Genomic DNA, 72,089 nt, shown 5'->3' with positions numbered 1-72,089 from the left:
TGACGCGCATTTTCCATCCTGTTCCGTTGCGAATTTGGAAAACTGCAAAACATGAAAGTTGTAGCCCTTTGAGTTATCTTTCCAACCATATATTGCGGAGCGCAAATGGAGTTTGGAGCAACTAAAATACGCAATTATAGCCTATCATCAACACCCCACACTTAAACATTGCTCGTCCACGAGCAATCAAACTACACTTTTTATAGACACAGTCTTTTTATACAATTCTCCTAACTCATCACACCAAGAATATTTAAAATAGACTAAGCACAAAAGTGTAATATCTTCACCTCAAAATTTGACTCACAAGTACCACATATTATTCGCAACTCACTCACTTGCTCTAACATAGAGGTCACTAACATTACCTTTCCTTCACGAATCAAGTGCCCTCACACAACAAAAAAGAGTAGTTCCACACAATAAAATTTAAGAACACTTAAGAACTCAAGATTGATAGAATTCACTCACTCTCAGAAATAAAATTCATATGCCACAAAAGATGTACCATAAGCTTTCCCATGGTGTACTACTCCACTAATCGAGCTCATTCAATCTAGGATCAATTAGGACTTTATTTGGTTATAATGTAGGCTACGGGACGGGTAGGATACGTTTAGATATAAGAGTGACTACACCTCCCTAAGCACTTTAATACATACATTTTAACATTTAAACCACATACTTATGTCGAACCAAAACTCCACCTTCACATCAATGTAAATTTCCCCATTCTTCTTTAATCACACTTACATCAAGAACCACCACTTATCTTTTTTCACAATAATCCAACTATTTTTTTTCTCAATTCAAGTGGCTCTTACTTTTTCAAAACAGTGCACTTTTCTCCTTATTCAATTAGTTCCACTCAAAAGCCAAACCAACCACCCACACTTTAACTTTTACAAAGTTCATAACAATTCAAGTGTTCATGAGAGGTGAAAAGGTTCAAATAGATGGTTAATTCAAACAAATGGGTAAGGCTTGTAATGTGGTTGCCAAAGAATAAGGATTATAGGCTCAAAGAGGTTAACTACGATACATAATAATTAGGCGGGTAACATATACATATCTGGCTCAACAAAGAAACGTCTATATCACTTCCAAGACTTAACAAAACTATTATTTTGCTTTGCAAACAAACGGGGCAAGTTCTAGACATCAAATGCAATGCACTGAATAATGCAAAACCTTACACACACATGGCACATAACTCACTCGGGATTGGATTCATAAACACTCTAGTCAAAGCAGTTAAGCAAAGTTAAGATAATAAAATTTAAGGTACTTCTACAAGAGTAAAAAATTGAGCCCAAGTGTCACAACCAAAGTACTCACTATTCTCAAGGCATAACCAAGTCAAGAGATATTGCTTCAATTCAAAGCATAACACCATGGCTCCTACTCCAAAAAAAAAAATAACTACACCCGATTCAAATAAAACCCTTGGAAAAGAACTGTGGCCCAAAGAAAAACCAAGGGGGAGTTACTACACTACCTAAAACAAAACAAAAAATCTTTTTTGTATTTTCTTTGGACTTACTTCCCTTAAGAAAATTGTCCAAAGGATCCGTCATCAGGAAGAGTCTTCTTATTTTCCATTTTTGTTTTTGTAAATAAAAATTACTACTCTAAGAACGAGTATTCTAACTAAGCTAACATAGCATAGAAAATTACCCAGACAGTCCCCTCATCCCACACTTAAAATTGTGTAATGTCCTCAATGCACACTGAGAATAACAAAAAGGTAAAAGAGACTCCCTGGTAGGCCAAACGCCGAAAGAATTAGCAGTTCACGGGATACTCAGACTTCTCCCAGGTATGATCCCTTGTGCGGGTACCTCACACTTAGTTTCAACCACCTGCTCGCTTTTGCACATGCCCATTGGCTTTGACTCCATATGCTCAAAATCCTACAAAATAAAACAACACTACAAGAATAATACAATAAGAAAAAAATAAAAAATAAAAGAAAGTAGTAAAGCTGGGTTGCCTCCCAACAAGCGCCTAGTTTAACGTCGCAGCACGACGTGAACCACTTTTTCCTCCACCTCGAACTTATGAATTGTACTCCTAACATGGCATCCAGTCTGCGGCTATGCTCAAGTGGTGGGGCTACAATGATAACCAGCCCAAGTAATAATTTTTTTCATTCTGCACTTCTTGGCCTTTAAATGAGGAATGTAATTTTTGCTTTTCGACACAACAAATTCAAGAATATAGGCACTTTCATCCTCACTCTTTGACTCCCCCATAGGCTCAGATGGCTCGATTACTATCTTACTATCTAAGCACAATGTGGAAAAATGATTGGAATGAGGTTTAATGCGCCCTAACTCATGAATTTTACTACTATTTGCATCCCCATATTTACACACACTCAAGTCTCCTAAAGTAATGTTATCTACTCCCTCATATGACTTTAGAGCACTCTTCTCAATATTGGCATCCTCAAGAAAAATATGGTCTAGTGATGGGTATTCTCGTTTTAGCTCCTCAATTTGGTCTAGAAGATTTTTTTCAGCTTCACACAACTCATTAATAAATTGTTGGGCGTTACACGCATCAACCTTTGCACTCAAATCTGCATCTAAGTTATGTACAGTCAAGCCAAAATTATCAATTTTATGTGCAAGTTCATCTCTCTCCTTAGACCAATAATTCACCAACGTTGTTAGAAGACAACGTCGTTTTGCATATTCGTTTAATCGAGAATTATTCTTTCCAATACCAACCTTTACTCCCATATTCATGGTCAGACCTCCCATAGTTCAGGTCATGACAAGCCCAAAAATACGGGCCATAAAAGTCTTCCGTCAACCAAGCGTCTTCATCAATAACCTTATCTCCGACTATTTCATCCCCAGATGTCATGTTGAGAGAACTAGAAATACACTAAGAAAAAAGTCATATAGTTATAAAATTACAAATATTTACAAAAAGAGAAGAAATAAACTTGTAAAAATAAAAGTAAAAGTCTAATCTAGAAAAATAGTTAATTTCTAAGTCCTCGGCAACGACGTCAAAAACTTGTTGCGGCTAAACGCACACGCAAGTATACGCGATCGTCAAGTAATAAAGTGACTAAAAATCAGATGTCGATCCCACGAGGACTTATACTTGCTGGAACTCCCGTACAATTATACTTGCTGGAACTCTCGTAAAATTTGCGGGAGTTGCAGCATAATTATGCTTGAACTCCCGTAAAATTTGCGGGAGTTCCAGCATAGTTATCCTTGAACTTCCGTAAAATTTGCGGGAGTTCAAGCATGCTTATGTTGGAACTCCCGTAAAATTTACGGGCGTATTTTCCGAATTTTGAACAGTGTTTTCGCTCAAATTTATCTTTACATAAAAAGTGACTAAATTTCGATGACATTTGAAACTTGGCTATTTTTCAACGACCTTCTGGCTATTTTTAAATTTCTCCCTTTCCTGGAACATCCGTAACTGGGCCATACTCCAAAAAGAATTTTGAAAAAGAAAAGATTAAAAATATAATAACTTGAAATATTTACTTTGATAGAAACACAAGATTCAGAAACATGTGGTTTCAAGTAATTGACTAATTCTTCTTGTTGATATAAATGGCAAGCACACCCTTGACCTAATTAACTATGCCTTGTTCTCCGCCCATGATTCATAAGAGTTAATTTCTATACAGTAATTGAGTATGATAATTTTTCGTTATCATGATAAGTATTTAACGTACAAGAAAATATATTTTTATATAATAATTTCAATAGCATATAAACCTTAAAATAGATCAATAACTTGTTACAGTTAACCTTCATCGTTATTGAAACATAGGTCCTCGGCAGGCGGGAACAAAAGATAAAGAAGAAGATAGAAAGGTTTGGTCCCAATTGGTCTCGTCTATTGATTTTCTTTCCCTATTCTATATCAAGACGAAAGAGGCCATACCCATAGGAATATCGCATTTCCAAGACAACCTTTTAGTTGTATTAGTAGAAAAAAGGTATGACATATGAACTATTATCAAGGTGACAGGGCATGGTATGTGGATCATCAATATCGCGACAAGTAGCGTTCTTAATTAGACGAATTAAAGAATGCGAAAAAGGCACGGGAGGAACACCCTCGGGGTTACATTCAGAAAAGAACCGGACTTGATAGCTGTAAAAGAAAAAACATGAGCGGAATGAATAAAAGCCGTTAAGAAGGGAAGATGCACGAACCTGTCATAAATAAGGAAGGGGAATAGATACGATTGAATGAAGTACTTTTATAAAGAAAACTTTCTCTCTCTAGAATGACATTTCCTTTCAGCGAAAGCTGAAAATGGGAAGGAAATCGAAGGCAAGAAGGGGAGGGCAAAGCAATCAGATGACTAATTCTACTCAAAATCATGGAGGAAAAGGTATCCCTAGAACTGGGGACTCGAAAAAACAGAAAAATATTAACGCAATTACAGGCATAGTACCATTTGAGATGGAGCGAGAAATTGAGAGCACACCGGTAGTTACTCCGGCTAAAACACAGATCGGAAACATGCAAGGGACTGGAACTAGCAGCCTGTCACGACCCGGATTTCCCACCATCGGGAGTCGTTATGGCGCCTACTGTCGAAGCTAGGCAAGCCAACTTAAACATACATTTTCAACTTTTAATCAACAAGATAATAATAAAAACAGTAAATTAAAGTGGAAGTCTCAATTTAATATTAACCGAAAGAAATACGGAAAAGTTAACATCATCCTTTACCCAAGATTTAGTATCATAATGCTCACAGACTACTATGAAATACTACAAACAGGAGTCTGAAAGAAAATACATAAGAAGTCTGTTTTGGTACAATGAAAACAAACAGAAATGAAATAGAAGAGACTCAGGGCCTGCGCACGTCAGCAAACTACCTAGAAGTCTCTGGACTGAAGGCATGCTCCCAATCTACTGCTGCGGTCCGTAAGTTGCGTCCTGATCTGTGTAAAATAAATGCACAGAGTGTAGCATCAGCACAACCGACCCCATATGCTGGTAAGTGCCTGGCCTAACCCCGGCGAGGTAGTGACGAGGCTAGACCGGACCTACCACATATAACCTGTGCAATTATAACATACAAGTGCGAGAAAAACAATAACAAAATAATACAAAGTAAAACTGGGAGGGGACATGTTATCGAGGAGTACTAGATGAAAAATGGAACATTAGAAACAACAACAGATCTACTCCGGGTTTCATAATACATATGTTTACAGTGGACGGCGTGCCACGCGATCCCATAATGTATATCATAAGTGGACGGCGCGCCACACGATCCCGTTTCATATATTACGTGGTAGGCATACCACTCGCTCCCGTTTCCTCTGTGCACAATATCACCGGCATCTCAGGCCAATAACAATAATCAATATAAGTTGTGGTCGGCGTGCCACACGATATCATATTATAAGTGAATAACTCTAATAATCTCTCCAAAGGAGGTCCCATTAAGGAAGAACAACAATATAACAGTTAAACCCGGCAAGGGTACAACTAACAGCCCATACATCCCGGCGAGGGAGAATTCAATAGTAACAGTTTACTCGTCCCGGCAAGGGAATTATTATTTCACAAACTCTTTCAGTTCATTTCGTTCTTATCCAACACTTTACATGGAAATTATCAATTTAACAAGACAGTTGTATCATCTCTTTCGAATTAAAATCATTTACGACTCACGGTCATGCTAGACACCGGTGTATAGATACTTGTCACCATGCCTATACACCGTACTCAATCATTTAGCAAATAGAAATCAAACACTCTAATCCTATTCCCTCAAGCCAAAGTTAGATCAAACACTTACCTCGGTCCGAAAATAGCAATCAATGCTCTAAAGTCGCCTTCTCTTTAGAATCCAACTCCGAAACAATGATATCTAGGCATAATTAGGTTCAATATTACCAATAATAACCCAAGGACACAATTCCATAGCTTAGAAATGAATTTCCTAACATTCTTCCAAAATTACCAAAATCCGACACCGGGCCCACATGGTCCAAACTCGAGGCTTGGACCAAATTCCAATCACCCATAACACCACGAGTTCAAATATATAATTTGTTTAAAGATTTGACCCCAAATTGAGGTTGAATCGCCCAAAATTCCCAAAAACCTAACTCTACTCAAAAGCCCTAATTTCTACTTTGATTTCATGTTTTTAGGCTATGATTTTAGTGATTAGATGAAGAAATAATGAGGGAATGATGTTAAGATTACTTACCCAAAGAGTTATGGAGGAAGGAGAGCTTGAATTTCGTCTATGGAGGGTTTAAGGGAGGAGCTCGTGTGAAAAAGTGGGAATAATCCCGTAATGAACACTGTTTTAGGCTTTTAAAATCACTGGAGAAAAACGTTCATCGCGTTCGCGACAGTAGGTCGCGTTCGCGATGCTACAACGCGAACGCGGAGGGTTAAGTTTTCTGGGGGCCTGGGTCGTTCTATGCGAACGCATGGTAGACACGCGAACGCGAAGGAGGGGAGTGCAAGGCATCGCGTTCACGAAAGCTGGGTGCGAACGCATAGAAGAGAATTTGTCAGGGTCAACTAAAACTACGCGAACGCGAATCTCCTATTCGTTCGCGTAGGCCAATGGGTCTGTGCAAGAATTGCAGAATTTCTGATGCATTCTAAGTCCAAAAACACTCCGAACCACCCCCGAAATCACTCCCGAGCCCTCGGGGATCCCAACCAAATACACACACTATCTCAATATCATCCTACGAACTTGCTCGAGCGATCAAATCGCTAAAATAACATCAAAATCAAAGAATCAACCCTCAAAACTCATAATTTTCATTTCAAAGTTCATAACTTCCAATTTTTTCATTTTTAGTCCGAAACACGTCAAACGACGTCCGATTTCGACCAAATTTTACAGGAAGCGCTTAAACCACATATATGACCTGTACCGGGCTTCGGAGCCAAAATACGAGCCCGATGCCATTACTTTTTGATCAAATTTTATTTTCATTTCCCTTAAACATTTTTAGAAAACAATTTCACGGAAAAATTCTTTTCTCGGGCCTGGGACCTCGGATTTCGATTCCGGGAATACGCCCGAGTCCCATATTTTCCTACGGACCCTCCGGGACCGTCACATCACGGGTACGGGTCCGTTTACCTAAAATATTGACCAAAGTCAACTATATCAATATTATTATCAAAATTCATAGTTTTTAACACAAAATTCATATATTTCCACATAAAAACTTTCCGGCTTCGCGCCCGGATTGTGCACGCAAATTGAGGCGACAAAATAAGAGGTTTTCAAGGCCTCGGAAGCACGAAACAAGGAATAATTGCGGTGATGACCCCTTTGGGTCGTCACATCCTCCACCTCTAAAACAATCGTTCGTCCTCGAATGGACAAAAGAAAAGAAGTACCTGAGTCGGGAAATAGATGGGGATAACGGCTCTGCATATCAGACTCAGACTCCCAGGTCGATGCCTCAGGAGGCTGACCTCTCCACTGAACACGCACTGAAGGAAAACTCTTCGACCTCAACTGTCGAACTTGTCGGTCTAAAATAGCCACCGGCTCCTCCTCATATGACAGATCCTTGTCCAATTGGACAGTGCTGAAATCTAACACGTGGAAGGGATCGTCGTGATACCTCCGAAGCATGGATACATGAAAAACCAGATGCACGGCTGACAAGCTAGGCGACAAGGTAAGTCTATAAGCCACCTTCCCCACGCGATCGAGAATATCAAATGGGCTAATAAACCTAGGGCTAAGCTTGCCCTTCTTCCTGAATCTCATCACGCCCTTCATAGGCGATACATGGAGCAATACTCGCTCACCAACCATGAAAGCAACATCCCTAACCTTGCGATCTGCATAACTCTTCTGCCTAGACTGATCTGACCGAAGTCTATCCTGAATGATCTTGATCTTATCCAAGGCCTCCTGTACTAAATCTGTACCCAATAACCGTGCATCTCCCGGCTCAAACCATCCGACTGGGGACCGACACCGCCTACCATACAACGCCTCATACGGAGCCATCTGAATGCTGGACTGGTAGTTGTTGTTGTAGGCAAACTTTGCTAAAGGCAAGAACTAGTCCCATGAGCCTCCAAATTCAATAACGCAAGCTCGGAGCATATCCTCAAGAATCTGAATAGTCCTCTCGGACTGACCGTCCGTCTGGGGATGAAATGTTGTACTCAACTGAACCTGGGTGCCCAACTCCTGCTGTACCGCTCTCCAGAAATACGAGGTAAATTGCGGACCCTGGTCCTTAATAATAGATATAGGCACCCAATGAAGGCGAACGATCTCTCTGATATAAATCTCAGCATATCTCTCGGTCGAATAGGTGGTGGCAACTGGAATAAAATGCACTGACTTAGTCAGCCTATCAACGATAACCCATATAGCATCAAACTTCTTCCGAGTCATCGGAAGTCCAGTAACAAAATCCATGGTAATTCTCTCCCACTTCCACTCGGGAAGCTCAATCCTCTGAAATAAACCACCGGGCCTCTGATGCTTGTACTTAACCTGCTGGAAATTCAGACAACGAGCCACATATGCAACAATGTCTTTCTTCATTCTGTGCCACCAATAATGCTGCCTCAAATCCTGATACATCTTCGCGGTGCCCGAGTGAATAGAATACCGAGAACTGTGGACCTCCGCTAAGATCGACTCCCGAATACCATCAACATTAGGCACACAAACTCGCCCCTGCAATCTCAATACACCATCATCTCCCAAGGTCATTTTCCTGGCACCTCCTCGTTGTACCGTGTCTCTCAGGACACACAAATGGGGATCATCGAACTGCCGCTCCCGAATACGCTCCATCAACGACGAACGAGCAACCGTGCAAGCTAACACCCTGCTAGGCTCAGAAATATCCAATCTCACAAATCGATTGGCCAAGGCCTGAACATCCAAGGCAAGCGGTCTCTGGCTGACCGGAATATAGGCAAGGCTAACCATGCTGGCGGACTTCCTACTCAATGCATCGGCCACCACATTAGCCTTCCCTGGGTGGTATAAGATAGAAACATCATAGTCTTTCAACAACTCCAACCACCTCCTCTGCCTCAAATTCAACTCCTTCTGTTTGAACAAGTACTGAAGGCTCTTGTGATCTGTGTACACCTCATACGTCACACCATATAAATAATGCCTCCAGATCTTCAAGGCATGAACAATGGCTGTCAACTCTAGGTCATGAACTGGATAATTCTTCTCGTGGATCTTCAACTTCCTCGAAGCATATGCTATGACCCTGCCATTCTGCATCAACACTGCGCCAAGCCTGATACAGGAAGCATCACAATAAATAGTGTAAGGCCCTGATCCCGTGGGCAAAACCAATACTGGTGCCGTAGTCAGAGCTGTCTTGAGCTTCTGGAAGCTCGCCTCGCACTCATCTGACCACCTGAACTGGGCACCCTTCTGGGTCAATCTAGTCATCGGGGATGCAATGGATGAAAACCCCTCCACGAAACATCGGTAGTAACCAGCTAACCCCAAGAAGCTCCGGATCTCTGTAGCTGAAGCTGGTCGAGGCCAGTTTTTGACTGCCTCTATCTTCTTCGGGTCCACCTGAATGCCCTCTGCTGATACGACATGACCCATGAATGCAACTGAACTCAACCAAAACTCGCACTTTGAGAACTTGGCATACAACTGACTATCCTTCAGAGTCTGAAGAACCACTCTGAGGTGCTGCTTATGCTCCTCCTGACTGCGGGAGTATATCAAAATGTCGTTAATGAATACAATCACGAACAAATATAGATAGGGCCTGAACACTCGGTTCATCAACTCCATAAATGCTGCCGAGGCATTGGTCAACCCAAATGACATGACCAAAAACTCATAATGCCCCTACCGAGTGCAAAATGTTGTCTTAGGGACATTAGACGCCCTAATCCTCAACTGATGATAACCAGACCTCAAATCTATCTTCGAGAACACCCTAGCACCCTGAAGCTGGTCGGATAAATCGTCAATCCTCGGCAGTGGATACTTGTTCTTTATCGTCACCTTGTTCAACTGCCAGTAGTCAATGCACATCCTCATCGACCCATCCTTTTTCTTTACAAATAACACTGGTGCGCCCCAAGGCGATACACTGGGTCTAGTGAAACCCTTATCAAGCAAGTCCTAAAGCTGCTCCTTCAACTCTTTCAACTCTGTCGGGGCCATGCGATACAGCGGAATGGAAATAGGTTGAGTGCCCAGAGCCAGATCAATACAGAAATCAATATCCCTGTCGGGCGGCATACCCGGTAGGTCTGAAGGGAAAACCTCGGGGAACTCCCGAACAATAGGAACAGAGTCAATAGATGGAACCTCTGTGCTGGAGTCGCGAACATACGCCAGATATGCTAGACACCCCTTCTCGACCATACGTCGAGCCTTGACATACGAAATAACACTGCGGGTGGCATGACCTGGGGTCCCTCTCCACTCAAGTCGGGGCAAATTTGGCAAAGCCAAGGTCACAGTCTTGGCGTGACAATCCAAAATAGCATGATATAGGGACAACCAATCCATCCCCAAGATAATGTCGAAGTCCACCATATCTAAGAGAAATAAGTCGACATGGGTCTCAAGACCCTCAAATACTACCACACACGAATGATGCACTCGGTCGACCACTATAGAATCACCCACCGGAGTGGACACATATACAGGAATACCCAAGGCCTTACTGGGCATAACCAAATAGGATGCGAAATAGGACGACACATATGAATACGTAGATCCCGGATCAAATAACATTGAAGCACCTCTATCACAGACCAGAATAGTACCTGTAATCACAGCATCTGATGACTCGGCCTCTGGCCTGGCTGGCAAGGCATAGCAACGGGGCTTGGCCCCACCTCCCTGAACTGCGTCCCTAGGACGATCGGCTACTGGCTGACCCCTGCCTCTGGCGGTCCGAGCTCCACCTCTACGGTCTCTCCCTCCACCTCTATGATCCCTGCCCCCGCCTCTAGCTGGCTGGGCAGACTGTGGATCACCTGGTGCCTGAATCATGGGGCGAGGACCCTGCTGCTGAGAACTTCTAGAAGCTCGAGGGCAATACTTGGCAATGTGCCTCAGGTCGCCGCAAGTGAAACAAGCCCTCGGCTGCTGAGAATATCAAAGTGGTGGTGCATTGATAGGAGCTGATGGTGAGCTGAAGAGCTGCTGGTCAGAATGTTGTGGCTGAGAACTACGACCGCCTGGAGTACCATGAGAAGCCTGGAGGGCTGACTGAAAGGGCCTCGGAGGGTGGCCTCTACTATAAGAATCCCTACCTTCAGACGAGGTACCATTGAATCTACCAAAATGACGAGGCCTCTAATCAGACCCTTGACCACCTCCCTGAGAAAGTGCCATCTCTATCCGGCGGGCGCCATCTGCCGCCTCCTGAAATGTAATCTCACTCCCGGCACTCATGACCATCTGAACACGGATCGGCTGAACCAACCCATCTACAAACCTCCGCACCCTCTCTCTCTCGATGGGGAGTATCACAATAGCATGGCGTGCAAGATCAATAAACCGAGTCTCATACTACGTAACTGATATAGAGCCCTGCTGGAGACGCTCAAACTGCCTGAGAAGGACATACCTCTGAGTAACTGGGAGAAACTTCCCCAGAAATAGCTCGGAAAACTGATCCCAGGTCAATGATGGCGACCCTACTGGCCTGGCTAAACAGAAATCTCTCTACCAAGTCTTGACGGATCCTGCAAGTCTGAAGATGCAAAAATCGACCCCGTTGGTCTCCACTATACCCATAGTCCGGAGGATCTCATGACAACTGAATAGAAAATCCTGGGGATCCTCCGATGAAGCATCACTAAAAGTGGTGGTGAAAAGCTTAGAGAACCGATCAAGTCTCCACAACGCATCCGAAGACATGGCCACTCCATCACCGGCCTGAGCTGTCATACCTGTCTAAGCTTCCACTACGGGCTGAACCACTAGAACCTGAGTCCGGGGAGCTACCTGCTCCGGAGTATGCGTAGCAGGAGTCTAAACCCCTTCTCCAGCCTGAGAAGTGACTGGTGCTACTGGCAGCAAAACCCGCTCTAGTGACACTGTCCATAAAGCCTGCCAGTCGGACTAGAGCATCCTGGAGATCTGGGGGAAACATAACCCCTCTTGGGACCTGAACTGGGCCCACTGGAGCTGCTGGGGCTGGAACCTCATCATCATAATCAATATGAGGCTCCACCTCTGGAACTGCTGCCTGGGGCTGAGCTCTGCCCCTACCACGGCCTCTAGCACGGCCTCAGCCTCTGCCCCTTGCGGGAGCTGCTACTGGGGCTCGGGCTGCTACGCAGTAGAAGAAGACGCACGAGTTCTCGCCATCTGCGAAAGAACATAGTAGGACGACAATCAATATTTGAGAAACAAAATTGCATGACAAGAATAAACAAAGTGAAATTTTCCTAACTCTGTAGCCTTTGGGGGATAAATACAGACGTCTCCGTACCGATCCCTCAGACTCTACCGAGCTTGTCCGAGACCCAAGTAACCTAGTGCTCTAATACCAACTTGTCACGACCCGGATTTCCTACCATTGGGAGTCGTGATGGCGCCTACTGTCGGAGCTAGGAAAGCCAACTTAAACATACATTTTCAACTTTTAATGAACAAGATAATAATAAAAACAGTAAATTAAAGTGGAAGTCTCAATTTAATATTAACCGAAAGAAATACGAAAAAGTTAACATCATCCTCTACCCAAGATTTAGTGTCATAATGCTCACAGACTACTATGAAATACTACAAACAGGAGTCTGAAAGAAAATACATAAGAAGTCTGTTTCGATACAATGAAAACAAACAGAAAAGAAATAGAAGAGACTCAGGGCCCGCGCACGTCAGCAAACTACCTAGAAGTCTCTGGACTGAAGGCACGCTCCCAATCTACTGTTGCGGTCCGTAAGCTACGTCCTGATATGTGCAAAATAAATGCACAGAGTGTAGCATCAGCACAACCGACCCCATGTGATGGTAAGTGCCTGGCCTAACCCCGGCGAGGTAGTGACGAGGCTAGACCGGACTACCACTTATAACCTGTGCAATTATAACATACAAGTGCGAGAAAAACAATAACAAAATAATACAAAGTAAAACTGGGAGGGGACATGTTATCGGGGAGTACTAGATGAAAAATGGAACATTAGAAACAACAACAGATCTACTCCGGGTTTCATAATACATATGTTTACAGTGGACGGCGCGCCACACGATCCCATAATGTATATCATAAGTGGACGGCACGCCACATGATCCCTTGGTGTAGTATATAAGTAGACGGCGCGCCACATGATCCCGTTTCATATATTACATAGTAGGCGTACCACTCGCTCCCGTTTCCTCTGTGCACAATGTCACTGGCATCTCAGGCCAATAACAATAATCAATATAAGTTGTGGTCGATGTGCCACATGATCTCATATTATAAGTGAATAACTCTAATAATCTCTCCAAAGGAGGTCCCATTAGGGAAGAACAACAATATAACAGTTAAACCCGGCAAGGGTACAACTAATAGCCCATACATCCCGGCGAGGGAGAATTCAATAGTAACAGTCTACTCATCCCGGCAAGGGAATTATTATTTCACAAACTTTTTCAGTTCATTTCGTTCTTATCCAACACTTTACATGGAAATTATCAATTTAACAAAACAGTTGTATCATCTCTTTCGAATTAAAATCATTTACGACTCACGGTCATGCTAGACACCGGTGTATAGATACTTGTCACCATGCCTATACACCGTACTCGATCATTTAGCAAATAGCAATCAAACACTCTAATCCTATTCCCTCAAGCCAAAGTTAGATCAAACACTTACCTCGGTCCGAAAATAGCAATCAATGCTCTAAAGTCGCCTTCTCTTTAGAATCCAACTCCGAAACAATGATATCTAGGCATAATTAGGTTCAATATTATCAATAATAACCCAAGGACACAATTCCATAGCTTAGAAATGAATTTCCTAACATTCTTCCAAAATTACCAAAATCCGACACCGGGCCCACATGGTCCAAACTCGAGGCTTGGACCAAATTCCAATCACCCATAACACCACGAGTTCAAATATATAATTTGTTTAAAGATTTGACCCCAAATTGAGGTTGAATCGCCCAAAATTCCCAAAAACCTAACTCTACTCAAAAGCCCTAATTTCTACTTTGATTTCATGTTTTTAGGCTATGATTTTAGTGATTAGATGAAGAAATAATGAGGGAATGATGTTAAGATTACTTACCCAAAGAGTTATGGAGGAAGGAGAGCTTGAATTTCGTCTATGGAGGGTTTAAGGGAGGAGTTTGTGTGAAAAAGTGGGAATAAACCCGTAATGAACACTGTTTTAGGCTTTTAAAATCACTAGAGAAAAACATTCATCGCGTTCGCAATAGTAGGTTGCGTTCGCATTGAGTTGGGAACAGACGGGCATCGCGTTCGCGATGCTGCAACGCGAACGCAGAGGGTTAAGTTTTCTGGGGGCCTGGGTCGTTCTATGCGAACGTGTGGTAGACACGCGAACGCGAAGGAGGGGAGTGCAAGGCATAGCATTCGCGAAAGCTGGCTGCGAATGCGTAGAAGAGAATTTGCCACGGTCAACTAAAGCTACGCGAACGCGAAGCTCCTATGCATTCGCGTAGGCCAATGGGTCTGTGCAAGAATTGCAGAATTTCCGATGCATTCTAAGTCCAAAAACACTTCGAACCACCCCCGAAATCACTCCCGAGCCCTCGGGGCTCCCAACCAAACACACATACTATCTCAATATCATCCTACGAACTTGCTCGAGCGATCAAATCGCTAAAATAACATCAAAATCAAAGAATCAACCCTCAAAACTCATAATTTTCATTTCAAGGTTCATAACTTCCAAATTTTCCATTTTTAGTCCGAAACACGTCCAATGACATACGATTTCGACCAAATTTTACAGAAAGCGCTTAAACCATATATGACCTGTACCGGGCGTCAGAACCAAAATACGAGCCTGATACCATTACTTTTTGATCAAATTTCATTTTCATTTCCCTTAAACATTTTCAGAAAATAATTTCACGGAAAATTTTTTTCTCGGGCCTGGGACCTCGGATTTCGATTCCGGGAATACGCCCGAGTCCCATATTTTCCTACGGATCCTCCGGGACCGTCATATCATGGGTCCGGGTCCGTTTACCCAAAATATTGACAAAAGTCAGCTATATCAATATTATTATCAAAATTCATAGTTTTTAACACAAAATTCATATATTTCCACATAAAAACTTTTCGGCTTCGCGCCCGGACTACGCATGCAAATCGAGGCAACAAAATAAGAGGTTTTCAAGGCTTCGGAAGCAAGGAACAAGGAAGAATTACGGTGATGACCCCTTTGGGTCGTCACACAGCCAATCCTGGGCGGATAAGGGGGAGGAAGAAAGAAGAGTAAAAGAGACACAAACACAAGAGAAGAAAACATGGAGCAGAATTGTAGCTACTGTTCCATTGGAAGAAGGAGAAGATCTAAAGAGAGAATCACCAAAACACAGTAATGTTAAAATTACAACAGAAGACATTCATGAAGAAGTTGAATTCTGGAAAACTGGAGTGGTATGTTATGTGTTGGGTTCAAACCCACCGCAAAGTGTAATGGAAGGTTATTTTAACAGAATTTGGGGGAAATTGGGACTTGACCTAGTAGCACAAGTTCAACGAGGTGTGTTCCTAGTCAGATTCCACACAGTTGAGAGTAGAATGAAAGTGGTTGAGGAAGGAGTCTAGATGTTCGATAGAAAGCCAGTCATTGTTAAGCCATGGCAGCAGGATATTGAACTGAAAAAGAAAATCATGGACAACATACCAGTGTGGATCAGACTCCTGGGCTAAATGTGATGTACTGGGGAAAACAAGCTCTAGCCAAAATAGCTGGAATGGTTGGAAACCCGCTGAAATCAGACAAGGCAACTACCATGAAGGAAAGAATGACCTATGCTAGAGTATTAGTGGAAGTGCCAATCAATATGGAATTCCTTGATACAGTGATGTTTGAAAATGAACATGGACAGATTGTAGAACAAGAAATTGAATTTGAGTGGAAACCAGTACTGTGTACAAAATGCAAAAACTATGGACATGAATTGAAGGAATGCAGGAAGCAGATAAAAGAGGAGCAAAACAGCACGGCAGAGGAACAAGGAGAAGAAGTAAAGGATGGTGAATCCAAGAAAACAAATGGAGAACAAACAGTAAACAACAAGCAGGCAGAAGGGAAAGAAATCATAGAGGAAAAATTCCAACAAAGAGCAGGGAAGCAGGTAGTAAAACTAAGGCAAGACAAATACTACTACAGGAGGGGGTTCGAAAGAAGAGGAATAGTAATAAGGGAACCACAAAGTGACACTAGAAACTCATTTGCTGCACTAGGGGATCAAAGTAATAACAACACTGGGATAGCTAAGCCTCCCTGCCCTGGGGAAGGTAAAGCTGATAGGGGTCCTAAACTAGGGAAGGGTGGGGGAAACCCCAACCCAAATGGATAGCATAGGCTTTTGGAATGCCAGAGGTCTAAACAAGCCAGACAAGCAGAAAGAAATGAACCTGTTTGTCCATAATTTGAAGGTTGGCTTGTTTGGATTTCTGGAAACAAGGATAAAAAGAGCTAAGGCACTAAAGGCTGCTTTTTATCTTTGTCAAGGGTGGTCGTTTGAGACAAACTTTGTGGTGGAGATTTAGAGATGCGACCTGTTGAAGGCCATGTGAAGAAGGTGGATCAAGTTTATTTTATCAGAAAATTCTGGCCAAGGGGAGAATTGTTAGGTGTTTGCCATAATTTCCATACCATATTTGGTTTTCCTATTTGTTGAAGGAAAGGGAAATATAATTACCTTAATTGGATTTTCCTTTTTATAGAAGGAAATTATAATTCTCATATACTTGGCTAGTCCTTTTTCTTGTAGGAAAATGTTTGGACTTCTATAAATTGAGGATCCTTCCTTCTAATTCAGCAGCATCCACAATGTAGCTATAGTGTTTGAGAGTCGTGTTTAGGGGGAGAACTTTATGAGACAAGTGTGTCACGACCCATTTGCATAATAGGTCATGAAGGCGCCCAACACCATAGCCAGGCAAGCCAACGCGGAAACATTACTAAATTCTTATGTCACTTTTATCAAAAATAAGTGAAATAAATACTCCAATTTGGATTTTAAGCCAGAAGCAATCAATAATGTAAATGACATAGTTATACAACCCAAAAATATAAGTCTACCAATGTGTGTGCCAAGACCTGGTGTCACAAGTATGGGCATCTAGTAGAATATACAAAAGGATATCTCTATCCTACTGTATGGGATAGAAAAAACAACAAAAGTAAAGAAAGACTCCATTCGGCTGCTGAACGGCATAGGAAGGAAATCAGCTCACTGTGGAAGTCTCAGTCACTAACTTAGGGGCGCGCACCGGACTGGTAACCAGATGTACCTGCCTCAGATCATGTACAATTAAGTACAGAAGTGTAGTATGAGTACATAAACAATATGTACCCAGTAAGTATCCCGTCTAATCTCAAAGAAGTAGAGGGGCGCCCTATTTGGTCGCCCCCATTTAACCTATACCCATTTTTTTAAAAAGTTTTAACTTATACTCACTTTTTAAACAACTTCAACCCCTTTTTTGCTCCTCCTTCTCCTTATTCATTTTCTTCTTCTTCCTTCTTCTTCTTCTTCTTCTTCTTCTTCTTCTTCTTCTTCTGTTGCTTCTTCTTTTTCTTCTTCTTCTTCTTCTTTCTTCTTCTTCTTCTTATTCTTTCTTCTTCTTTCTTCTGCTGCTATGAAACATCAGTTCACGGGATTATTGCCATAAGTATGTTTATCAGATTATTTAAAAATAAATTATAAATAATTACGTAAGTTAGTAGACAATAATTTGTGAATATTTCCACGTACGTGAAGTTTAAGGTCACACTTAGTGATTCTTTTCATGATAATTCTGTTCTTTTCACGTTCATTGTTTTCAAAATTTATGATTTAGATACTGTTGACAATCTGATTATTTATCTAGTATGTTAGAAAGTTTTTTCAAAAATTTCAGCTTATATAGTACTGAAATTTTTACAAATGAACTAAATAACTTCAGCATCTTCCCAGGACAAAAAAGCTTCAGCTTATTTAGTGCTGAAGTTTTTGAAAAAGCTTTATGACAAAACTAGTGAATCCAGGACAAAAAAGCTTCAGCTTATTTAGTGCTGAAGTTTTTGAAAAAGCTTAATGACAAAACTAATGAATCCAGAACAAAAAACTTTATCTTATTTAGTGCAATTACAAACAAAAACTTCAGCAAATAGAGAATAAAACTTCAGCTACTATGCTTAAGTTCAGCAGTTACAAATAAAAATTTCAGCAAATAGAGAACAAAACTTCAACTACTATGCTTAAGTTCAGCTATTACAAACAAAAACTTCAACAAATAGAGAACAAAACTTCAGCTACTATGCTTAAGTTCAGCAATTACAAACAAAAACTTCAGTACACTTGGTTTACTTTAGGCCCGTCTACTAGAATGCTGAAGTTTTGCGTGATTGCCTTTGCTACTTTAGCCCCGTATGCTGAAGTTACGCGAAAAAGTGGGTACGCTTGTAATTTTTTTTGCAAAGCGGGCACAAGTTAAAACGTGACCCAAAAAGCGGGTATAGATGCAAATGTAGACCCTCTATCCATTAAAAGTTAGAACAAGCTCCTCAAATGGACCTCAATGTGTTGTAAGTAGAGTTTGAGCTCCTGTTCTAGTTACTTTTAGTTCCTTACATCCTTTCATTCAAATCAAGCCTCAAGGGCCAACGAACTTACTTGAACCTAACTAAAATGTCTCAATCTAAATAGGCTCAAAAATTCTTAGTCCAACCTTATCATGAAGGACTAGACTAGGTCGGCCGCGCAAACCAATGCCAAATTAACGGTTCTAGTCAATAAGCTATATTCCTCGTACCTACAAAATATCAACCAAACATATATAAATAATACCAAATCTTATATCAGAATTATTTTCCCCTCACCAGCAGTCTTCTCAGTTAGAGTTGGTCGCACCGGGTTTGCTAGCGCAGTTTATATCTCATGTGTGATTTGCGAGCTATTGCACAGTGAGCAGGTTACCCAATGCTTGCCAGAAAGATAGCGGCTATGAGTTTTCTTGGAAAATTTGCACACAAAAAATCCAAATTTTATATTAGAGTTATTTTTACAACAGCAACAACAACAACCCAATATAATCCCACTTAGTGGGGTCTGGGGAGGATAGTATATACGCAGACCTTACCCCTACCCTAGGGTAGAGAGATTAGAGTTATTTTTCTAATCTCGATAATACTGATAACAAAGTATAAAAAAAGATACAAATATCCCAAATATATTAACATTAGTGCTAGGAATCTATCCATATCATCTACTAGAACCTACTGGCTACGGTCTATGCAATTGCAACCTATCACGTGCTGATCTCTCTCTCTCCGTCGAAATTCCGTCCAAAAACTGTACTCACTTATTACTACCGATATCTACTAGTGAGGGTACGCCGGGCTATGCCCGGGCCCAACGACTATTTAGAGCTATATAGGTACTTAAATCTATGCTGGGGCATAAAAAAACATGTTATGGAATATGTTTTTGTATACTTGAAGGTTTTGTTAGGATGCTTTATAAAGCAAAGTACTACAGGCTAAAGGGAGATTGTATTTAACAGTTATAACTACATACAAAAATGTGATTTTAACAGTATTTAGCAACATGCTCATTGTCTTCACCTATCCATCCAGCACTCTTTTTTCCTTCTTGAATTTCTCCTCCAACTTCATGAGCATACGCTTCTTGCAGTGCACCAAAAATGATTTCTCTGCAGAAGGAGAAAGAGAGAAAAAGCATGGTTAGGAGATCGAGCATATTGCTACCCCCTGATGAGATTACCATAACCCACTTAAAATACTTAAATTTTAATTTACTTTTGTTTCGTATTATCCAACTGTTGCAGGCACTGAAGTGGCCTCTAGTAGTTTGTCAGTCAGCTGAGCGTCTTCTACTCTGCTATGAAGATGAATTAAGCGTGTTAATGATTCACATAAGAGTGTATAATCTGCTCAAATAAACTCAATGATATCCAACACCCACAAAAACTACATGCAACTTAGAGAGCCGTGGATAAACTTGTGAGATGTATCTGTAAGATTATCTTAGAAACACAAAAATAATATATTAATGCTCTTTTGAACTCACATCCTCATTTATATATACGACTACCATATGGTAGACTATGACTGCATTAATAGCAGGAAATATAAGTCATTTTTCGAGGCCAATAAACCAAAAGAGGGAGTTAGCCATATATAATATAGACCATCCATTTCTTGTCTTTGAACTCTGCGTAAGAGCTCCACTTGTAGGATTCCACCAATGGAAAGAACAGGTTTTGCCAGCCTAAACTTCTGCAAGCTGTTCTCCTGTACCCATGAGAAGCTAGCTTAGCTGTTCCAAAGTCTGAGACACATAAAAGAAGAAATCTTAACTAAAACTGAGCTACAGTTTGAAGTAGATTTTAAATTGCTTGCTTTTGTCAACAAAAGAGAAGATTAGTTCATGAATGAGCACCTAACAGCTGTGTTAAAATGAGTGATATACTTCCACCAAGTACATGTTCTGACATAAGTAAGACCAAGAATAGGCTTAGTTAGTGGAAACCATTATTATTACTTGGGAAGTAGACGTTGTTACTTATTATCCAAGAAAAGATGTCAGTGTAAAGTATCCATTTGATTGCTTCACGGATGAGAACTATCCAGAACAAAAGAAACTGAAATATTGTTTGGATAGCAAGATGTAACAACCAATTAATGTGTAGTAGGTACATAGAAGAAGAAAAAAACTGATGAGACAATCTCAAGAACAAAAAAGTAACGCTTAAATACACAAAAAGAACATAGACTTAAAGGATAGAAATACAAAAGAGAGCAAACTGATTTAATATACAACTCTCTTTGTTAATTCATTAGTCTACAAGCATATTCTGAGAACAAAGAGGATAACAAGACAAATAACGAATATAATTGAGAGGAGAAACAAAGTCAAGTGAAAAGTAAAAGCAAAGCAGCAGAAACCAATTAATTCTTAAGTTTACTTGTTCATTTTCATATGATTTTATCAATGCGGTTTGACTTAAGATACTAACAATATTTGTAATTGAAAGTATGTACTAATATTTAGGGGAAAAGAAAGTTGAGAAGTAGATACGATGTTCTGTATGAACATAAAGGGGTCGCAGTTCACTACATCGACCACTTCAGACCATCCATATACCGGCTTCTTGTTTACTCTTTTCCTTCATTCTCACAATTATAGTAACAAAGGTCTCAACAGGTGCATTGCACTTTTGCTCCGTTTTCCTTTATTGTGTTTCCTTTATTGTATACTTTTAAATTGTCACAACTATAACATCATGTCTTCTGAAATTCCTTTCTTTAAATTTTTTTCAGGAACAAGTTGAAGAAAAAATAAGAAGATTCAAGAGAGGGCAAAACTTTGGATGATTTAAGGAAAGTGAGACTTATCAAGGATTTGTACCAATTAAACTTGTGGGCAAACTTGAAGAAGCAAAACAAATTACAGAGAGATGAAAATAGAATGCCATCAAAATTACCCAAAATCAAAATTACCAGATTATTCTTCACCCAAGCGAACCAAGAAATTAAATCTGAAGACAGTAATAAAAATCAAGTAGTAAATTTGATTCATTGTAAAATTTTGCCCTTATTCTCGAGGAAATACACAGAAGTTGAAGTGAAGGAAAAGAAAATCCAGCAAAACATAACTAACCTGATAAAAGTTTCAGAGCCGCAAGAGGAAAGACCAGAAGAGACAAAGATAACTTGAAGAGGAACTGAGAAAGGTATGAAAATCCGAAGAAACAGCAGTATGAACCGAAATCGAAGGTAACACGTGTGTAGAAAGCTAAAATATTTGAAATTCCCAAACTACCCCTACGACCCCAAGCTCCTCTCGCTAGCTGTTTCTATAATAGTACTAGTGAGGGTATGCCCGGGCTATGCCCGGGCCGAACGACTATTTAGTATTTTTGTTAATAAAGCTATATAGGTACTTAAATCTATCATGGACCATCGAAAAGAAACATGTTATGGAAAAGGTTTTTGTATACCTAAAGGTTTTGTAAGTACTATAGGCTAAAGAGAGATTGTATTTAACTGTCATAACTACATACATAAATGTGATTCTAACAGTATTTAGCAACATGCGCACTGTCTTCACCTATCCATCCAGCTTTTCATGTTGGTACTGTTGCACGCACTAAAATGGCCTCTAGTAATTTGTCAGTCAGCTGAGCGTCTTCTACTCTGCTATGAAGATGAATTAAGCGTGTTAATGATTCACATAAGAGTGTACAATCTGCTCAAATAAACTCAGGGATATCTAACACCCACAAAAACTATGTGCAATAATTATTAACAATTAAGAGAGCTGTGAATAAACTTGTGAGATGCATTCATCTGTAAGATTATCTTAGAAACAAAAAAATCATATATTAATGCCCTTTTGAACTCACATCCTCATTTATATATACGACTACCATATGGTAGATTATGACTGCAATAATAGCAGGAAATAGAAGTCATTTTTTGAGGCCAATAAACCAAAAAAAGGGAGTTAATCATATATAATATAGACCATCCATTTCCACTTCGAATAGGTTTTGACAGCCTAAACTTCTACAAGCTGTTCTCCTAGACATAAAGCTTCTACAAGTTATACCAATAATATATTCACCTCTTTCGATTACCAGAGTAGTTAGAAAAATACCAAAAAAAAGGAGAGAAAGATACATTTACTCCCTGTATCTATCCTAACCCCAGCCTTTATTCATCAAGAAAGATCATTGCGAAGAAACACATAGTGTTTGAGGCAGAGAAACTAAATATGATTCACAATTTGTTGACTCCTCGGAAGGTCAACATTGGCATGTGTCCCATCAAACCTCATAGAGACCTAGGCCTCCTAAAAGATACATTCAGCAAAAGAGTGCACTAAGATGAAATGTCAGCCTCTAACATTTCGCTGTTTCTAAAATGCAATTTTGACTTGTAGCAATTTGTAGTAGACGCTCCAAGTATAACAAATAATTTCTTCCAGATCTACTCTGGAAGCTTGTCAATTATACAATGTATTTCTAATTGAGAATTGGCTGGTGTTCAAAGCTGAAATACAGCAAGTTGGTGTAATATTTTCGCTTTTACCACTAAAGACGTAAGAGCTGCATTCAGCCTATAAAATTTAGCTTTTCCCCTGAGGAGAAATAAAACAGTTAGATCAGGATGTCACTTAGGTAGTGTAATACTGATACATCCATTTTCTTTCTCCTGATAGGAAGCCCAATTTTATTTGAAGGGAAACAGATAAAAATAAATTCTAACCTCTACAGGGGTCATAGGACATTTTCCATTTATGCGGTTGACAGCAGGTGCAATAACACGATATTTTTGTTTGAACTTCTTCCTCCATCCCTTCTCACGTACCACATCCATTTGTGACTTTTCAACCACTCCTCCATCATAAATACAACATGAAAAGGCTATCATGTCCTTCACATGTAAGTTGGAGTTTGCATCATTAGATTGTAGATCAACAGTGTCAATGGACTTCCAGAAAATCCTTTGCAAGCAGAACTAAGAAGAGAGATTGTACCTCCTCAAAGCGAAGGTGGATAGAAATTCCAACAGAGTTAGAGCTCCTCTCAATCATGCGCTTGACTAACTTCTTTGCAAGTGTCGATATGGCCAAGGAGAACCTCAAAGCTTCATAATTGGAAAAGCATCTCAGGAACTGAAGATGATATGGAAGATGCATTGATAATCTATTAGCAAATGGGGAAATATGAACAACCCTGCATACCTCTGGATTTGAAGTCACTGCTTATATACCCGGTATTGGGACCAACCCGGTCACTTAGTTCTAATGTATTCAGAATGTTTTCTTCAGGATAGTTGTCAGAGGATAGTCGCCAGTGCCTGATGCAAGGGTTGCATCTGTTAAGCAATCTTTTCTCATACAGTTAGAAAGTCCTTTTGCCATAAATGACAAACCTGGGCAAAGATAAACTCGTGATAGACTTGACCTGCTCGCAAAGGAACCCCTCTTCAATATTTCATGTGTGCAAAAAGTTTGTCAAATAGTTTTGGGAAGATAAACTCGTGATAGACTTGACCTGCTCGCAAAGGAACCCCTCTTCAATATTTCATGTGTGCAAAAAGTTTGTCAAATAGTTTTGGGAAGATAAACTTGTGATAGACTTGACCTGTTCGCAAAGGAAAAAGATATACTTATTAGGCCTATATGGTAATAACTTAAAACAAAATAGATCTCTGAGTAGTAAAGATGGAATCACTTGGCCGGATTAAATAAACAAATTTTGAATAATGACATTTCAAGTACGTTATCATGCATGTATTTAGCACATAATGGAATTAGATGACAGTTACTTGTATTCAATTGTGGACCTTGTAATGAAACAACTATATTTTAGTGTTGGATTCTATCAGAGATGGAGGCATATCCTTTACACATCAGTAGAAGAAAAAGCTAGTGAAATAAAGTAAATAAAAAGTGTAAGCATATGTGCCAATTTTCAATGAGCATATCACATTGTAAATCTCTCTAGATAGCGGAAAAACACTTACCTTGTCTTTGCTCTGATCGTTTCTTGTCAGGCTGTGTCTTCTTGAAGAGTTATTTGTTTTCTCTTGGTTTCTTCTCGAGCTGTATCATTTCTTATTCTCCTTTCTTGGTTTGAAATCTGTGTTCGTGATCCCTTCGTACAACTGTTATGTCATCACTAAGTGTTTCTACACTACAGTAATAATATTGGAGTCAGAAGTATATTTGTCAGTAGTATATTCTCAGTTAAATTAAACTGTAAGAACATTTAGTGGTGATTAAACTTCGAAACCTGGGTACTCCAAACATCTATAGAGTGAACAAGAAACATTAAAAGAAATTTTTTGCAATATTTCATTATAAAAGAGCCATCAACTTACTTATTCCCTTAATGATCATATTAATAATACAACTTTATTTGCTCATCTACATAAAAATGATTAATTTAACAAAAAAATATTATTTTTGGGGTTAAATTTTTTTTTAAAGATGAATATACTACTTATTTTCCTTTGTAAAATAGTAAATGTAGTACTCTATAGGGAGAATAATATATATAAATCTATTTTTTACTATATCATTAATGTTACCTTGTTTGTTCGGGTGTTTTTGTTTTATCAAATACCTACCATATTCATGTCTGTATTCCCTCATCTAATATGCACATGCAAGTAGTCACAAACTTCTGGATAGGCAAAATTAATTGATGTAAAGTTCTTTCCTTTTCGGGTGGAATATAGGTTTACATTTTGCCCCAACAACTACAGCTGAAATCTTTCGACTTAACAGAATGTGGTATTTTTGAGTAGCCAACAACACATTTTTTAGCTTTGGCCTTTTCTTTTACACAAATAAAATAAATGAAGTAAAAGTACCAAAATTTTATGTAATTTCTGTCCAAAATTCTAAAAGCAGTTGAGTTAGCAAACAGTAGGAGAATAGAGCTTAATCGTTATACCAGGCAAAATAAAAAACACAAAGTCCAACAAATTAAAGGAGGAAAATATGAATATCCATTCAATCATGTAAAATGAAAATTCTTTCAAAAGTTGGCTTATCATATTCATTTCACATTCTAATAGTAACATATCATCTTCTTATTTTCTCACATTTGCAACAAAAAAAAATGATCGATAACTCAATATTGCTTGATGACCTATTCAAAGATAACATCAATAGCATTTATCAAACAATGTAATAGCTCATTTGCTAAAAAAATATAGGTTAATTTTATACTACCTGCAAATGCAATTTCATACCTTTTCCACGTGACAGAAAAGCTCCAATGATTAGACTTTAGGATAATAAGAAAGTGTGTCAAGTCAGTTATAATAAATCTTAAAATATTTTAATCAAAGAACGGCAAAATTTGTTGAAATGTCGGAGAAGCAAACCTGGAAAGTTTTTCTTGACTGGCACACCAACTGCAAGGAAAAATCATGGAGAAGTTTAGTGCTAATTTTTCATAGATCCACCAGAGAGGAGACTTAAAGAGTCAAAACAGATGTTGGCGAAATTGAGAAGTAGCAAGTAGCGAAAGAAATGAAACATACAGATTTGTAGACATATCAGGCTTGCGTTTGCTTTCGGAATGCATTTGTTTTGCTCTCTTTTTCTTTTTGGCTTTTCCAAATATTAGATTTATCATCATGTACATATTATATTTCTCTAAAGAGAAAGCAAAAAATTTTAGAACACCACCTAAAAACATCATGCTACAGTAATGTAATATGCTTTACCTATATGCAACATTCCAATAAAAATATATTAGCCCTCCATCTTGCACCAGGAACAATCGTAGAATGATTAATTAATTGTCACCAGTTATAATTTTCAATGACCGCAGAATGTCCTAGCAAGGTTAGTAATTCATCGTACAACCATTCATCAGTCTTGTTTAACACTGTTTTATTTTAGGTAAACACTAAAGAATGAATAAGGTTATATAACTGGAAGAACAAAGTAAAAGAAAAACAGAAGCCACTCCAAATGTAGATGTAAAACACCATGAAAGTAAGATATTAGATATGTTGGTATTTCCATTAAAATCTTCTATAGATATATGATGCAATTTTGTAATTGCAACTTTGAAACTTCAAAGTTTTTATAGATAATTCAATTTGTAGTAATTAACCGCAAAGCTTACTTAGAAGCGGTACCAATGGAGAACGTAAAAGTCAAAAAAGCTAGGAAGCATGGAAAACAAACCTAAATGGGGATCTCAGGCAACAACAATCCTAGAAGAAAAAGGAGAGAATTAGCGAAGCAGATAGAGAAATAAAAAATTACATAAATGAATAATTCAATAACTCTTCACCAAAAAAGCAATCATATTCTATTAGATAGAGATCAAGATGAAAACAAATGGAAGATGAAAATACTTGTTGGTTAACATTTAGAGATGTAAACGAAGTATAATCCACTGAGGAATTATCCAGTCCAGAACAAAAGACTTAGAGAATCATCTTGTAGTAAGAAACATCACATGATTGCCTTCGTAAACTATGTTACAGGTAGAATGATCATCATCGCTAGTCGGGGTGGGAGGTCGAATCAACAATTTCACACAGTTCGAACTCTTTGCTCTAGATAAGGCAACATAAAGTTGGCCGTGGGAAAATACAGGTTCACACAAATAAATTCCCACAAAATACAATGTTTGACCCTGCGCTTTATTTATAGTCATAGCAAAGCACAATCTTACTGGAAATTGTGTTCTCTTGAATTGAACAGGTAATTTTTCATTATTTGATGATAATAATGGTATTCTTGGAATAAATACATGCGTATTCTTGAAATCACCTGCTGCAATCTTAGCACTTAGAACATGCGTTTTAAATTCACAACAGTTTAATCGCGTGCCATTACATAAACCTTCATATGGATTTAAGTTTCGTAATAACATAATTGGACAATTCTTTTTCAAAGATAATATATACGGAGGCAAACTTGTAGGGTTTAAAGTATGCAATAGATCTTCAAATTGTGATTGATTGTCAGATTCAATGGTCTCATCAATACCAACAAATGTTCTTGCTTTTCCTGAAAATTGAGTAATAAGCATATCGTTGATTTCATCGACAAAATTATTTTTTGTTGTCAAATTACACGGGAGTCTGTACAAGAAGCGTCATAACCAGATGAATTCAAATATGGATATGTTATTGTGAATAGTTTATCTAAAGATTCTCTTTCACTTGTGAAAGGCACAATTAAAGAATTTGGTACTTCAATGTTGTTTGTTGCGTTAAGACGTTCTTGTCCATTCCCAATTCTTAGAAAATAATCACAAAATGCCGGATCTGTTTTTGCTCTCATATTCTCACATAATTGTATTTTTTCTAGCTTGGCCCAAATGCTGCAATATAACAAACTTTGATTAATAAAATCTTCCTTTTTTCCATTTCTCACAACGGGAAGAATTTGTCTAAAATCACCCCCAAAAACAACTACTTTCCCACCGAATAAAATGTGTATCCATAGGATCTTTTAGTAGCAAATCAAAAACTTCTAGCATTCTTTTATTTGCCATAGATGCCTCATCCCATACAATCACTTTTGCATCGCGAATTAAACTCGCGAGTGCGCTTTGTTTACTAATATTGCAGCTGACATTCTCGTTAATATCAATAGGAATTTTAAAGCGTGAATGTGCAGTACGCCCACCAGGGAGAATAGAAGTAGCAACACCAGAAGTCGCAGTTGCCAAAGCGATATATCCCATAGACCATACAGTTGCTAGTAAAGCACGGTATAAGAAAATTTTCCCAGTTCCTCCTGGACCGTCAATGAAAAATGCGCCTGCTTTGTTAGAAAATACTCTATTGATAATTACATCATATGCTGTCAGTTGATTTTTATTTAGTCTCTCATGCAATTGTACCTCGTCTTCACTTACAGTAATAGTTCTTTCAAAGTGAATCTCTTTTGCTTCTTTCGCTGCTGCGGAAGTCCTAATAGTTTGTGGAATGAGTTGATATTCATTTACATTGTGACCCATAGAATGCAAAATATCATTGATATGGTTCAGAACTTGATATCGGATTTCTTTAGTTTCAATAGTCTATAACACTTTATAATCTTCAGACATAGACTCTTCAAACTGCTCCCATAGTTCTCTTGGATTGGTAGGGTTGCAGTGTACCAATAATGTAGCAAACAAACGCCTTAAACTATATGGCATTTGATAACTTGTTGCTTCAGACATGCATTCCGTTAAACTGTTATCACACTGTAATAATCCTCTTTTTTCCACAGATTCTCTAAATGAACTACAAGGTTCTCCATTTACCATATGAAGATTCTCGTACGATGTCGGCCCACGCACATGCATCAATAATAATCTAAGATAATATCGTTTTCCTTCTGTTGGATGACATGTTACAACGCGACCAACAGTACAACGACGCTGTCGAAGTGCCCAAATTTTGTCGCTGGAGGACCACACAAAGTATTTAGGAAATTCTCTGTACAATAAGTTCAGCTTCATGGCATTCTCATTCGTTTTGTTCATATAGAAGAACTCGATCAACATAGTTTTTTTAATCATGGGATTGTTTACAATCGTATTTATATCCATATTTTTTCTTGAAAGAAACAAGTTGTCCATCAAGATGCAGCTGAAGACGATAAACATTCGGAGACATTTCGTTAATAGGAAAACGAAAGAGACGCCATACAGCTTCCGGAGGTGATACCCATCTAGCAGACCGATATTCATTTACCTCATCTATTTCTATATTCGCATCATTATTCTGTACAGAAAATGCAATTTTGTCATGTCCTTTACAGATGTACTTATAAAGGTACTTCACAACTTTTATATCAGAGCAAACTTCAACATTTATGTGACAATTGAATTTACCGAATAAATATGGGTTGTATGAGACGACCCAAGAGTTATCTAAGTCATGACCTCTTACTTTCACAACTTCACCTGTGTTTCGTCTTCTATAAATTGGATAAGAATCATTTCCTTTTGATGTTTGATCAGCAAACATTTTTGGATATTTGAACTTGCAAGAACCTATTTTTTTCCTCATACAGAAATTTGTTGGGTCTAAACTACCACAGGGACCGTGCATCATATGCTTAAGAACAAGCTTACGCAAATCTGAGTCTGCATTAGCATCTGGTAATTCTGCTCTAATTATTTCATCGTATGCTTCAGTTGTCAACAATTTATAGTCATTCTGTAATATAATAAGAAAATGAGCATGAGGTAAACCTCGTTTTTGAAACTCAACGGTGCACATAAAAGCAACAACTTTTCCAAAGATATTTCGTTTTAGAATATCCGTCTTCAGCTCTTCTATCTTGGCCCTAAATACGCGACTAATCAAATCAGGTCTATTTTGTGCCTCATCGCTAAGTGCTAAATGTTCCTCAATTTCTGGCCAAGTTGGGTTACATGTCATCGTTACAAATAAATCAGGCTTTCCAAAATACTGCACTAATGCAATAGCGTCCATATAACGTTGACGCATATCTCTAGGCCCTCCTATAAATGAATTTGGCAGAAATGTTTGTTTTCCAACATTAGAAGCATCTCGTTCACCAAGTCTTAAAATATCAAGAAGTCCATTTAACATATCCATTCTGAACAAATCTTGATTGAAGAAAACAAAATCCAATCTTTGAGTCTCCAATTTTATATATTCATCAACCGAATACTGTTGAAGTAATCTACCTGTATGTAGAAGTTCATCTTCATCATCGTTTCTCATCTAGAGCTTGTAACTGTAGTATTCACGAACTGAAACTGTATCTCTCTTTCGTTTCCCTTTTTGCATAACTTGATCTTCCATATCAAGATATCCGTCAACGGAGGTGAAATTTTTTATATTTGGTAGTTGTTCCAAATCAGACAAAGCATAATTTTTAGGCATATTTTCTTCCCCATGAAACTTTCTAATGCCACAATGCCACCCACTTTGGCCATATGGAAATAGTAAAGGATACTATAAAGGATCATAACAGCTAAAATAGTAGTTCACTCTTTGCGTTCTATTGCTATGAGTATAAATTTGAATGTGCGGTACATGAATAGCACCAACATCATTCTCATGAAACCATATTGTTGCAACCTCAGTAGTACTGGGCAAGTTAAATATTCGTTGATCCAAACCAGAGTTACATTTAAGTGCGATGTGATAGTTCTGTAAGTTCGAAATCTCAGATAAAGCTCGTAAAAATATAGAATATGGATTATCTTTCAGTGTGTCTATCAATTCCCTCACTATCAATTCATCTATTTTATCAGAGCAACCCATTCTATTTGCAATCTCATTGTCATTATCATAAAAATACAACTGCAAATTTTTTGGCCTTCTCTGTGCAGGATATAAATCATCTATAAAGTGATACATTTGACCTTGAACTCTGAATGTGTATATACCACGGTTTCTTTTGGCTAGATCTTTATCGTAACTGACACCAAGCGAGCTAAAAGCAAACATATTATTATACGTTCTAATATACGTCTGGAAGTGCTTGGATTTTGCAGAAGATCCTAGATATAAATTTCTCAGTGCAGGTGGCATTTTATGATAAGTCAACTTAACTGTACCGTTAGCACAACAAAACGAAGGCGGTTCATACTGAAATTTTTTTGCCGAGCAGAATTCACAATTTGGCACTTTTTTAAGTGGAACATAGTCAGAGCATAATCGGATATTATTAGCATATTTCTCTTTTTTTCATAACCAACATTAGTCAATTTTTTCATATTCTTTACATGACCTGCATACTCCAAATAGACTTAAGGAGTGGAAAATATTATGAAACACCAAAAAAGTAGAAATGATATGTTATGTTCATACTAACCGTCAACCAAAATCGGCTCAAAGGATATAGCACTTGACTCATTTGAAGTGCCTGATGTAGAACCTGATGCAATACGATTATGGATTAAACACGTGAGCACAACAGATGTAGAATTGTCAGTGATCAAGGTTACATGATTTCCTTTTTCAAAGACATGAAAAGGGCACAACACATTTTTCACCTTGTGAAGCACAGCGGGTGGCGTACAAACTTCACATTCATTGGTTGCTGCAAGAATTTTTTTTTAACAAACATGAGAACCAAATGGGCATAACTGTTTCACATGCGCACTCATATGTGTGTGTATATACATATATATATGTGGGAAAAGACATATAGTGAATTTAATGTTCTAACCTGTTTTTGGCAGAGAACAAGAGGCTCCAGCAGCAAAATTACTTGACAGATGCTGGTTCAACAAGATTGACATAAGTTTTACTTGCGAGAAGACGATTAGTTGTTGTCTCTCTTTTTTTTAGACGTCGTTGCAGCAGAAGCGCATTCTTTTCAGCCATGGTCATATTGCTGTATACTTCACGTCGTTGGCATTCTTGTCATAAGCTTTTGCCGTTATGCAAGGACGTTTTTTTGTTTGATGAGGATCCATTGTTAAGAGAACTTGAGTTTTACAAATGTCACTATTCTAATCACAGTACAAACCTACATCAGAAAAATAAAGATCAAAAGGTGTAGTAACTTGCCATATATCAATTTTAAGTCTTAGGCTTTCTCGTTAGGCAACTCGATTATGTTAATGATAAGACGAACAAACATAGAGATTAAATTAAACCCTGTTAATATGAAGGACAAATATTTATAACCTATCACCATACATTGAATTTTCGCTCACTGTATATGTTGCCTATGTTATCCCATTCAACAACGTTTATCAACTTATCAGATTGCACACTAAATATAACTGATTGTACAATATGATGTCAATCAGTAGGCATCTCACTCACCGTGACACCTAATTAACTAATTTACTACTAAATATAACTGATTGTACAATATGATATCAATTTGTAGGCATCTCACTCACCGTGACATCTAAGGCATGAAAAATATGAAATTAGATTTCCAATGCAAGACTAAACATTTTTTAGGATAGTCGATAATCAGATATACATTGTTAGTGTTCAGATCTACATCACAAAATTATAGAGTTATAGAATTGAAGGTGTTCACCACTTCGGCTAGGCTTTGCCGTGCTTACGTGGACGAATGATTGGATAGCAAGATATAACAACCAATTAATGTGTAGTAGTACATAGAAGAACAAAAAACTGATGAGACAATCTCAAGAACAAAAAAGTAAGGAGCTTTGCGTCGTCGTGCTAGCTTGTCATGCTTCCCGATCGTAACGGTATTATGGAGAATTCCCATGTTTTTTTGCTATATTCAGCGTATTGGCCAGAAGGGCCAGCTATAATCATCCGGTGTAATTAGCTTTCTATGATGTACACGTGCCTTTTATCATGATTTCATGACCAACAGGCCAAGTACAACTTCAAATTCTTTAGCTTACGTGTTGATTCAAAAATCCTAATGATACTTTTCATAAAAATTATGTTTGTTTAAAATCTTTTAATCATCAAGGTGGAATAAAGGAAGCTAAAATCAAAGGTCAATACTGCAGTAGAAAGTGTTTATCTGCAGGTGCCTAAAATAGCAACGCAATAAGCATGTGACACTGTTTATCTTGTTCATGTGGATACAATTCTAAACTCATCCCTTTTATTGTTCTAATAGCAGTAAGACAAACAGGGGGAGAAGAATTTAGCATTGATTTTAAGACCACATTCATCACATCATAAAGATTATCCCTCATGGTCTGGGAGGAATAAATGAATTCCAACGATACTTTAAGCTAAAATAGAGTCACAACTTCCAGTTCAACGATATAAAGCATGAAAACCTTCTGTAATTTCCATTAAAGTAGCCGGAATCATTCGGAGCAGAAAATAAGTAAAGTATTTCATTCCCCTAACCAAGTATCCTATTAAATATACATACATACATACATACACAGACACATATTTATATATGTATTGTATATGTATATATGCTTAGCAGTCTACTTGTAGAAGTTATCAATACCAAATCTTCCAAGTTTATTGTTAAAGGGAAAAGCTTATGGTATATCACCTACAGTCACACATGTTCACATTAAAAAAAATCAAAAGCATGGCAATAACAATACATATAAAAGCAGAATATATACTACTGAAGAAGTCAAACAACATATGCATAACAAATTCGTCACAACATATCCAATTTTCCATAGGGAACTATGCTAAAACCTATCAAAGAAATCGACACAAGAGCAAACTTGAAAAAGCAGAACAAACTATAAAAAGATCAAAATAGAATTCCCATTTAACCAAATACTAGACACAAGAACCTCAAAAATCTATTACTGCTCGGCACATCGTTTACCCAAAATAAAATCAAAATTACCCAAAATAAAAATCATCAAACTATTCTTCATAGAAAGTGTGATTCATTGAAGATTTTTTGTCAAACACATATAAGACCCTTATTATCAGAGAAATACACAAAAGTTGAGTAAAAAGAATCGAAATTCAAATTCCAGGTAAAACATAACTAACCTGATAACTATGTCCACGAAACGCACAAATTGAGCCGTAAGAGAAAAGATCGAAAGAGAGATTTGAGGGAAATAGGAGATGAGTTGATAAAGTAATCAAAATGAAGAGAAACAGTGGAAGTGTGGATCTTCTTCGGAATTCTGTGGCTTTGGGCTTTTGCATAGCGGCAGCTGTACCTCTGCTAAAACGTGGCAGAGATGGAAAAATTCAGAGATAGCACGTGTCCATAAAGCGAAATGCTATTCCGAAAATACCCTTACTACCCCAAAGCTAGCTTCTATAATAGTAGTAAAGTAATATAAATAGAAACCTATACAAGTCAAAATCACCCAAAAGCACACTGGGCAAAGATCTTTATACTTTCGCCATAAAAAATCCACAAAAACCGACTTCACTTCAAATCAATTATTTTACTTATCTATAGGTCATTCGTTCTAATTAGTTCACACAACAAATCAATCAATATTATGAGGAAAAGGGAAAGGGAAAATCCATGTGGTGTTTGTGGGCATTATCACAAATATGAGGAAGGCGAAGTTTGTGGGATCTGTGGACACCGAATGCCTGCTGTTTCTGAAAAGGGGATTCAACTCAGTGCGTTCCCTTCTGAGATCTTGCCTGAGTTTCTATTTTTGGGTAGCTATGATAATGCTTCTCGTGCTGAGCTTCTCAAAACTTTTGGGATTTCTCGTATTCTCAATGTTAGTAGTATTCTTTTACTAATTTGTCCTCAATAAATTTGTCAGTATTGGATTTAAGTTATATATACTGATTATCAATTGCATGTTTATTTGATTATCAATTAATGCTTATCAAAAGTGTACCTTATAAGTAACCTGATAGTATAAAAAATGTTTACATAGTATTTAAACTCATTACTATTTATTATTGTTTTCTGTCTTTTGCTATTTCTTGGATTCCTGTGAATACAGTCAAACCTCCCTATAACAGCCGCAACCGTGTTTGTTCCGATGTTTTCTGGATGTTATAGTGAAATGCTGTTAAAGAGGACATATATTATTCAAGAAAACTTGGTTTATATAGTGAATGACTGTTATATAGGGATGTTGTTATAGATCCTTTTGGAATGAAATGGAATTAAATAGAGTCGGTCAGGAGGATTCATCTAGTCGACCCCAAGTCGCCAACTAATGTGGTTTTGCGCCATGATTATTTGATTCCTTGAGTTGAGTTGGTTTTGGAGTGTAACGGAACTAAATAGAGCATAAGGGATGAACAAAATTCATATTAAAAGAACCCAAGGCTTAGTCTGTTGATTGAATAGTTAGATTGCTTTGGGAGCAAAAGTTGAAAGATTTAACAGTGTGTTGGGTGAAGTAGCAATCAGTAGACTTGTTCTGCTTGGGAATTTTTTCTCTGATCAAAAGTGCGTGCCTGTGATTGAGGGATTTTGGGATCTAGTTAGTATTTCTTGCATTAGCTTTTTAAGATATGAAATCACTCAACTTGATGGCTTAACTCCTTAATACTTTGTCTAAAGAGAGCTGGATATAGAGGTGGATTTAAAGGCAGTGTCTGAATTATTACCTATTAAACTTTGGTTAAACTTTTTATACACACATATAGTCGGCTTATAAGCATTGGTTGCAAACTTCACCTGCTTAATATGCTGGATCTACTGGATTTGCCTCCGATAGGATGGGAATGTACCTGAATTTCCTGGTCAGATAGTACCTTTTACTTTTTTGAATTTAGAAAAGGGAGAGCTTTCGCCATATTTTGATTAACGAAGAAGCAAACATTACTTAAGCACCCAAGGCCCAAGGGTGTGGCCTAGTAATCAATGAAGTGGGTTAAAACCATGAGATCTCATGTTCAATTCTCAAGAGAGACAAAAAATACTAGGTGAATCCCATCTATTCAAGCCTAGTGGATAGAGTTACCTGGTACCTGTTGCTGGTGGGCGGTAGTTGGTATCCCGTGGAATTAGTCAAGGCGCACGCCAACTGACCCGAACACCGTGGTTATCAAAAAAAGAAAAGAAAAAAAGAAGCAAGCATCACTTACACTTTCCACGAGTCACTCACACAGGATCTAGTGATGAGATGGGAGAGGGGCTAGGAATTGAGTTTATCACTTTTGTTTTTCAATACTTATCAATGCGTTTGTTTGAATCATGTAAGAAATCTTCCTTACTGGTTAGTACTGTCTAGATAATCATTCACAAGTTTCAAGCCTAGCTTTGCCTTAGGTGCTTTAAACTTGCAAGAAATTAGGGTAGTGATTTTAACCTTAAAGATGGCCTTCCCCCTTTTCTTTTTTAATAACCGTGGTGTCTGGGCCAACTTGTGCGCACCTTGACTAATTCCACGTGATACCTGCCACTTCCCACCACCAACAGGTTCCAGGTAACTCTTTTTTTTTTTATAACCGTGGTGTCTGGGCTAACTTGGCACACCTCGACTAATTCCACGGGATACCCGCCACTTCCCACTACCAACAGGTTCCAGGTAACTCTATCCACCAAGGCTTGGATAGATGGGAAGAAATCACCTAGTGTTTTTTGCCTCCGCTCGGACCTCATGGTTCTCAGCCACTTTATTGACTACTAGGCCATACCCTTAGGTGCAAGATGGCTTTTTCTTCTTATAAGGATACTTCTTGAAGGAGTAGAGGATATGAATAGTGCAGGTGCGGAAAGATTGTCTCATAGGGGGCTATTATGTACAATAAACATGCTGTCAGCTAGGTGCAGAAGAGAAGCAAATGGGGTCCTCTCTTACTTGAGCATTTAGTTTCTTTCCTTCTTATCTTTGTGAATTTGCAAATGTACCCTCATCTTAAATGAGGTACTAACTAGCACTGATTTTTAGTGTCAATACAATTTGTACCAAACTACTTCATAAAAGATACTGTAACCCTTTGAAGAAAATGCTAAAATTGCAGATATAACCAGGGATTAGTCTGTTTAGCAAAGCACATATTACATTTCAATACCGGCCTTTTCTCTAGGAAAGGATCTGTGGATATGGTTCTTTGTTATCTTATATTGTTTACCACTTATATAAAAAGAACAAAACTTTTAGTATTTGCCACTTAGCCAGAAAAGGAAGGATGCAAGTGTGAGACGATGCAGCCAGTGCTAGGTGAGTGTTTGGGAGTTCTCTTTGTAGGTTTATGCTTGTGAGAATGCATGGTGGCTTGATTGATCTGTAATTTATAGTTCATAGTTCTTCAAATCCTCAGTTATCAGTTATGATTGCTAAAAACCCTTTTTAGTGGTCATCAGTATTTGATGACAGGAGGTTTGAGGGAAACAATGCTGCTTAATTGGATTAGATCTTCTTAAGCTCGTGTCTAAGCATGTGCATGAGAAAAGTTCAATATTTAATGTACTTGTATAATAAAATTTTCTATTGGACCATCTTCAAATGCATTATTTGTCTGGAGGCAAAAGGTCATGAGTCAATAATGTGCCAAACATACCAAGGGTTATAGAAGTGATCAAGATAGTATGAACTTGCTAAAGTTGTCTCTGTAACTTTAGCAGTGATTGTCACGGCTGTAACATGTGAGTGTGCTTGTACTTATGGAGTATGGTGACATAAGGTACAATCTTGTAAGAGTGGAGTTGCTGTTATCTCTGAATAGCCAAAACGGGAAGGGAGATAAATGCCCTCATAGGTCATAACATATCAGCTCAGTCTCTATCGTTGGACCAACCAGTCCTATTTAAATAGGTCTACTGTCTTCTCAGATTTTGTGAGCGCTCTCACTCTAGTATAGTCTAGTCTCTCTAATCTACTCTTTTTTGGCTCGCTCCCAGCCCCTATCAGAACATCTTGTATGGAGCTAGCTCTCTACTTTTGTTATCGCTGCATCTTCTTGATGCCATTCAATGAATCTACTTTCTTTATCACAAAAAAAAAAAAGTCATATCATATTAGCTTGGATTTTGTTTTTTGCACCTTCATTTTATTCATTAAATAATTTTTAACTTACCAAAAAAGGAGAAAAGAAGATCCATTTCAGAAAAAAGAAGAAGAGCATAATTCCTTTTTAGGTTGAGTGCTTGACCAGCTGTAGTGTATCCTGTTTTTATCTGTCTGCACATTATTGATTGAGAACCTTTTTTCCACTTTTATTTATTTAATTATATGGTAACCTAGCACTAAATCAAACTCCCTACCTAAGATCCTGGCAATAACCTTCTCCACTTTGCTCTCTTGGTGACTCGAACTCCCAACATATCATGGTTAGAGGGCCCTTGTTATTAGTCATTCTCTCCCATGTCATTATTGATTGGGGATCTTGATTAGCTATCTTGCATTACTAATTAATGAAGGAAAAGGTGAAGTTTGCAGTTCCATTTTTTCATATATATAATGGAAATTCCAAGACAACTTGCATACACCTCGACTGTTCTACCGAGCACTTGCATCCTCTCACCATTAAAGATATTGGGTAATTGTAGCCACCAAGGCTTAGTAGATGCAAAGGAATCAATTAGCTTTTTTCCCCCTGTTGGATCCGAATCATGCTCACACCCTTGGGTGCGAAGTCTGCAATCCCTTAGGCAACTTAGCAGTTGAATATTTATATCACATAACAACTAGAACCTGATGAGGTTTTTTATATTCTCAACTGAGTTGAGCTGCGTTATCTAGGGATTAGACTGTTAGATGTGACTGAAACGTCGCAAAAAGGTACATTGCTAATTTACTTCCCTACTCATTCTACTACACATGGCTGTTTTTCTCTAATTTATTTATAATGCAATACAATGGTGAGAAGATATTTACCATCTAGAACAAACTGAAATATTCTAGTTCTCCTCTTGCCATTCTAATGTTCACTTGTAATTGGTCTTAAACTTTATGAAGTGGAAAACATGGTTAGGGATATGCCTCTTCAACATGGACGAAATGTTAGAAAACACAGTTATGTTGAATGTTGACAGTACCTGTCTTGGAGAGGGTTTCTTTGCCAAATTCATGTCATTCTTTGGACTAGACTCGAGGAATAAGGGGGAGGGGTTTCGAATGTTTTGCTAAATGATACTCTACAGTGGGAGATAGAAGCAGTGCGAAAGGAGACCTTGGAAATCCTATGGGCTATATAGATGATCTGTTTTTTTAAGAACTTGTGATCTTTCTATTTACCTGGGGGAGTGACTCTTATCATTTTATTTGTTATTTTTTATTTGATTAGGCAACTCCCCTCATTCTTTAAATTTGATACTAGAAGATGGATGAACGGATGGGTAAACAAAAAGAAGCTATTGTACTTTAGACTATCTATAAGAGGAGACCATATGAAAGAATGTGAGGGATTTAAGAACGTGCCCCTTCTGTAGTGTTCGTTTGTTCTCGTTCTCAAAAGAGAAAGAAAAGGGTTTGACAGGGCGGGGGGAATGTAAAGGATTCTTTGGCTCGTGACAGAGACACAACACATATACACATGCAGAGAGATTTTTCCCAGTGGTGGAGGGCAGGGTTGGGAAGAGGGGATGTTTGTGTTTCCATTTTTCCTATGTCCCATTTTCTTGTAAAAACACGAATATGACAAGTGTTTAGATTTTAGCAATGTCACATATTTTAACATTTTCCCAAGATAAATGATGCTGGTCTCACTAAGGACATTTCTTTCTTTCTATATTTATTTGTATGGTATTTTGCTCCTTTGTATGGACTCGGATAAATGAACTAGATATATGTACTTTTGGATCCATAAAACCATAGTGGAAAGTATATACTTTTCTCTTGAATCGTATTAGATGGTTCTTTTTTCTTTCTGGTACTTGAGAAATCATTCATTGACATGACTTCCATGTGCTCTTTGTGGCCCATGTTCTTGATTGTTGACACTGAGTATTCACTTTTTTATTTTTTCTATGTCAGACAGTACCTGCTTGTCAGAATCTTTATAAAAATTCGTTCACTTATCACTGCCTTCAAGATGACCAAAATTTGCCATTTGATGATGCTATCCAATTCTTAGGTGAGTATCATTCTCTTTACTTTGTTGAACCTAGCACATCTAATCTTGATTTGGAGATCTATGAGACATTTCTTTTGTTTTTTTAAATGAAAAGGTAGGGATCTCTATGAGACCCTTCTCTTTAAAGTAGTTCTTTAGTTTGGTCAATTATTTGCTGTTGCAATCCTCTTAAGGTGCCTCGTTCATTGGAAATTATGGAGTGAGGACTGATTTGTGTGAACAAACTAATAATGCATACTATTATTTCTCAATCCCAAGTAAGTTGGGGTCCGTCATATGAATCATTATTGTCTACGTCATTCCAATTAAGCGTGTCTTTGTTCAATATTATAAATTATTAGTTTCTCTAGCTGTGTAGCACTAGAAGCATTCTACATTTTTTCCTGGCACATAAATAGCGGACAAGACTATAAGAATCTTAGCAAACAGTGGACCTAAAGTAATGTACTGAGATGAATAAAATCTTATCCCAAATAATTGGTAGTCTATATAGATCTTTTCCTTTCATTTGTCCCTATCTTTGTTAGCTCTGCATGAATCCAAGATGTTGTAGGTCTATAGATAATTTCATTCCATGTGATTTTAGGCCTACCTCGTTCCCTTTTAACTCCTTCAATCTCCAAGATTTTACTTATATGGACTGGTGCCAGTGCATCTGCAGGTCGACATAGGACATGACCTGATCATCTTAAGGGACATTCTCTCATTTAATCCATCACTGGTGCTACTTGCATTTTATGCTGAATGTGATTATTTATAATCTTGTATGATCACACATCCATTTTAACGTTTGTGTGTCTACGACACTTATCTTGTGGATACGTTAGGCTTTGAAGCTTATTATTTATACAAACTAATAATCTATCACCAAACAATTTTGTTGATATTGCAAAATGTGATATTTAGGCTGTAGTGTTGTTTAGTGGAGTATTCTTCACCATATGGATAGAAATAATATAACAATTATGGTATAAATAATTCCGACTAATCCCAAAATCAAAAGTTCAACCAAACACAGGATAAAATAATTCCGTATTTTATCCCGGAATTATTATCCCTTACTCACAAACCAAGCCACCCCGCGAAGGTATGGCCTCTTGCTTTCCATGAGATTGTGAACCAGCTTCTGAGTTCACTTCCTCATCTACAGCCTTCTTCTTTGTGTTTTACTGCTTTGCCTCTTTAGTTCATCTTCCTCTGCCTCTGAAGGTACAAAAAACCATAGCGAGTTAAACTGCTATATAAATGTATTAGATTGAGTTTTGTTCTCTGCTGGACATTGAATGGTAGCTTTCTCTAGTTGAATGTTGAGCCATGTAATGTTTGATTATCACAGATTTGTTTACAACAGGTTCACCTGGAAAGGCGATCTTGTTTTTCTTTTTTTTTTTAAAAACATTCTAGTAAGGTTCTTTATACATGTATTTCTACATGACAGCATTTAATATGTTTCAACTGAAGCCTCCGTTTACATGTCTCTAGCTGTTGCATCATTACTAACGAAGACACCGTCGGCCTTGACTGCTACAGTAGATATCATGCTTATGACCTCAAGCTTGTTCTCCAGTGTTCTTTCATGTTTTGTTGGAGGCATTGTGCTGGCTAATCTGAGAATATTTCTTTTTGCGCAGAACAATGTGAAAAGGATAGGGCTCGTGTTCTTGTGCACTGTATGTTAGGCAAAAACAGGTAAGGAGATTGATTATCAATTTTTCACATAAGCCTCATTACATTTTGCCTTTTTCCTTTCGTGTTTGTGCTTTATCCTTTTCTCCTCCATTCTCTTGTTCTCCCTTTGTGGGTTTTCCACAATTAAGGTATAGATGTTAAACTTGTGCTCTTTTTTCAGCTTCCTCTCAGAAACTTAAACAACCTTTAGTGCTAAAACATAATATTTCTCACTGAGAATGATAAATGCAGTAAACTGTTACAGCAGTTTTCTGGAGTGGCTTTCAATTGATTGTTCATGCAGAAACCACCATTTTGGTTTGTGCAAGGTTTTTATATATAGAACTCATAGACTTGTGCTTTTTTGATAGGTCGGCAGCCATTGTAATCGCTTATTTGATGAAAAGTAGAAGATGGAACCTTGCACAGAGCCTTCAGTGGGTGAAAGAGCGAAGACCTTCTGTTGACCTAACTCAAGGTCTACATACTCTGCTATCTTTATAAGGATTTCTTCTTTTACATACAGTTGAAAAGCGAAAATATTAAGGTACTAACTCTACACATTCTGAGAAATGCAAATCTGTGAGATGACAAACCCTGGTATCCATATAGTTAAAGAGGTCAGATAGTTGATCTTGATTTTGGATGCTATTTTCATACTCGAATGGTAAATTGAAAAAATAGGGATGGGAAAAACTGCACAACATTAGTGCATCGTTGGTGATATAAACTGTGACCAAGCTAATAGAGTTAAGTCATTATGTAGTGACTTCTAGAATTAGAAGATCAGAGCCCGTTAACCTTTGTGTTGGTGAGTTGCCAGCTCACAAAACCTTTCTTTCTTCACTTGGGCTGTGGCTGCTCTTTGAAACTGATATTAGTTAAAAAGTTTACTTCTAGCTTTGCGTCTCTCTGACGCCTTCTTTTCTTTACCTCTACAGAGGTCTACCAACAGCTACAGGAGTACGAGCAAAAGATCTTGGCGTCACTTGAGAACCAGCCCTGCCCCGTCATGCCAGCCTTCCCTTCTCCTGTGACATCCTTCAACTTTGGCTTCCCAAAGCCTAGCGACCCCATTCCTCCTCCAGCCTTCAATAATTCTAGTGCTCCTTCACTTTTTGCCCGTCCTGCTTTTGACATTCCTCCACAGGAATTCACTTTTGGTGCTGCTCATAATCAGGGCAACGTCTCACAAAGCCCTTTGAGTGCCAATCAAAATCCAAATGGTAGCGACATTTCCATGGATGGTTCGTGATACTGCATGCCTTTTGCCTTGTGAAAAGTCCTCAACTTCAACGAGTATTCAGAAAGTTATGCCAGTTGCTGACGCCAAGAGACCAAGTTTTTCAGAAGTTTGGATGTAAAGTGGGAGTAAGTGCTGTATACATCACTAGATGTAGAGTTGGACATCCCTGTAACTTAATGTGCCATCAAATGGACTCGTTATTCAGGAAATCCAAGTAACTCTTGCCTAATCTGTACGAGATATTAAAGCCTGTTTTCGTGTGGGTCCTTACTAATAGATTTTGTGTAGAAAATGACTGTTAAATTACGGCAAAAGTAGGTGAAATTTGTTAACATTTTCCTTTTATACCAAGTCTCCTGCTGAGAAGCTGCTTCTCATGTTTGTGTTAAGTATAGTTAAGACTCCAAAACCTACTCAACCAGAACATTGTGAACGGTAATAATCATTGATGGTGGATGTCCAAAAACCAATCTTTCCAGAGTGAAAACAAGCCCCAGTATAAATACATCAAAAGACTTTGGCTCCCAACTTTTGCTCTTGTATTGCAAAAAGGAAGAAATTGAAGATATTCCCTTTCTCAGATTCCAAGATGACCCACAACAAAGATTTTGGAAAACATTTTCTCTAGGTTCCTGTTAAAAAGAATAGGGTATAATGCAATCTATTTTGACAATCACACAGTTGGCAAATACTAGCATAAGTAAATTGATCCTACAACAAATTGCTTCATTACCATTCAATTTGGTGTATGCATAGAATGATTATCAAAAGAAAAAGCAGTAGTCAGGAGAACCACGCGTATGTCATTCATCCAGAAAAAAGCAAAAGAACTTCTAAAGTTTCATAGAGCATGTTTGGCCAACCATTTTGTGAGGCCAAAAGTATTTTCCCCAAAAAAGTACTTTTCGAAAAATTTGAGCGGTTTGGCCAATACAAAGAAGTACTTTTGGCCAGTAGCAGAAGCAGTTTTTCTGCTTTTGAGAAGAAGCAGAAAATTCTAGTTTCTTCCAAGAAGCAGAAGCAGAAGTAGAAAATTAATTTATTCAAGACAAAACCATTCTCACCATAAATTTGATTTTCCAAATTATCCCTTACAAATTTAAGTTTTTTCTTTTCATTTTTGTTTCTAGTTTTTATCTTTCTATTAAAATTAAAGATATCATATATATATGAATCCTATTGTAACTTTCCAAAATTTTATTAACTTTTCTTGTTTTTGATTTTTTTGTGTGTGTAATGTCTTATAACTTTCTAAATTATCTTCTTCCTTTTGCACACTAAAGCAAATTATCTGCATCCTTCTTTGGATTATCAATTCTCTTCCTACAAATAATCATTTATAATTTCTTCTATTATATGCTATTAGTTCCCGAATCTTTAAAATAGTTATCAAATCTAATTTGTGAAAATGACTTACAAATAGGTAATAAATTTAAAATTGCATTGCATAATCTATCTATAATCCACATTAAGTCAAGTGGCAGCCTCACAATAGGCCACCTGGCATTTTAGGACAAAGTTTAGTAAGGTTATGTAATAATTAGTTTTTTTTATAATTTGAATTTTTTTTAAAAAAATAAACTATACATTATATGTTGTTACTAATTAGTTACTCTTTTTGAATTAGAATTTAAACAAACTTAACTATTTCTTTTACGATTTTTTTAATATATTTAAAATTATTTCTATTTTACGCTCAATGCCATTTTTCAAGTTTGACACTCAGAATCATCTAATTACAACTACCATGGCTATACATAATTTCATCCGACGACATTCTTCTACCGATACAAAATTCAATTATTATGCTAATGAAGACATTACTGCAGAGATTGATGAAAGAGATGAGCCTTCTCATATTCCTTTAGAAATGCGAGGTAAGTCTTCTACTAATATGGAGGCGTTGTGTGATGGAAGTAGAGATGAAATTGTTGAGAAATATTATCATGTGTGAGTGACTTTACTTATTATTTCATGTTGGATTATTAATATATAGTAATTTGTGGATAGACTTCTAATTTATACTGAATGATGTTATTTTAATTATTCAAATCATCATATAACAATAAGTAATTATACTAGATCATATCATATGATTTGGTATAGCAATACATGTAAAATTGATTTAAATCTTTAATATGTTTGTTTACTTTATGTTTTATATTTTAATCAAATCAAATAAAAAATAATAAAAGTCTCTTACGAGAAATATTTAAGTTCATTTTTCTATTTAAAAGAATTATAAGATCTTAATACTATCCTTTTTGGTAATATGACGCTCAAAAGCACTTTTAAAAAGATTGACCAAATATAATTTATTTACCAAATGTTGCAAAAAGTACTTTTTAAATGAACTGGTCAAACACAAACAATTTTTTTCAAAAGTACTTTTCAAAATACGACAAATTTTGGCAGCTTAGCCAAAGGAGCTCTTGATGAAACAAGCAAGTGGGGTAATACAGTAATTGGTGTGTGACCACACATGTTTTTCCTCTTTATCATGATCAATCTTTCCCTTAGAATAATTTGACTTTCATTTTTATTTTTGGTATTTGCAAACAAATGTATTCGAAAAATATTTAGATCTAATTAATTATGTAGTTGCTTGGAAGGGAAGCCTTGAAGCAATGGTAAAGTTAACTCGGTGTGACTTAGGTCACGAATTCGAGCTGTGGAATCAACTACTGATGCTTGCATTAGGGTAGACTGCCTACATCACACCCTTTGGGATGCGACCTTTCCTTGGACCTGCGTGAGCGCGGAATACTTTGTGCACCGAACTACCCTTATTATATAGTTGCTCATTGTATGTCCTTAGTACTTTGATACATGATTTTTCAGCCAAGTGTATACCTAAGTTTGCACCCAATTAATTTTCATGTGTTACAGATTTTGTATGGTTAGGTATTTATACTATATTATAGCTATAGTTAGAGTTCTAGGATTAGTTAGTATTGTCATTATCTTGGTCTATGATGTGATGATAATTACTCAATATGTTAGCTTCGTTGGTTTAATTATCTAGTATTTGAAATTTATTGGTCAGATTAATCATGAATCGCGCTGGATAGACTCGCTAAAGAAGGCAATTAGACCCTCCCTACTGTAAAGCTTTTTATAAATTTCAAAAGTTGATTTAGTCTTGGATTGGATATCTACAATGAGCAGCTGGTTAATTAGTTTAATTTTTCATATCATAATCAAAGATTCACATGAATGCTCAGCACGTTCACTATAACATGTTCCTTTGATCTCTTTTTCCTTTCTTCTTGCTCTATTTTTTAAAATTATTTCTCCCAATCTTTTGGCATAATCTCATAATCTACGTGTATGGCTATGAGTATTATTGTTAATGGCTTTTAATGTTGGTCACGTTTGTACACTATAATGTTAGGCTGAGAGAAATTCAAGGAGGCTCTCTTATTCTTCACAACACTAGTAAACTGCATTAACCAAATCGATTCAGAGAGAAAAAAAAGAAAGAATTTTCCAACTACTTTTTCAACTAACTTCTCTCTCTCTCTCACTCACTTTCATCAATCTTGAATCCAAAAAACAGTTTTTTTTGCAATATTTCTGATCAAGATCCCAAAAAAGTTGACAAATCAAGAACCCCATCCTCTTCAAAACAAAAGAATCATTCTTTTTTTCTTGTGTTTTTTCACTTGGTGATCATAATTGCCTTTTTGTAAATGCCAATGTGATCATATTGGTTATACACATTCTGTATTTGAATCAAGAAATATGCCAAGCAAGTTAAAGAAGGCAATTGGTGCAGTAAAAGATCAAACAAGCATTAGCCTTGCAAAAGTTGCAAGCAATACTTCCTCAACCCTTGAAGTTGCTGTGCTGAAAGCCACAAGTCATGATGATGTGCCTGTCGATGATCGATATGTTCAAGAAGTCATCAAACTTGTCTCCTCCAACAAAGCCTATGCAGCTGCCTGTGCTCGTGCCATTGGCAAACGTATTGGTAGAACGAGGAATTGGATCGTTGCCCTTAAATCGTTGATGCTTGTCTTAAGAATTTTTCAAGATGGTGATCCTTATTTCCCTCGAGAAGTTCTTCATGCCATGAAACGAGGGGCCAAGATTCTTAACCTCTCTAGCTTCCGCGATGATTCTAATTCTAGTCCTTGGGATTTCACAGCCTTTGTTCGTACGTTTGCTCTGTATCTTGATGAGCGTTTGGATTGTTTCCTTACTGGTAAGCTTCAAAGAAGGTATAATAATCGCGAAAGAGAAAATTCTAGCAGTCATTATAGGACTAGTATGAGTAGTCGAAGAAGGGGTGATGAGCCTGTCCGTGACATGAAACCAGTAATGCTGCTCGACAAGATTTCATATTGGCAACGATTGATTGAGAGAGCAATCGCTACAAGGCCAACAGGGGCAGCTAAGACGAATCGTCTTGTCCAAATTGCTTTATATGCTGTTGTTCAAGAAAGTTTTGATCTTTACAAAGATATATCAGATGGGCTTGCTCTTGTTCTTGATAGCTTTTTCCATTTACCATATCAATCATGTGTAAATGCATTCCAAACTTGTGTCAAAGCAGCTAAACAATTTGAAGAAATTAGTGCTTTTTATTCTGTTTGTAAAAGTATTGGAGTTGGCAGGACATCAGAATATCCAAGTGTACAAACTATATCAGAGGAATTGATTGAAACATTACAAGAATTTCTCAAAGATCAATCTTCATTTCCAGCACATACACAAACCAAATCACATTTGCTTCTTCCGGGACCTGGTGGATCAACGAGGACCACGAGCAGCAAACGTGATAGTTATGGCGGACAATCTGAATTTTCTTTGGCCACAGAAACGACAGAGCCATACTCGGAGAGGAGTATTAATTCTGGTGTTGATTCGCGTTGCACATCATTAGAAGATCTAATAAGTGCAACCGAAACATGGAAAAGTCCAGCTAATATTTCGATTGATTTGGAGGCTTATTCGGATATTCAATTTGAGAAGCAGTTGCATGAGAAGGACGATACGGGGTCTACTCATTCATTGCCTGTGTCAAATTCAATGGTTGATCTTGTATCCTTACCAGATTGGCAAGGATATGATGAAGACGACGACAGAAAACAAGAAGAGGATAAACAACAAAAGCAGGAGGCAGTGAAAGATCAAGAAATCAACAAGGAAAAAGCTGCACATCAACAAGAGCATAAACAGAATCCATCCTTAGATTCTAATTCAGCAAAAGAATGGGAGCTCGTGTTAACTGAGGCGATACCATCAACATCTTTCAACGCGTTCCCTGAACAACCAAAACCAGAAAATTTGCCTAGAAATGAAACAAGAGGGTCGTCTAATGAGGCGATGATAACACCATCAGCATCTTTCAACGCGTTCCCTGAACAGCCAACACCGGGACATTTGCCAAGAAATGAAGCAACAGGGTTGTCTACAGAGGCGATAATAACACCATCAGCATCTTTCAACGCGTTTCCAGAACAAGGACAAGAAATCGCGCCAACAAATGAAGCAATAGGGACATCATCAGAAGAGGTTTCTTCAAGCAATGGCTGGGAATTGGTGTTATTCGAAAATATTCCACAAGCACAATCAACACAATCCATGCCTAGTACAACGAACAACGTTAACAGCTTCAACTTCGCCACTCTGGACGAATTATATAATCAGAATCCAGTGCCAATGTTTCCAAATGGTGGCCAAAATTCACAATATACAGCTAGTACAAACAACTTTTGGAATGATCAGAATCTGTCCTTGAACTTGCCACCTCCAAATAATGGACTGAATGCATATACTCATCAAAATCCAGTTTTGCCAGCACCTCAACACTACAATCCATTTTTACAAGATACATCAATGGACTTGGCCATGGTAGCGGTTACAACTGCTACCACCACTGCCACTGCCACGTACCCGACTATGGCCACCAATGCTCCCTTTACATTTCCGACGTCTACTGACATGTTTTCATCATCAACTCCAGCACCTACATTCCAAGCAACTCCAACTTTTAGTGCTCAGAATTCAACTTCAGGGGCAGTGCAGAGTGGTGTGGAGGATCCATTCGCGACGTTTTCAAGTAGTGATCAGATGTTTAATGGCATTCCGAATGAGCAGAATTTGTTGCATGAACAACAGTTATGGTTGCAGAACCAAAACAAGATCATAGCAAAACATATGGCTTGATTTATATACGTGTGTAAAATGAATAAATCTTGTTGTTATGTTTACGTTTTTGCTTTTGTTAAATCTCCTTCTTTCCATTATGACTTACATTAATTGCAGCATTTTTCTATTCCGTGCATCTAGTTCGTAAAAAATGGCTCAAAATTCAATCAATTAAAATTTAATCCTCGAAACATTTTCTATATTAAGGGTGTGTTTGGTGTGGAGTTCAGATTTTTTTTTTCAATTTTTCATGTTTGGTTAGTTTCTTTAAGAAAACAAGTTCTTTAAAAATCAGGAAATTAACTTTCTTGGTGGGAATAGAAAAAATAAGTTTCATGAGTGGCATTTCACGATGGTTGTCTCCTCCCCAACCCCAAACACCCCCAAAAAAGTTTCCACTATTTTTGATCTATTCCTGGTACCTATTGCAATTCTTGGTGTTGGTGTTTTTAGAATTTGATAAGACTTCCTGTGTTTTTGGTTAAATCTTGTTTTTCTTACAATTCCTGTTGAACAACTAAATTTATTAAATATTTGAATATTAAATAATGAAGAATAAGTATTCACTTTTGGTAAATTACAACAACAATAATAACAAATCCAATATAATATCACAAGTGAGGTATGGGAGGATTGCACGCATAACTTACCTCTACGGCAGGCCATCAGCTCAACGAATAATGAAATAAAGTAACAAATAATAGCAACATGTTAATAGGGTAACAGAAGCGAATGACAAAACATGTAATAAAAAAGTAGGATAAGAAAATACAATAATAGTACTAGTACTACTCGTAAGCCTAGGAGAAACTCATAACTACCTGTCAACCTTCAACCCTAATTCTTGACCTACACGTCTTTATATCGAGGGTCATGTTCTTGATAAGCTAAAGCAATGACATGTACTGCCTAATTACTTCTCCATAGTACTTCTTTGACTTACCTCTACCCTTCCTCAGACCTGTCATGATTAACCTTTCACACCTCCTAACTGGGACATTTATGTCTCTCCTCTTCACATGTCCGAACTACCTCTACCTTGATTCCCGCAACTTATTCTCTACAGAGGCTACTCTTCATTCCATAGAGGCCACAACTTTTGGCAAATTTAAAGGACCAAAACTCCTTAGGAATATATTTAAGGGACTATTTTGGACATAACCATAAGAGCCTATATTTGTATTTTTTCATAAAATTTACATTAAGCTTTATGATTAGTATTTTGATCCCATTTTAAATTTGATGTATTGAGTTGGATCAGTTTTAATGCTTCACCTCATTTTAAGTGATACCATTGTGAGCAGTTCCTTGCATTCACACCAATTAGATGGTCAAATACATTGATAATTTTTTAAAACTTGACTTCATTTTTCTTTTAAAAATCTTAATCTTTAATTCTTGGCCTATTAAACCCTTCAACTTCTTGTTCTTCTTAAAACAAACCCTTCAACTTCTTGTCTATTAAATCATCATAGAGTCAGAACTATCAATTAGAAAAATTTTACTTTTTTCCTTCGTTAGAAATAGAGGAGGAGAAGCGAACAATGTCGGGAGCAGAAGAAGACAAGAAGCCCGCCGGCGATCAGGCTGGTCACATCAATCTCAAAGTCAAAGGCCAGGTCTTCTTCTTTTCTTTCTTATCTCCTCTTTCCCTACTAGTCCCTCGTATGAGTTCATTAGGGTTTGGTTTGGTACCTTATTTGAACTTTTGAAGTGTATTTGAACATTAAATTAGTTTTATGAGCCTGAATAGAGCATAATAGATGTCGATTTTGGGATTGATTTAGTAATTGATTGATGGATTAGGCCTTCTTTAGGGTTGCATGGAATTTTTACTGTCATTCTGTGATTTGTGTGTCTACATTGTTGAAAATCTTTACAGCTTGTTTGGATGGTTGTTATGTATCATCTCATGATGTATCGTATAGTATAGTATAGTATTTTATTGTATTGTATCGTTTTGATGTATACAATGTTTGGATAGATTGTAATGTTTGTTGTCTTTTCATGATGTCATGCACCAACAATACGAAAAATAAACTTACAATATTATAAAGAAAAAGGTACGAGGTAGAATAATTATATAAAAAGGTAGGGCAAAAGATAAGATAGGATTATTTAATAATAAGGAAGGGCAAGATGGGAGGAAAAAATATGGAAACAACGCGACCATACCAAATCAGTCGTTCCATGAAGTGACACTTTTTGTCGTTACGTAAGGATGGATTATAAGATACGATACATTAAAATTTAAGTAACAATCAAAATAAATATTGTATTTAAAGTTACAATATGATACAATACAACATGTCACAACCATCCAAACAAGCCGTTAGTCACTCATTTGAGCAACATCATCTGAACTTAAATCGACTAGAAAATAGAAACTTAACCCCAGTCCCCACCTCAACTCGAAAAGAAGAAAAGAAAGAAAAAACTCTATTGTTGTATACTAATTCCTTATCTGCGCTAGGGCTTTGGTCTAGTGGTAAGGGAGCAACACATGATTGGTGGATTAGGCGCACATCATGGGTTCGAATGTCGCCACAGACAAAAGCCTGGTATTTAAGTGGAGAAGAGTAAAGGGGTGGGTCCAATATTCACCGAGTTTTGAACCATATGCTATTGGCCCTCCGTATTTCTCACTTATCAAAAAAAAATTGTATACACACACACTAATTACTTGTCTTGGAATATCAAGGTTTAAACCGAAATGATCCTAATGCTTAATGAGTTTCTGTTAATAAATTTGAATGTTCATATTTAATATATGCTGGATCAGAGAAGTTCTTGAACTCAGAGAAAGCCCCCTATATTTGTCACGTTGGATGGAGGCATATTATCTTTTGTCGAGGTTTATTTACTGGTACTTTTTTCATCAATGCTAAACCAAGATATCTTGGTCTACCTTAACATTAATGTGATGCAAAAGATTTGTAATGTTATATTCATTGTCATTAAGAAAATTTAACTGTTCATGTTTAGTATATTGTCTCAGAAAAGTATTTAAACTCAGAGGAAGCCCCTGTATATTTCATGTTTGATTGAGCTGTATTACCTTTTCTGAAGATTTAAAGACCAGTCTTTTCATCAACGCAAAAGATAATGCAATTGATGGCTTAGTCATCAATGTCAGACTTTTGTAATGCTTGTGTTAACTATCTTGTATTAGTTGAAGTTGTTGTCAAGTCATCTGATCTGCTGCTTGACTCAGAAAGTCAACCTGGAATTGGGAATTTGTTTATGTGGATTTGGTGATCGGGGGTTGTATTACCAAGAGTAATTGCGCGTGGCAGTTTTTCTTCACGATAAGACAATAACCTGGGCTGTACCTACATCCTTCTTGAGCTTTGGAATTTACTTTCTGTTGCTACTCCATAAAATCTTTCATTTTGGCTATACAAACACGAAATTTTATGCAGTTGTGTGTTGATTCCGATACTTGATGGAACAATTAGTAGTAAACCTTTTCTTTCTTTGTCTTATCTTTTGTTTTTGTCCATTTCTTGCTGTTATTAGGATGATGTGCTTCTCATTAAGATTTTCTGGAAAAATGGGCTTTTGCATGTTTTAATGAAAAGGGGGAAAATGGTGAGAAAATTATATATTTGGCTTTTTTTGGTTTCAGGATGGGAATGAAGTCTTCTTTAGGATCAAAAGAAGCACCCAGCTGAAGAAGCTGATGAATGCTTATTGCGACCGACAGTCAGTGGATTTCAATTCAATTGCTTTCTTGTTTGATGGTCGTCGTCTCAGAGCAGAACAGTCACCAGAAGAGGTCTCCCCCCCCAAAAAACCAAGCCCCCAAATGTGCACACACAAATACAAACAAGAGAATACCAAAGAAAGACCCATGTATTTGCTTGATATTGTGCTTAACAATTGTGTTAATTATCTTGTTTCCTTATAATTTTCTCCCTTGTGCAGCTGGAGATGGAAGATGGTGACGAAATTGATGCAATGTTGCATCAAACTGGAGGCACAATTCTTTGAGTCTTCTTTGCTGTTTCTGTGGACCTAGGCTTTATGTGTGTGTCTAGGTGGTATGGACTTGGTGAAGTGTAGGTTGTTCAACTTTAGGGCGTGTAGAGTGTAATGAACGTGATCATGTTTGCTTTATGTTGACCAGCTCGGCTGAACTTTAATCGCCACTGCAACTTGATATGAAAGTCATTACTTCCTTAACCGTTTAGTTTTCTAAAGATGACATGAATCCAAAGTCTTGGTTTGTTTTAAATAACCCCCTCCCTCAACTCCCACGAAAACTCTGTACCTTGGTGACAAGAAGAAGCTCCAGTGTGGCCTGCTTTTCACCTTAATCACAGTTTGGTCCGTTATCTCAGGCTCTTTATCTTGATGGTAGTTTATTTTAGAACTAGCACCAAGGTGTTGGTCAAGTGGTAAAAGTGCAGTACGTAATGTGTGGGTTAGGTGCACGTCACAGGTTTGAACTCTGCGCAGACAAAAATCCAGGTATTTAAGTGGAGAAGAGTAGAGAACATGCCCTTTATTCATCTAGTTATAAATTGTGCGCCACTGGCCCTTGGCGATATCTCCGTGAGCCACTTGTCATCGGAGATTTCTCCATTTTTCGGACAATAAGTTTGTTTTAGAACTTCTATTCAGGCTCTTTGATTCTTTGAAACTACAGTGGTTCATTGGGGTAATGGTCCTCTCTTCTGTCAATTTTAATCAATTTTTTGACTGTTAAGTTGCTTATTTCTTTTTGCTAATGAGCGCTTAAGGAGTCCTTGGTTTGATATTTCGAAAACAGATTTCAAAAGTCGGTCTTTCGTGTCGCTAATCATGGTCTTTCATTGTTTAAGAGGCATTCGTTTTTCCAATTATGAAGCATCAAAATAATTAGTACAAGATCATTACTTAAAATTTTATTCAACCATTATATGCATCCATATTGCTATGAGTAGCAAAATTATGGTAGTAATACTAGTAAACTTTTTAATCGTAATGCTCCATGTAACATATAGAACCACGATCACCACTAAAAATAGAAGAATGTATTTCCTTATTAGTCATTCTCTGAGGGAACCTTCATGTTGTTGAGAGATTATAATTCGTAGCATGAGTTTAAATCTCATTAGTGTCACAATTGTACTACCTAACTTATCAAGTCAAAAACACGGTATAAACTTGAATTATCATGGCATGGTTTATCATAAAATTGCAATTCAAACTGCACGGACTGTGGTTTGAATGGTAAAAACTGAACTTCGAAGAAGGAGGTCCCCCCCCCCCCCACCCCCACCCCCTTTTTTTTTTTTTTTTTGAAGTTGTGGCTATATGAATAGTTAATACATTACAAATTCTGGCTATATTTAAACAGCCCTAAAAGTGGCTAAAATTGCATGTCTTGATGGAATATCCCATTTTTGACGGTCTTAGGAAAATGTCTCCGTTTTTAACTTGAACTCCACAGTATTCAATATTTTAAAGTTTGAAATTCGTGTATGGTAGTAAGAAGTAGCAGATTAATGATCTATTATTGTTTCATTTGAATGTTGATAATTTATGCTTAAACTTTTATTGTTGGACCTTAAAAAGTATTGAAGAAGATAAAGTTGGTCTTTTTGTTTTGGTGTTATTTGACTAAATTATTAATTGAGGATTGTTTATGTTGGTACTTGGAAGCTTTACTTTAAATTTGAGATCATTTGAAGAATACTTGGGGTGTCGAAATTGGAATTGCAAATTCGAAGAACACTTCGTAGACTTCGATGAACAACTTAACAAATAGGTAGAGTAAATATAACATAGAGCCAGTTTGGATTAGCTAATTTGAAGTAGTTAATAAGCATTAGGTGCTGAAAAGCACCTTTAAGTGCTGAAACTGATTTAATAAATAAGCAGTTATGTGTGTTGGGTACAAGTGCCGAAATTAATAATAAGTTGCTGCAATATTTGATAAAAAAGTGCTGATAAACTCTTTTTCTGTTAAAATGACTTAAATAACCTTAGAGCTTTTTACGCTTATAAGGGCGTAATTTCTTCAAAATTTTATATTCAAATCGAATCAAATACAAATATTCTATTTGTCATTTTATTTTAAATACAACTGTGCTTAGATAAGATAATTTTTATGATAAATATAATTTATTATATGATAAAGCATATAATCATAAGTTGTACTAATTAATAAATTGACAAAAGTTTTTCATTAAAAATAAACTTAAATAGGATAAAATATTTGAAGAGAAACAAACAGTGTCTTGATTACCACAACATTTGGAAAGCAATACACCAAATATTTGACATGTCCTCATTTATTACATACAATTCAAAACACAATCACATAGATATAAATATGCAAAGGAATAGAGAATTTGTTTATCTTAAATAGTCAATCAGAATTGCAGACTTAAGAGGGCGGGGAGGGGGGGAGAGGAGGGGGTTAGGTTGAATACTTGAGGCAGTGACGATGTAGGAGTTTTATTCTAAAAAAATATTTTAATGATAAAATAGTAAAAGTCTTGGTCAAACTTAAAGTGCTTTATAAGCTAAAAATTCATAAGCTGATGGTGACTAGCTTATGACTTTTGGCTTATTTTTGACTTATAAGCACTTGACTTATAAACACTTTTAATTTTACCAAACGCGTAGATAAGCCGAAAAGTGCTTATAAGTTAATTTTATCAGCTTATAAGCTTAGCCAAACACCCCCGTACACTAACAATTCGATAGAGAAATCCAAGAAGAGCAATAATTCGAACCAAATCCTTACAGGGTCATTCCTGTCAATCACCCCTTAATCCACGATTTTGAAAGTCAGCCCAATGAAATGATGGGCCTAAATGCAGACCAGCCCACAAAATTAGGTTTCGTAAATATAACTACACTTATCTATTTAAACTCCATTCGATTCACCTTCCAATTCATCATCATCTACTTTCTCTATTTCTGCTTTTATGGGTTTTAGGATTTTCGGAGTCAGATATCTGAAGTTTTTTTTTTCTCCAATTGTCTCTGAATTTTTTGTAATTGCGTAATTATTTACTTGGTCCGATGCCACGTCGGCGGTAGCAAGAAAAATAGCAGTGACCGGCGATGCTATGATCGGACCGACATCAAGTTTTTTGACGCTTCGCATTTTGATAGGAATCTGTGGAATTATATTTAGTTTTTCCACGGAGCCGTTTTGTGCGATTACATAATTTTTTAATTTGGCCTTTTATTTAATTCTTTTTTGAAGAAATATTATTATATTTCAAGCCAGTGAGGATCAAAATTTTGATATTTGGAATTACCGTCTGAACATAATATTGATGTCAGATCTACTATCTGAGGCTTCCTTCTTATTTTTTCATGAATTTAAGTCTAATTTATTGGTCAATATAAAATTATTTCCTATGAATGTGCAGAAATATTTCTTAATTTGTAGTATATTATTAAGATTTCTTTTAAAAAATATATTTTTTAAGCAGATAGTATAGTGAAGTAAATGAGGATGAAAATTTTGATATCGTCTGAATATTACATTGCAGATCGACTCTCTGAGGCTTCCTTCTTTATTTTTTTTAATTTTGAGGATTTAAGTTTAATTGTTTTAAACATAATATAGTATTTTTTACGAATTACTATGTGTTTAGGGGGAACTGCCAATATGTATAAATATATCAATTGTTTAATGCCGATAATATGTACTTAAAATTTTAGTTCAAACATTCATTTCGTGATTTGGTCCTTAGAAAGAGTAGAAAAAGACAAAGTGGGTCTTCTTTTTTGTGTTGTTTAACTAAATTGGTGATTGGAGATAGTTTGTTCTGGTATTTGGAAGTTTTGTTTCAAATTTGATATCATTTGTAGCAGATTTGGGATTGTTTGATCTAAATTGGAATTGCAATTTTGAATAACATTTTGTTAAATAGCACAGAAATATTATATTGATCAGCTGACTTTGATGAATAGCTTAACAGATAAGTCAATTGCATAAAATACAAGTTATACCGACCTAGTAAAATTTACTGGACAATTGAACAAGCACAAAATCATGTCAACAATATAGTGTTTGTGAACAATAATGTCAATTGGATAGACTTTGTCCTACTGATTTGATGAAGTTTAGTCAACAATTGATAAGCACAAAATCTTGGCAACTAGGTAGAGTTTGTGACAATTAACAACATGCTATAAAGTAAATATAGCATAATTTTATCAATTCAGTAGCGAAATCCATGATAAACAATAAGCATGTGGGAGGCCGGGATCATTTTTTAAATTCTTTCAAAAATGGGACAATATGTAAGGACCAACTCTCTAGGGCCAATCTTGTCGATCACCCTCTCAGCTAGGAGAATACGAGCCTTGCAAGCGTATATCATCATTCCAGTATTCTTCAAGTTTTACTTTTTAAATCAAGTACTCCCTCCTGTATCATTCCAATATTCTTCAAGTTTTACTTTTTAGATCAAGTATCCACAAAAGTAATTATTTTACCTTTGATACACTCATTAATATAATATGAATTTCTAAGGAAAATAAATTATTCACTAAGTAATGTTAACTCTGGTATTAATGGAGAAGATGAAGAAGACGTTAATGGAGAAGAAGGAAAAGGTAAAGGTTCGATATATTCAAAAAATGTTTAATTCAACACTTGGGCTCAAGACAAATAAGACAGTAGGGCCGCCTGCTTATTTAGTGACAATTGGGCCATCTGCTCAATTTGTATAGACACATCAATATTAAAATATCATGGTATAGTTCAATAAAAAATAGTCACCGTTTACCAAGTCAATGAAAAATAGTCACTATTTTGCTGCAATAGAGACCGGTCCAGTATAATATACGGGAGTTCTGGTGCATTTGTGTACGAACTTCAGCATATTATGCTTGACCGGTATACTTTGCTAACTCCTATAAAATTTGCGGGAGACTGAAGCATCAGTGCTGCAAACTCCAGTATATTATACTGGACAATTATACTTATTGGAACTCTCGTAAAATTTGCTGGAGTTCCAACATAGTTATCCTGGAACTCCCGTAAAATTTGCGGCAGTTCAAGCATACTTATGTTAGAACTCCCGTAAAATTTACGGGCGTATTTTTCGGATTTTGAACAGTGTTTTCGCTCAAATTTATCTTTACATAAAAAGTGGCTAAACTTCAATGACTTTTGAAACTTGGCTATTTTTCAACGACCAGTGGTAAATCTGGATCACATTTTGGATCCTTCTATTCCCACATGAGTTTGTTATATAGGATTCCTTAGGTAGTCATTTTGTCATTCCTTTAGCCAACACTAGTCAGACTATTTTATAGGATCCTTTTATTATTTTAATCTCTTAGCTTATAAATTGTATGCATTGGTACACATTCAAAAAGTCAAGCAGAAAATTGTTCAATACTCTCTCGTTTATTTCACTGTTCTACATGGTATCAGACACTTAGCTAGATTCTGGACTTCTTCTGTTTTTTTCCCTCTGTTTCTTTTCTCTCTTCAATCCAAATGGTTTCTTCATCTGATACTCCTTCCAAGGATGGTGGTTCTAGCACCTCTCCAACTATTGATGCTAGCCATCCTTATTTTCTTCACCCAGAATGACTTTCGTCACTTCTGTTTTCGATGGTAGTGGCTATGGAGGTTGGAGGAGGTCTCTTCTCATTGCCCTTTCCGCCAAGAATAATTTGTGCTTCATCGATGGGAGCTGCTCTGCTCCTGCCTCTGATTCTATCTCTTTCAGCTTGTGGACTCGGTGTAATGATATGGTAACCTCTTGGTTACTCAACTCCCTTTCAAAGGACATTGCTGCCAGTGTTCTTTACTCCAAATCTGCTCAAGCCTTTTGGACAAATCTTGAGGATAGGTTTGGCCAATCCAATGGGGCTAAACTCTATCACCTACAAAAGGAAATAACTGACTTAATTCAAGGATCAAGTGATATTGTTGGCTATTTCACTAAATTGAAGCTATTATGGGATGAACTTGATGCTATCTACACTACTGTTACTTGTTCTTGTGCCTGCACCTGTGGTGGCAAAGTGAAATTAGTTAAGTCTCTTCAAGATGAAAGGTTGATTCAATTTCTCATGGGCTTGAATGATACATATTCTTCTGTTAGGAGCAACATCTTTATGATATCCCCTCTCCCCAACATCAACATTGCCTATTCTCTTTTGGTTCAAGATGAGAGGCAGAGAGAAGTATATATGAATCCTCAGTTTCCTGGTGACTCTTCTTCTTTCCTAGCCACACATCAAAATATTTTAGGTCAGAAATCTCAAACATCAAACCTTAAAGGGAGGAAGAATAACTTCATTTGTTCTCATTGCAAGAAACCAGGTCATTCAGTTGACAAATGCTATCGAATAATTGGTTTCCCTACAGATTTTAAGTTCACTAAAACAACAAAAATGCAAGGTGCAATAAGGAGCAATGCTGTCATGACTACTGCCCCGGCAAATGTTCAACTCCCTTTTGCCAATCAAGTGGGAGGAAGCTCTCTTTCACAAGCTCAATTTTCTCAACTTATTCAACTTCTTCAGAATGTCAAGATGAGTGATACTGGAACTTCACCCTCAATTTTCCAAACATGTCTTTGGATTGCGTCACATGAAATGCACCCGCAACCCGGAACACATTTTTGTTCAATGTTTTGGGATTTGGATTTGGGTTGCATGAAATGCACACCCGAATTTGAGAAAGTGGGATTATTAAACACGTGCCTAAAGAGCCTATCGCGTCCTTATTTCTGGGGACAGCCGTGAAGTTTGCTAAACGACTTCTCCCGAAGTCTAAGTAATTAAATGTACATTTATTGAGGGCCCCGCAGTATGTACCTTTTTGGCGAGGCTCGTCTTATTTATTATTATTATTTTTTTAAAAAAAGGGATAGTCTTAAAGCGGCTACGTTTTCTATTTCGTTTGTCTCTAGAATAAAAGAAGAAAATACCTAATTTATTTACATGCTTGAGAGTTATTATTAAAAGAAATTTCGAACCTAAATAGCTAACATCAAAGATAGACGGGAACATGGGGGCTAGCACAGTTTTGGGGGCCCAGGTCCAGCATACCGGGAGCAGAACTGGACCTGGGCCATTTTTATTTTTTTACGTCCGACCTGCGGCTTACTTTTACATTTTTAGTATTCACAATAAGGCGAAAATGGAATCGACAACTACAAAACTCCTTTTATGACTCTAAATAAACAAACCTGTTAATTAAAACAGTTTAAACTACTGATTAATTAGCCTAAAGCCTTTATACGTATTTGAAGCATGCTTTACACAGAAATGAGCTGAAATAATAGAATGCTACCATTACATTATTGGTTCTTGTAGAATAACATGCAAGGAGTTCTATATACTATTACTGCTCGATACTCAATTGTACATAGCAAAGCTACTACATGCTTCTAACAAATGAAACTAAATATCCTTTTACACAACTTAAAATTTCAGAATATATGAAACCAAACGTTAAAATTTCAGTTCTTCATCTAATATTCATGCTTCAAATTTTCAGACCTACAACAACCATGATAAAGTTGTGTACCTGGTAGAAGAACAAAGATACAGTAGAAAAGAAGTCAGCAGTGATAGCAGCAGTGCAGCAGCAACACAAGCAACACTCAGCAACCAAACAAACCCAGCAGGCAGATTCAAGAACCAAAAAGCAAGCCCCAGCAAGAAAATCCAATGATAACCAAACAAGGAAACTAGCGACAGGTTTGAACCAAAAACAGAAAACCAGGAGTAGCCTAATGGAATAGTACTCAGCAAGCAGAAAACTGGAGACTACCAAGCTAAAAATCCAACAGTACCAGCAGAAAACAGACAGGGGCAAACAATAGTGATTTCTGATTTTTGTTAAACACTCAAAGGCAAAGACAAGTTGAAGCTCTTTTCTGTAAAGCTTAACCTAGAATGAGGATCAAACAGCCTTAACACTCTTGTTTTTTTCTTTTAAATTCTGAAGTCTTAGTCTTCCACCCTTAATTTTTGATTTCCTAACCTCTTAACCTCTCATGTCTAACCCCCTTTTTCTGATCTCTAACCCAAAAAAAAAACCTCCTCCTTTTTTTCTAAAGCCAACCTATTTATAAGCAAAAGGGAAAGCACCAGGCTCCTCTTCAAACTTTGCCCATACCTCCTTAAACTAATCCCCAATGCCCATCCTCCTGGCAGCCCCCTAGCATGTGTTTTCTGTCCAAAGGTATGGGCAGTCTATAATATTCAATTACCCTCCATGCTATCAAGTTTTGTTCTCCACTATTGTATTAGTTTAATCCTATTTTAGTACCCTATTGTCAGCCCAACTTAAACTAAACATTTCTGATCTTTTCAAACCCCCAAACTACCCCTATTAACCCTTGATTATTACTGCTTTACCATACTACAACAGCTGGAAATTTCGAACTTCTAAATGTTCAAATTCAAGCTGCCCTAAACTGAGTTCTAGCTATTGCATTGCAGCTACAAACCATTCACAGATAATGTCAATCGGCCAGCTAAACGACAATGATTCGATCAATCATATGAAGTTATCAGAATCAGAATATTTGAACATTCACTCCTATAAAACTAATCGACGACGTTTATCTAATCGACTATACTAATTATAACATAGAACGATCAGTCGATTAAACAAACAATACGAACAGGGTCCCAAATGGCTTCAGAAAACTTTGCACAAAACAGAGGAACAACATAAATGGAACACTTGACGACATTGATCAAACCAAGCATGTATAATCACCATACGTATTCAACCATGAACAGAAGAACAATCGACCAAATAAAAGGTCTTACGAAGATGGAGAACAAATTGGAAGAAAATATCAGAAATACCAAATAAACTAATTAACCATGCTGACAAACTAAAACAATACTAAAACAAAAAATAGAAAAGAAAAAGTGAACTCACTCTGAAAGCTCAACAACAAACGACCCCAGCTTTGACTGTATTTGCCCATTTTGAGGTCGAACAGACTTTAATCGAGGTGTTCTCAACCGAGAACACTTCGATTAAGGTCTATTAGACCCCAACCCTCTGTTATACTGGCCGGATTCTAAGGTTCTTGTGTTCTAGGGTTAGAACCAGTCCGATTAGGGGCTTGAGGATTTGTGGGTAGATTCGGACCAAACCAAGCTTGGTTTGGTCACGAGTGAGGCCAGGGTGGTGACTGGTGTGAAACTGGGGTGGGTTGGTGTAGGTCAGGGTTGGGCTCGAACCTTCAAATTAAGATTCGAGATGATGGGGGATGATTCGAGGCAAGGGGGTAACAGATCTGTGTTCGGGGTGGTGAGGTGCATCAAGGGTGTTACTTTGGTGGTCACCGGTGTCGTTGCCGTCGGGTTTAGGGTGAGAGTGTATGGGGGCGGCTAGGGTTTGGAACGGGTTCGTCTCTTGAGACGATGATGAATATGAGGTGGGGGGTGTGGTTTGGATAGGGGCGTGGGGTGTGATGAAGGGCTTATATACGGAGGGGGAAATGGATCCTGGCCATTGGATCTGGTGAAATCGAGGGCCAGGATCCCTTCACTTAAAGGGAACGGTGTCGTTCCACCTAAAGGGAGGTCGGGCTGGTCCGGGGTTAAATGGGTCGGGCATATGGAGATGGCCTGAGGCCGTTGGATGGGATTGGGTTAACGGTTGAGATTAGATGGCCCTATACGACGTCGTTTGGGTAAGTAAATGGCCTGATCTGGTCCGTTCATTTGAATCAATCAATGGCTCAGAATGAGGATGCTAATACGTCGTCGTTTGGGGGTGCGCCTGGGAAGCCTGGATTTGGACTGGGTTGTGGTAATTAGTTTGGGCCTGATTTTCATTTAAATTTTGGCCCAAATCCGGTATTTTCCTTCTTATAATTTAAACCAAAAATTTCTACAACCCAAAATTAAACTACACAAATATTAATTAACACCTAACAACATTTATCCACGAATTAAAACTTTTAATAAAATTACCATGATAACAGATAGAATAGAAATGCGTATTTTTGTGATTTTCGCTTTTAAAACCAAATAATGGTTAATTAATTCCTAAATGTACCATTTTCCTAAATGCATGCAACATATGTTTTTTTTAACTATAGCAAGGTGAGCATTTACGGACAAAACAATTATCCAAACGTCACACAAATCCTCAAAATTGTACCCGAAGGTAACTTATTTTATTTCTTTTCCGATTTCTTTTGGAGTAGTCTCCGTGAAGCAAAAATCACGTGCTCACAGCTGCCCCTCTTTGTCCGAAAACACAAAGAGTTTTCGTGCAAAGATAAGGTGAGCGGATACGAGCAATTTTTGCCCGTTGGAATACTCCGTGTGAAGCATTTTTGAAAAAGATTTAACCGAATCTTTGCTTCAAAGGTTTCCTACATATCCCTGGCTAGAAGGAAATCAGGTTAATGTAGTTCGGGAAGTTTTGGTAGCTGGGACTACCATGGGACTGCAATGTTACTGCTGTTGCAAGCTATTACCACTGCTTACAGATCTCCTTGTTACACCGTGCTTAAAAGAAAACAAGAAGCTAGGCCAGACTACGGATCATAAGATCTTATCTATCTTCAACTTGTTCTTGTTACCTTGCTTTCTTGTCGGCTTGTGTTTCTTCCGGTGCTTTTCTTCCGTGAATTTTGGTGATGACACCAGTTTTCATCATTTTGTTCGGTCCGCTGGGAGTATGGCTTCCTTCATTAAGCTTTTCAGTGGTTCCTCTAGGGATCCATCTTTCTTTATCAGATTTGTTATGCTGGGCACAATTTAATGTTCACAGGCCGCTTCCTTCAAGACGCGTCTTTTCTTCCCTTTTGACTCATGCGCTTGAATTTGTGTTGGGACCTCTTGTTGCAACCTTCTGCTTTTTGGTGCCGGGGATTTTATTGTTTCCTGCTGGGGATTCCTGTGGTAACCCTCTGCCTTCTGGTGGGTTACTGATTTCAAAACCTGAAGTATAAAACTGAAAAGTATTCCTCTCGTTATACAGGTGGGTGCATGAATGCAAAATATGAAATGTATTCCCTCGTTATACTGGTGGGCGACCTAGAACATGAAATGAAAAGACAGAAATGTATTCCCGCATTATACTGGTGGGCGACCTAGAACATGAAATGAAAAGACAGAAATGTATTCCCGCATTATACTGGTGGGCGACCTAGAACATGAAATGAAAAGACAGAAATATATTCCCGCATTATACTGGTGGGCGACCTAGAACATGAAATGAAAAGACAGAAAGGTATTCCCGCATTATACTGGTGGGCGACCTAGAACATGAAATGAAAAGACAGAAATGTATTCCCGCATTATACTGGTGGGCGACCTAGAACATGAAATGAAAAGACAAAAATGTATTCCCACATTATACTGGTGGGCGACCTAGAACATAAATTGAAAAGACAGAAATGTATTCCCGCATTATACTGGTGGGCGACCTAGAACATGAAATGAAAAGACAGAAAGGTATTCCCGCATTATACTGGTGGGCGACCTAGAACATGAAATGAAAAGACAGAAATGTATTCCCGCATTATACTGGTGGGCGACTGAGAACATGAAATGAAAAGACAGAAATGCATGCCCTCATTATACTGGTTGGCGACCTAGAACATGAAATAAAAAGACAGAAATGTATTCCCGCATTATACTGGTGGGCGACCTAGAAATGAAATGAAAGACAAAAATGTATTCCCGCATTATACTGGTGGGCGACCTAGAACATGAAATGAAAAGACAGAAATGTATTCCCGCATTATACTGGTGGGCGACCGAGAACATGAAATGAAAAGACAGAAATGCATGCCCGCATTATACTGGTGGGCGGCCTAGAAATGAAAAAACAGAAAATGTATGAATTCGTTTCCTCGTTCCTTCGAGAAAATTTTGGACAATCGGCAGAAAATTTTCTGCCCCGATTTTGGTGACCTTCCTTGTGGCGTGTCTTTCTGCCATCATCAACCTTTATTTTCCTGTAGAAATCAAAGAAAATTTTGTTAGTTTTAACATGGTGAGTGATCGTGTCACTCCTGCTGGCGGATGATTTTTCCTTTCCCTTTCCCTTGCTCTTTGCTCCCGCAACTGGTTGGGGATAAAGTTGTTTGCTGGGGGTGACATCTCTGCTGGGGATGGTATTTTCGCTGGGGATGGTTTTCCATTTATCCCTTCCCTGCTCTTTTGTTTCACAACATGTTGTGGGAGTCCTTTTCAACTTCAAAACTACTCCCTTAAACGTTTATTTTCTCCCAGCCCTGCAGGGCATAACATGTTATCACCTGGGGATAACGTTATTGAGGATAAGACTGTTAGGGTTATCTTGTTGCGGATTAATTCTCTCTTCATATTTCCCCCTTTCTGTGGTGTCTGACCACCTTGGACCTTGGTCCGTGATTTATCGCAGTTCTTGCTGGGGATCTTCTTGGAACTTGTTCCACAAGTCCTTCAAACGTCATTTTCTGCTTTTCTTCATGTTCCCCTTAACTTTCTAGGCCAGTTTGTCATTTGGTTTTGCAACAGACACCTTTTGTCCTATTGCCTTGGCTTTGGCCTGTGCCCTTCGCATTTTGTTTTGTACAGTTTTGGCCCTTGGTAGGAAACTCTGACAAGTCCTTCTCAAAACAAATTTCTGGAAAAGTCTTTTTAGACAAAGAAATGAAAAGGCTAGAAAAGAGAAAAATCTTTCTGAACAAATGCTGGGGGAGAAGAAAAGGAAAGAACTTATTTGGACGGTATGACTGGTCCCAACTATTATGTTGTGCATTACGGATTACTCGACCCAGTCTATTTGTATCAATCAATCTTTCTGATGGCCTTACTTGCTGGGGATAAATAGGTGCCCACCTCTTCGCAAATGCGAATCCTTTTTGCCAATCTATCTTGTCGTCTTATAGTGCCCTTCGAGGGTTTTTCACTAATAAGACTCTCTCTTTTCTCTCAGCTCCCGTCGCCTTATGGTGCCTGTGAAGGTTTTCACCGATAAGACTCTCTCATTTTATTTCTCTCATCTTTCGTCGCCCTATGGTGCCCGTGAAGGTTTTCACCGATAAGACTCTCATTTTTATCTTTCAATGGGGGTTTGGAGCGCTGCCGATATGACTCTTTCTTTCGGAAATTCTTTTCGGCTATCAATTAATTTCTAGTTTATGATTCTCTTCTTTGCTGGGGTTCAGTGTATTATTCTCGGCTTTCATTTGCCTGACTTGGCACCTCTCGGATATTGATCGGAAGGTCTTTTTTGGACATCGCTGTTGGTTTTGTGTAGGTTTAAAGAAAGGCTATCAAAACTCAAAAATAACTTCGACGGGTGAAACACTACAACTCTTGGAATCAACCCTTTTTGAAACTTTAAAAACATAATTCCTGTCCCAGTTTTCTTGCTTGGGGATTTTTATATTTACACTATTGTAGAGCTATGCACATTATACACTCTATGCACACTATGGTGCACTATGACCGAGCCGTGAGGCGCCTACGTATCCTCTTTGAGGAATCAGGTCAAACGTAGTTCCTACCGGTTTCTCTATTTTCTTATGACCTTTATCTTGTTTTCATTTTTCTTTTAATTTCTTTTCTCTTTTTTTTCACATATATTTTTTCCCATTAATGATTCCAAAAGAGGGGTATGAAAGAATAACTAAGGCTCAAAGGGGGAAGCAAAGGTTAAAAGTGTTTGGATAGAAGAAAGAATTGCCTCCGTCATTTCATTATCCAATAAGTACCAAGTACAAACAAACGAACCAATAACTATCATAATCAAAGAAATTACGCATAATATCTTTTGACTGCATCAGAATTGATAGCCATGTCAACGCATCTTCCTTCGATATCTGTTAGACATAAAGCGTCATTGGACAACACTCTGGTCACAACATAAGGCCCTTGCCAATTTGGGGCGAACTTGCCTTTTGCTTCGATCTGATGTGGGAGGATCCGTTTCAATACTTGTTGCCCTACTTCAAATTTTCTGGGGCGCACCTTCTTATTGTATGCCCTCGCCATTCTTTTCTGATAAAACTGGCCATGACACACTGCTGCCAATCTCTTTTCATCTATTAAGTTCAACTTCTCCAGTCGAGTTTTGACCCATTCATCGTCGTCAATCCCGGCTTCAGCGACAATGCGGAGGGACGGAATTTCGACCTCTGCTGGTATTACTGCTTCAGTACCGTATACCAACAAATAAGGAGTTGCACCTATGGAAGTCCGGACTGTAGTGCGATAACCCAACAAGGCAAAAGGTAATTTCTCATGCCATTGTCTAGATCCTTCTACCATCTTCCTCAGTATCTTTTTGATGTTCTTATTGGATGCTTCAACTGCTCCGTTCGCCTTGGGACGATATGGGGTGGAATTGTGGTGTGTAATCTTAAACTGTTGGCATACCTCTCTCATCAAATTGCTGTTAAGATTGGCACCATTATCCGTGATGATCACTTTTGGGATCCCAAATCTGCAGATGATATGGGAGTGAACAAAATCCACCATTGCCTTCTTGGTTACCGACTTGAAAGTTTTAGCTTCAACCCACTTAGTGAAGTAGTCGATGGTCACCAGAATGAACCTGTGGCCGTTGGTCGCTGCCGGCTCAATAGGCCCAATGACATCCATGCCCCATGCAACAAATGGCCATGGCGCTGACATTGTATGCAATTCTGTCGGCGGAGAATGAATCAGATCTCCGTGTATCTGACATTGATGGCATTTCCTCACCAATTTGATACAATCATGCTCCATAGTGAGCCAATAGTACCCTGCTCAAAGAATCTTCTTTGCCAATACATATCCGCTCATTTGTGGCCCACAAACTCCAACATACACCTCTACCATAACCGTCGTGGCTTGACCGGCGTCTATATATCTTAGAAATCCCAAGTCCGGGGTTCTTCTGTACAACACTCCTCCACTGAGGAAGAAACCATTTGACAAACGCCGGATGGCTCTTTTTTGGTCTACGGTGGCCTGCTCCGGATATATCCTCATCTTGAGGTACTCCTTTATGTCATAAAACCATGGCTCGCCATCCACTTCCTCTTCTACCATGCTGCAATAAGCATGCTGATCACGAACCTGAATGTGCAAAGGATCAACATACATTTTGTCGAAGTGGTGTAACATTGATGCTAAGGTGGCCAATGCATCGGCAACCTCATTATGAACTCGCGGGATATGTTTGAATTCCACTGATCGAAATCGCTTGCTCAGATCGTGCAAACATTGTCGATATGGTATGAGTTTCAAATCCCGTGTTTCCCACTCACCCTAAATCTGATGCACCAGGAGGTCCGAGTCTCCTAAGACCAAAACGTCCTGGACATCCATGTCTGCAGCTAGTCGTAGACCCAGAATGCATGCTTCATACTCGGCCATGTTGTTGGTACAATAGAAGTGTAGCTGAGCTGTAACAGGATAGTGACGTCCTGTTTCAGAGATGAGTTCTGCTCCTATTCCAACCCCTTTTGCGTTTGCGGCTCCATCAAAGAAAATCTTCCAACTTGGTTCCTCGGGTAATTCCAGCTCACCTGTATGCATTACTTCCTCGTCTGGGAAATATGTCCTCAAAGGCTCGTATTCTTCATCAACGGGATTCTCAGCCAAGTGATCGGCCAGCGCTTGGGCTTTCATGGCCGTCCTCGTCACATAGACGATATCAAACTCTGTGAGCAAAATTTGCCATTTTGCTAACCTCTCTGTAGGCATAGGTTTCTGGAAAATATACTTTAATGGATCCAAACGGGAGACGAGATAAGTAGTATACGAGGACAAGTAGTGTTTCAACTTCTGAGCCACCCAAGTTAGGGCGCAACACGTCCTCTCGAGTTGAGTGTACTTGACCTCATACACTGTGAACTTCTTGCTAAGATAATAAATGGCCTGCTCCTTCCTTCCTGTAATGTTGTGTTGCCCCAGCACGCAGCCAAACGAATTCTCTAGGACCGTCAGATAAAAATTAATGGCCTCCCCGGCTCAGGTGGAACCAACACAGGTGGATTGGATAGATACCCTTTGACCTGGTCGAAAGCCTCTTGAAACTCCGCCGTCCAGTCTACCGCAGCATCTTTCTTCAGCAGCCGAAATATGGGTTCACAAGTCGCCGTGAGTTGAGCGATGAACCTGCTGATATAATTTAGCCTTCCCAATAGACTCATTACCTCCGTTTTGTTCTTTGGCGGTGGCAAATCTTGGATGGATTTGATCTTGGATGGGTCCAACTCAATACCCCGTCGACTGACGATGAATCCTAACAGCTTTCCTGATGGAACCCCAAAGGCGCATTTGGCCGGGTTGAGCTTAATATCATACCTTCGAAGTCTTTGAAAAACTCTCCTTAGGTCTGCTACATGGTCTTCCTGACGCCAAGATTTTATGATCACATCATCTACGTACACTTCAATTTCTTTGTGTATCATGTCGTGAAGCACAGTAGTCATTGCTCGCATGTACGTTGCCCCAGCATTCTTCAATCCGAATGGCATTACCCGGTAGTAGTAAGTCCCCCATGGTGTAATGAAAGCCGTATTTTCCGCATCTTCTTCGTCCATTAAGATCTGATGATATCCTACATAGCAGTCCACAAAGGATCCGATCTCGCGCCCAGCACAATTTTCGATCAGGTTATGGATGTTGGGCAATGGAAAATTATCCTTAGGACTTGCTTTGTTGAGATTGTGGTAGTCGACACACACCCTGATTTTTCCATCCTTCTTCGGCACCGGTACCACATTGGCCAACCAATCGGGATATCGAGTGACCCGAATAACCTTCGCCTGCAGCTGCTTAGTCACCTCTTCTTTGATCTTCACACTCATCTCTATTTTAAACTTCCTCAGTTTTTGCTTGACCGACGGGTATGCCGGGTCAGTGGGCAATTTGTGAACCACTAGATCGGTGCTTAATCCTAGCATATCATCATATGACCATGCAAAAACATCTTTGAACTCAATGAGGGTTTTGATTAATTCCTCTCTGACGTTTGGCTCAATGTGGATGCTGATTTTGGTTTCTCTGACATTATCTGCATCCCCTAGATTTACAGCCTCGGTGTCATTCAGATTAGGCTTGGGTTTCTCTTCAAATTGGCACAGTTCTCGGTTTATTTCTTCGAAGGCTTCATCCTCGTCATATTCAGACTCATCGTCATAATAGATCTCTTGTGTAATTAAGTTGGAGTCAGATTGATTTATTAGACTAGGTCGAAGATCCATTGTGCATGCCATGTCATCAGAACCAGTAAAAAGAGAACTGTTCAGAAAGAGGAAAGAAAAAAAAATTAAAATGAGACAAGAAAAGAGAATTTTATTAAAAATGCAAGATAACAGGGTTCACACTCGTACAAAATAAAATGAGATTTGGATTACACCCTGGAATAATCCGAAAAAGAAGAAAGAAAAATCAAAGCCTACTACTAGGACTCCCCCCGGATAGGAAGAGGAGTAACCGTCCAATTGTTGGTTTTGGCCTCAGGCCCCACAAACTGTATGTCTGCTACGCCGGAACCCTCTCCAACTTATACCATATTGACATCAGCGAACAGTCTTTCGAAGCTCTTATTCAAATCCCCGTCCATCCCAATCAATGGCCCGAGAATTTTCGGGATTTGTGACTGTCACACCTCCTTTTTGCGCGCCCACCCCGAAGGGTTAATGCGCGAGGGAGTTTTTCCAATTTAAGTGACAATATTTGAAATGAGATTATTTATTTAATTCAGAGTCGCCACTTGGGAAAGGTTTGGCTTTTGGTGTCCCAAGTCACCGGTTTATCTTGAATCCCAAATCGAGGAAAATATTCGACTTTCCAAATGAAGTCTGCGAACCAGAAATTCTAAGTAAGGAATTCTATTGACCCGAGGGAAGGTGTTAGGCACCCTCGAATCTCGTGGTTCTAGCACGGTCGCTTAAATTGTTATAATGGCTAAATATCTGATTTAAATACATGTTGTGACTTATGTGCTTTTATTAAGTTTAAACCGCTTTTATTATTATCATTTATTTTTATAGAATTGCAACGTCGTGAAAATGCATCTCGAACCACGTCACAATCAAGGTACCCGTAGTTGTTAACACATTTCGACTCCGTTGAGATTTGAATTTGGGTCACATAATTGCGCACCCAAATTTAAGAAAGTAATATTATTAAAACGCGCCTAAAGAGACTATCACGTTATAATTTTTGGAGAGGGTCATGAAATTCGCTAAATGACCCATCCCGGATTCTAAGTATTTAATATGTACATTTATGAGGGCCCCGCAGTTTGTGCATCTCATTTGGCGAGGCTCGTCTCATTTTATGAAATGGGTAAACCTACAATGACTACATCTTTATTATGTTCGTCTCTAAGAAATGGAAGAAAGAAAATACATTCTAATTAAATTGCATGCTTGGCCAACTCCGGATTCTTGTTTGATTATCTGATTAGCTGTTTATGAGGCAGGAATTGTCTCGTGCCTTATTTCACGGGTGAACATGCTGTTAATTTGCTAAAGGAGATTGCAGGAAAGATTAATAAAAATACTAAACTTACACTAAATGTTCTTCAAGTTCGAATTTTAAACTAACTTATTTGGGCTTGATTAATGGAATCAACTACTTATTAGGAGATGCTACTAATTGGATTCAAAACTGCCTAATGGAATCCGGACGTGACAGAGTTAAATTAAATGATTTAAAGCTATATGGCGTTTGTACAGGTTAGTAGCAATCTACCTTATACATACAGAATATAAATGAAAAATGAAGTCTAGTTATCGATATGCCAATTACTCGTGCAATCCACGAATTACATAATTACATCATACGTACAAACTAAACAAGCTAAACCATTGTAAATCACAATAAATTAAAAAAACTAAGTTTTCAATTAGATACGAAACTACCTGCTGTATTTCCTTATTGAGTTACAACCTAAAGATTTGCACAAATCTACTAACACTTTATAAGACAATAGGCACAACACCAAATGACTGAAAAATTCTCCGCGC

The 72,089-nt window shown here is 37.9% G+C and overlaps 4 protein-coding genes and 2 non-coding genes across 55 annotated transcripts; 5 read left to right on the top strand and 1 right to left on the bottom strand.

Annotated features, from left to right (window-relative positions):
* Positions 1-19,630: 19,630 nt before the first annotated feature.
* Positions 19,631-34,308, bottom strand: LOC107801873 (O-fucosyltransferase 10-like). 50 transcript variants are annotated; one of them, XM_075220007.1, is made up of 16 exons: positions 34,131-34,308; positions 31,876-32,178; positions 31,700-31,746; positions 31,519-31,581; positions 26,902-26,930; positions 26,088-26,117; positions 25,953-25,987; positions 24,717-24,886; positions 24,123-24,244; positions 23,932-24,047; positions 23,725-23,834; positions 23,454-23,621; positions 22,294-22,382; positions 20,372-20,511; positions 19,980-20,061; positions 19,631-19,873 (listed from the first exon to the last, which is right to left on the bottom strand). In XM_075220007.1, the coding sequence occupies exons 2-8, from the start codon at positions 31,946-31,948 to the stop codon at positions 24,882-24,884; spliced, it is 282 nt and encodes a 93-aa protein (XP_075076108.1). In that variant the 5' UTR covers positions 31,949-32,178; positions 34,131-34,308; the 3' UTR covers positions 19,631-19,873; positions 19,980-20,061; positions 20,372-20,511; positions 22,294-22,382; positions 23,454-23,621; positions 23,725-23,834; positions 23,932-24,047; positions 24,123-24,244; positions 24,717-24,881. The 50 variants fall into 50 exon arrangements, 40 of the variants coding, with proteins under 40 accessions (XP_075076108.1, XP_075076097.1, XP_075076080.1 ...); XM_075219996.1 differs by having other exon boundaries at positions 24,123-24,334; positions 24,717-24,881; XM_075219979.1 differs by adding an exon at positions 20,623-20,670 and having other exon boundaries at positions 19,980-20,474; positions 22,247-22,379; positions 24,123-24,334; positions 24,717-24,881.
* Positions 34,309-34,454: 146 nt separating this feature from the next.
* Positions 34,455-43,350, top strand: LOC107801872 (protein-tyrosine-phosphatase IBR5). Its single transcript, XM_016625277.2, has 5 exons — positions 34,455-34,831; positions 39,992-40,091; positions 41,723-41,780; positions 42,131-42,237; positions 42,701-43,350. Exons 1-5 carry the CDS (start codon positions 34,598-34,600, stop codon positions 43,012-43,014), a joined length of 813 nt encoding a protein of 270 aa, XP_016480763.1. The 5' UTR covers positions 34,455-34,597; the 3' UTR covers positions 43,015-43,350.
* Positions 43,351-46,361: 3,011 nt separating this feature from the next.
* LOC107801871 (clathrin coat assembly protein AP180-like) lies at positions 46,362-49,239 on the top strand. Its single transcript, XM_016625276.2, has one exon. It carries the CDS (start codon positions 46,750-46,752, stop codon positions 49,177-49,179), a length of 2,430 nt encoding a protein of 809 aa, XP_016480762.1. The 5' UTR covers positions 46,362-46,749; the 3' UTR covers positions 49,180-49,239.
* Positions 49,240-50,622: 1,383 nt separating this feature from the next.
* LOC142162904 (small ubiquitin-related modifier 2-like) lies at positions 50,623-53,312 on the top strand. Its single transcript, XM_075219966.1, has 3 exons — positions 50,623-50,780; positions 52,790-52,939; positions 53,089-53,312. Exons 1-3 carry the CDS (start codon positions 50,706-50,708, stop codon positions 53,152-53,154), a joined length of 291 nt encoding a protein of 96 aa, XP_075076067.1. The 5' UTR covers positions 50,623-50,705; the 3' UTR covers positions 53,155-53,312.
* A 2,863-nt stretch (positions 53,313-56,175) lies between these two features.
* Positions 56,176-56,330, top strand: LOC142163705 (small nucleolar RNA snoR2/U65). Its single transcript, XR_012694647.1, has one exon. It is a non-coding gene; the product is annotated as a small nucleolar RNA snoR2/U65 (small nucleolar RNA).
* A 55-nt stretch (positions 56,331-56,385) lies between these two features.
* Positions 56,386-56,469, top strand: LOC142163698 (small nucleolar RNA snoR77Y). Its single transcript, XR_012694640.1, has one exon. It is a non-coding gene; the product is annotated as a small nucleolar RNA snoR77Y (small nucleolar RNA).
* Positions 56,470-72,089: the final 15,620 nt, after the last annotated feature.

The sequence above is a fragment of the Nicotiana tabacum genome, chromosome 8 (assembly GCF_000715075.1).
Source record: "Nicotiana tabacum cultivar K326 chromosome 8, ASM71507v2, whole genome shotgun sequence".
In the NCBI taxonomy this organism is placed as follows: domain Eukaryota; kingdom Viridiplantae; phylum Streptophyta; class Magnoliopsida; order Solanales; family Solanaceae; genus Nicotiana; species Nicotiana tabacum.
This window is presented reverse-complemented; position numbering and strand designations above follow the sequence as displayed.

What these genes read in the sequence shown, in the direction of transcription:
- LOC107801873 (XM_075219977.1), bottom strand. Translation starts at nt 31,948, where the DNA reads ATGTCAATCTTGTTGAACCAGCATCTGTCAAGTAATTTTGCTGCTGGA. An exon ending in TTGTTCTCTGCCAAAAACAG is followed by an intron (nt 31,747 to 31,875) that starts GTTAGAACATTA and finishes AAATTCTTGCAG; the next exon opens with CAACCAATGAATGTGAAGTT. An exon ending in TGAGCCGATTTTGGTTGACG is followed by an intron (nt 26,931 to 31,518) that starts GTTAGTATGAAC and finishes TTTTTCTTCTAG; the next exon opens with GATTGTTGTTGCCTGAGATC.
- LOC107801872 (XM_016625277.2), top strand. Translation starts at nt 34,598, where the DNA reads ATGAGGAAAAGGGAAAGGGAAAATCCATGTGGTGTTTGTGGGCATTAT. An exon ending in TGATGCTATCCAATTCTTAG is followed by an intron (nt 40,092 to 41,722) that starts GTGAGTATCATT and finishes CTTTTTGCGCAG; the next exon opens with AACAATGTGAAAAGGATAGG. An exon ending in TGTATGTTAGGCAAAAACAG is followed by an intron (nt 41,781 to 42,130) that starts GTAAGGAGATTG and finishes CTTTTTTGATAG; the next exon opens with GTCGGCAGCCATTGTAATCG.
- LOC107801871 (XM_016625276.2), top strand. Translation starts at nt 46,750, where the DNA reads ATGCCAAGCAAGTTAAAGAAGGCAATTGGTGCAGTAAAAGATCAAACA.
- LOC142162904 (XM_075219966.1), top strand. Translation starts at nt 50,706, where the DNA reads ATGTCGGGAGCAGAAGAAGACAAGAAGCCCGCCGGCGATCAGGCTGGT. An exon ending in ATCTCAAAGTCAAAGGCCAG is followed by an intron (nt 50,781 to 52,789) that starts GTCTTCTTCTTT and finishes TTTTGGTTTCAG; the next exon opens with GATGGGAATGAAGTCTTCTT. An exon ending in CAGAACAGTCACCAGAAGAG is followed by an intron (nt 52,940 to 53,088) that starts GTCTCCCCCCCC and finishes TCCCTTGTGCAG; the next exon opens with CTGGAGATGGAAGATGGTGA.